Genomic DNA, 72,089 nt, shown 5'->3' with positions numbered 1-72,089 from the left:
GATCAGTCAGTGTTGTTTGTCTTTGTGTTTTCTCAATAGATGAGGTCTTGTAAAGCCCTTATTGCAAGTAGCGCAACGAAAGGGTTGGTCGCCTGTGTGCAGAAATTTGTGGGTCTGGCGACTTGCTTCGACAAAAACTTCTTCCCACAGTTCTGACATTGGTGGTTTGGGTCGTCTGGGGCCTAATCCTAAGTGGGTTTCTTCATGAGTGTTCATGCTTGATTTTGCAGGTGTTACATCTAAACCTCTTCTCTTTGAGATGTGACCTGACGTGTGCGGCGACATTACCCTACGTTGGCTTGGGTTCATCTGGAATAAATGAGGCTATGTTTGTTTGCCAGTTATACAGTGTGACATTCAGCTATTATAATATATCTTTGAAATTAAATCGCCCCATATCACCAGACCAACCTCTTTCAATTCCTCTACGATCGGGGTACATAGCTGCCACCCCAAGGTGTAATTAAATCACCCCATGAAAATAGGGAAGGCAAAGGAAATCCCAATCGATGCCTTGTGTCGGACGTTTCTAGTTTTGGAATTATTGTTGTAAATCTCCTTACTGCGTGGAAAATATCCAGCTTTACAGAAAGTTGATCACCGAAAATCTTTCTCATTTCATTTCTTACTGTACAGCATTTGTCAACTATCCAGTCTCCTCTTTAAATCATATAAAACATCCTCTATGTGTTCAGTCTTAACAGAATGCAACAGTTTGTATGTCAGTATTCCTCCCCTGCTGTTCATTTTTTTTTAAACCAATGAACTGTACTGTTTAAATTTTCTGGTGATCGGATCAGTATACCCAATTTTTTTTGGTATTTTGAAGGTGTGGTCAGCAGATAGTCAACATGGAGTGCAGCCATTTGTTCTTTGTACTGTTCTAGTTTCAGTCCAATTTCCACTGTGAACAATTTAGTGATAAAACACCGAGTTGGAAATGCTGGCAAGCATGTATCAATTGTTGGAAATGCACAGAAGTTGGACAAATTCATCATCGTTGCATCTAACCAGTCAGATAGTCAACATGGGGTGCATCCATTTGCTCTTTGTACTGTTCTAGTTTCAGTCCAATTTCAGTGGTGAACAATTTAGTGATAAAACATCGAGTTGGAAATGCTGGCAAGCATGTATCAATTGTTGGAAATGCGCAGAAGTTTGACAAATTCATCATCGTTGCATCTAACGACATCTGCAAAAAGTTTCTTTCTTATCTCATACTCCGTTTGTATGTCAGTATTTCTCCCCTGCCGTTCATTAAAAAAACCAGTGAACTGTATTGTTTGATAGATTTTCTGGTAATCGGATCAATATACCCAACTTCTTTTTTTTGTTGGTATTTTGAAGGTGTGGTCCGCAGTCAGATAGTCAACATGGTGTGCATCTATTTGCTCTTTGTACTGTTCTAGTTTCAGTCCAATTTCAGTGGTAAAACGCTGAGTTAAAAATGCTGGCAAGCATGTATCAATTGTTGGAAATGCGCAGAAGTTTGACAAATTCATCATTGTTCCATCTAACGATGTCTGCAAAAAGTTTCTTTCTTATCTCATACTCAGACCGGTAATTATTACTTATTAGGTTAATGTGTCCTCTATGTGTTCGGTCTTAACAGAATGCAACATTTTGTATGTCAGTATTCCTCCCCTGCTAAAAATTAAAAAAAAACCAATGAACTGTACTGTTTAAATTGTAGGAAATGCGCAGAAGTTGGACAAATTCATCATTGTTGCATCTAACAACATCTGCAAAAAGTTTCTTTCTTATCTCATATACTCAGTTTGTATGTCAAGCATGTATCAATTGTTGGAAATGCGCAGAAGTTTGACAAATTCATCATCATTGCATCTAAGGATGTCTGCAAAAAAGTTTCTTTCTGCCTGTCCACTAAGTCCACTTGGTCTAACATGCAATGTTGTGAGCTCTTTCTGCCTGATGCATATTAAAGGCAATAATGTACCTCATTTGTCGTCGTTTCATGGTCGCATGATTTACATTTGTGCCACTCTTTCTGTTCAGGCTCTAACCATTCACCTATAAGGCGAAAAAACAGATCACACCACTTTAACAGCACCAAGAACAGAGTCAGTGTACTGTATCATAGTTCCTTGGTTGCTCCAGTGATTCCTAGTATGGTATATATTGCAATCATCCAGGAAGTTGAAATTTGGGTGGCATTGATCAGTTGCACCTTACTACAATATCTGTGGCAGTAGAAGTTCTCTAGCCAATTTAAGATGTAAACCTGGTATTTTCTGTTGATATAATATCGCGGGGAAGTATCAATGACTAATAATGGTAATTGTGCCCCCCCCCTTTAAAAAACAGATTTACGCCCTTTGTGTGGACAAAATTACATTCAGCTTTAACTATGAAACTGTAGGGCGATTTATTGTTCCAAAACACCTCTATCACACACCACTCCATCTGTCACCTCAATAAATGGGCTCATCTCAGAATACAGTTTATACGGGCCTGCTATGCCAAACTGACACAGGTTGTAGCTTGTTAGGCATTGATGAGCACCTCAGGGTTTTCTTGTTTTTGTGTAGCATCCATTTACAGTTATATGTTTGACCTCTGTCATCTTGTTGTGAGTTGAAAGTTGCTGTTCAAAATTGTCTCCTGTTGTTCATCTCTCTGTGCAATGGCCTTTTGGTGGGACAAAAAGCAAAGGATCCTTATCATTTATAAGGAACTGAAATGGAGGTGGTCAAAAATGTCAACTGCAATTATTTTGTCAAATTTCAGCAAAGATGCTCCATGAAAACATCATTTTTGATCTTCAAGGGTACTGTATCTGGTACCGGGAACATTGCTGCCACCTTCAGCAAATTTGTTATGTTGCAGAATTCGTCTGTATCCATTTAAAAGGGTGAAAATGTTTATAAATTCATATTGGTCACATTTGTGAATTGCTTGGGCACAAGAAGATGGTCGTTCTTCTTCACTTTGATCTGCAAACTCTGTCGCCACCTGGTAATTCCTCTTCAAGAAGCTCTGGTGATGGAAGTTAGGTATATTGCTTTGCAGCTTCAGTTATATCCATGGGAAATTCCCCACACACTACCGAGGGTACAAGACCAAGGAGCCTTGTGGAAGTTTGAGAAAGCCATATGAAAACTTGGCATCTAACTCTGAAATAATGTGATCTAAGAATGGAATAGTTGTGTTACGTAGATACCACTGTTCCGGACTAAGCGCTTCAACGCCTGTGCTTTTGATTGATGCAACGTTGTGGCATTGTGATGGTGGCCTGTCGGAATATCTTTCCAAACTCTTCTTCATTTTCTCTAAGCTTGTTGTAAACACTCTTTACTTTGTTGATGCGTATATCAAGTGTTGTTTTCTGTAGTTTCTTAGTGATGCCATCCAGTGGGATAATATGTAGTAAACTGTAATGAAAATGACAATAAATTCAACAGATGTGACGCTTATTGCGGCAAGATTGTTCCCGGTTACCTTAATTGCTGATCCCTCTTCTCTTTGTCCCTCTTATAAACCAATACACTGCCTTCCACAAAATAGTACGCACTCTGCGGCACATTTTACTATGTGTCAGTTTTCTTCTATTTTCTGAAGGAGTTCTTTGTTCAAGCAGGCATCAACATGTTCTTCTGGGTTTTCAGTGGATCGCTGGAAAATTTTTCGCATCTCGGTAATTAAACATCAATATGATATTGGTTTTCTGCATGTCTACCAAGAACTTTATTCACCTTTGTCCATCGAGTAAAAGGTTTGTTGACCAAAACACCAAGCTTCTCCCGTTTCTTAGCAAATAAGGCACAATACTTACAAAAACCACCATCAAGGGTTTTGCTATAAACGAGCCACTTGTATTTTGTTAGCCAAGCGTGGTTAAACGACCGGTTGCAGTCATTTACATAAATTTTTGGAAATTTAAATTCACTCTCCGCGGTATCACATGAAAGGGCATACTTTTTGGCAGATGATAGAGCATTGATAGCATTTTTAATATCTTGGTCAGTCATGGTGGCATTAATGATGGTGACAATGTCGTTGAAAATGTCATCTTGTACCACTAGTTTTGTAAAATGAAAATTGAAATTATTATGCATTTACTCATTCTATTTATAGCGTGTGTATGATACCCCTGTTGCTGGCCTATCTGTGACGGATGACAGGGCAAAGTCTGTGTCATCGAATATGTCGCGGTTAAAAGGAGATGCCGGTGCAGCTGAAACCGGAGCATATTTCTTGGGGATGTAGCCAATGGCAATGCTTTCCTCACTATTCTGGGGTATGTCGTAGATTGTCATGGTTTGTCCCTGGTGGTTAAGTATCTGCAGTTGTCGCAAGCTGTATATTCAAAGCCTTCTTCAGGGGTCCATAAACTCCACAGTCTAATGGCTGTAATTTATGGGATGTATGTGGCACTTGTTTGGAGCCTTCAGTTGCTTGGGTCCTCTTTGATACCAGCACAATCTGGGCAATGTTGACGACCATTTCATGTGGCACATGATATTTACATACACATTTAGTGACTCTGTGAAGGTGTGCCGCTTTAACAGCATCAAAGTCATGAGGAAGTTTTCTGGCAGCTTGGCCCACTGTATCCTTATCCTTTCCCACCTGTATTCGTGGATGCGAAGGTAATATCATCAAGTAAATTCCCAATTCTTTCTGGTGCTGAAAGAATTGGAGAATAAACCATATGCCCTTCCATTCTTAACCCCGCTATACCATCGTGGTTTGTGTTAACATGCATGAGTCCCAGACCTGGAAATCAGTATTTTGCATACAAAATCTGTACTTATAAAAGATGCTTGGTTTTCAAGTTACGATGATTTTAAATTGAATTTTGCCTATTACATGTGAACAGCGATCTTAAATTGGAAGTATTTGCTTCATAACATGACCGATGAAGCTAATTCTTGGATATGTGATGCATAATTAAAAACTAATTTAAAAAAAGTTAAGCTTACCTGGCATTCAACAATGTGTTGTGTTTCCTATGGAAGTATGGGTATCATTTTTTACATGCTCAACAAGTGTGACACGTCCACGTTTACTGTACTTCAATTCTTTCTGACATACAGTACACATCGCAAATCCAGGTTTTGTAATTTTCCGAATTGAGTCTGACAATCGTTGACCAGTGGTTGGAACAACAAATTCCAAGCAAGCCCATCTCCACAGATTTGTAACATTTCATCTCTCATGTCAGCGTCTGTGTCGTGGGTAAAATAAGAGCCTTAAACAGGATCACATTCTCTCAATCCAGCATCTAATGCCATTTTAATATCAGTTTTTCTAACTGGCAAGTTCTTTTTAATAACTTCGCTGAAAACTTCCTTCAGAATTGCGTGTTCTCTATCAGTCCATGGTTTTCTTTTCTGTGTATCTGAAACAATGGGGTTCTCCGAAATCGCCACGGATACTGAAGATGGTGGTGAACTCGTTTCTAATTCTTCATCATTAGCCAGAATTTCTGTCTGGTCAACACTGCTGTCATCATCTGCTGTCATCGTCAGGTCATCGGTGTTACTCTCATCTAGATCTAGCAACACTGGAATATCCGATGGTTCCAGATCTTCCAACTTCTTCCCCCTCCAATCGGTGACAACCCCACTCTCTACCACATGGAGGATCCTCGCGACCTTTGTTAATTCTACCGATGCAGTATTGAGCTGATAATGCCTTAGATGTGTCGCTACATCGTGGCCCAGATGTTTGCAAATGAAATTGAGTTCCGAGTGGTCGAGGTCCAACAACCGAGCAAACCCGGCTAGGTATTGTCGGACTTTGTTTGACCGAATCCTTTCCGGAAACTCTAAATCCGGGCAACTTGTGGTGACAGCCCGCATAGAATCGGTACCACTCATTGCCGTTCTGGCGCAAGGCCTGTCAAAGATGTAGATGTTGTGTCTGTTGCGATGAGGCGACTGCAGTAGTTTCTGAATGGCCATCACGGTTTCTGGAGGTAGCAGAATGAACGCTTCAGTATTCTTTGTGGACTTTCCCTCCATAACTACAAGATCCAACCTCTTGGCTAACTGCCTTTCCAGCTCTGTGCTTCCATGCTTTATTTGTTCTGCGAGCCTCTGCCATGCCAATCAGGCCTCTGCAGAAACGTTGCTACTTGTAGTTCTGCTACCTCCTTCACTCTCCGTTTATTGAAAGTTATGAGGCGTACAAGGGTTAGGTGCTGCAGCCACTTATACTCTTTCTTGGTCAAGTCTTTTTTGTTAAGTTCCGCAATTTCTGTTGTTAGGTATATTTTCAGGCTAGCCATATCTTGGCTGGTAGGTATGATGTTGTCATCTTGCTTGGCGGTCTTCAAGGTTTCGTCTGAATCAGGCTGTCAGTTCTGGGGACATCTGCAAAGCTGGCTGTCCTTCATCATTTACCACTCAAATCCAAGTATGTAGGTCATGGTCGTGGGGTTTGGCAACGGCATTTTATCATAGCACAGGTAGCAAGGGGACAGTCTTCCACAAGATGAGGATGACCTATACTACTCTCAGCGATGGCATTTTATAATAGCACAGGCAACAAGATGAGGATGACCAATACTACTCTCAGCAATGGCATTTTATAATAGCACAGGCAACAAAGGGACAGTCTTCCACAAAATGAGGATGACCTATACTACTCTCAGCAATGGCATTTTATCATAGCACAGTCACCAAGATGAGGATGACCAATACTACTCTCAGTGATGGCATTTTATCATAACACAGGCACCAAGAGGACAGTCTTCCACAAGATGAGGATGACCTGTACTACTCTCAGCAATGGCATTTTATATCATAGCACAGGGAGCAAGCAAGGGGGCAACATTCCATAAAAACAGGAATGCTACTCTCCATGCACCCACGACTTGTACAACTGTAGTGTTCTCATCACGGAACCAGTATCAAAACAGCCGCCCGACACTCCATTATCAAGGGATTACCATTGATCGATATAAGGTTGTGTTCCATGTTCTAACTTGAAAGGAAAGCCGGCACAGTCTAGTCAAAACTTCAGTGTTCCAATTTGAATGCCGCAGTTTAGGTGACTGTTGCCACAACTTGCTCACGTCTCAATCCCAAAAATTTTGGGTTCCAATCTGAACTACTGCAGTTGAGGCGGCTGCCGGGAGTTTTTGTTTGTGGTTGCTCACTACTTCATTAGTCTACTATTGGTTTCTCCTACTTGGTAATCACAATCGTTTTACTCCAATTCTTTTTCATTGATGTATTTATCAAGATGTCTCCCTATTTTACATATAAATTTTTTTTAAATTAAATTTCCACCACGACTGTAACACCAAAAAAAAACCTTTAAAACTCTAACTCTCTCCTTCTCTTCCCCTCACCTTCTCTACACCATCTCTCCTTACTCCTTACCTCCTTCATTCGATCTCGATGTGGTCCTTCTCCCAATGCGTTGTCCCAATGAACTCAAGGACCTGCGTGATGGCATACTGCCCGGCCGTATATGGTTGGCCCGGCGACAGACGGTGGCCCCGGATGGTAGTACTTCCTCCTCCCCTGAGTGTGAACATCTCTCCATTACCGATTTCTCGACCATCCACCATCACCAGGCCCACCTGATGAGTGCAGGTATGCCGCACAGCCCCGCTACTTCCACTCTCTTATCTCCAACCTTGAACCTTTTTCTGTTGCCACTCTCGCCTGCCTCCTCTGCTCCCCGGATCCTATTCCCCTCTACAATGTCCATCCCTTCTTCCGAATCACTTTCCCCAAACCATTGCGCTAACCCCTCTCTCTTCCCTTCCAGCTCCCATGCTTCTCTTGTTCCCTCGTCCGTCAGTTAATATCGCTTTACAACCTTTCTTCCCTCCTTTCCCTCTCGACTTTTTCCTATTCTTTTGCTTTTCTATCTTCTTCAGCTCCCGGTCCAACCTCTCGTCCATCACTTCCTGCTCCAGTTCCTTCTCTTCTTTCTCTGGGGGACCTCCTTTTCTCTCTCCTGCTCCGATTCCTTTCTTTATGAAAGGAACCAGAAATGATTTTATTGAGTCTAATGTTCATAGGCGTATGCAATTAAAAACCTTCAAGTTAGTTTTAAACAAATTACCCACTGAACTCATGGCCAGTGCCAGGTTCCCCCACCATGTCTGGACGGCGCTTTTGCAAAATATAAACCGCCTCAGAAGCCGTCATCTGTGCCTTAAAGCTTGACCCTCCCGGTTCAATAGGGAGGTAGGTCATGTGATACCACCTGCAATCCCCCTTCGTCGTTCCCACACCATACTCTAAGTATGTTAAGGGGTGTTAGGTAGTCAAATGCAGTCTTGCCCAACCCAGTTGGCAACATATAGCCAATACCGCAGTACCATTAACAAGATGATTTAAAACCTCCCATGTAAGTTGTGCATGCAAATTAAATAAAAATAAAATGCACTCTTTTAGAGACTGAATTTGTAATAACTTCTCGACCAAAGTTAACTGTAGGTGTAGTCATCATATAAAGTAAAGCTCCAGAAATGTCGGTGAACCAGAATTAACATACTTCCAGGGGATAAATAAATCCGAAATTATTATTATATTATTATATATAAGCTGCATGATTTCCTATTACATAACGTACCTTTTCTTACCTGATTGCGAAAACAAAAACCAACCACGAAATAGTGCATACCCAGAGCAATATTGTGGTTGCGTTATAAAGTCTGTGTGACCTTTGGGACACAAAACTTTTGTTGTACATTGTAGGTAAATAAGTTCCAATTTTATGATTTGTTGGTCATGGTACTGATCACCAATATCTGCGGTGCATGTCTTCCAATCGATTTTCTCTAGGAGGTCGTAAGCTACCTCAGCATGAAAAGTTCTGAAACATTAGTGCCCCCTATATTCATCCTAACATTTTTAGGAATACACAATTTAGTAAATACTGTACTTTTAATAGTGGATGTAATTTTATATTACACATTCAAGACGACTTTCTACAAATATCCCGATATTAGATCTCTGCTAGCTGCATCTTCCCTTTGAGACAAGCATTATGGTTCTTTGATATTTCTGTTGGCGACAAACTTACTACATACCCTTCCATACTGATTTTCTCTTCAGTGTATTTGTAACCAATATTTTCTTATCACACTAGCTACTGAACACGGCCCTGCACTTCTTAGATCGCCTTGATAAGAGTTCGAAGCCCTGTCGTCAACAGAGGGCAGTAAACTCGAGGTAAAGAATATCCCATATCGCGCTAATGAGCTGGGCAGTAACCGTAGAAAAAGTTCGTTTCTGGCAAAAATTGACAAGTAACTTGCACAAATTTCTAGATACAGTTACTATAGACTATGGGACATGGGCATTTATTTTTCACTTCCGTAGTCCACTCTTGGGCAGAACATAAAAACATAACAAATCAAGAGTAAATATATGTCTGAATTAATATCCAAAAAGTTCCTACGTTTTACTTTACTCATTTAGGAGTTATTTGGGGTTAAAATGTGTTTTTCAGTGATTTTTTCCATTTTTGCCCAAAAATGTCAAATATTAAAATAGCTGTAACTTTAAAATAAATTGAGTAGAAATTTCATTTCTATTGTAGATGTTACATGTCATATGGATTTCCAACACTGGTGAATAAAATGTCATAGCACAACTCTAAAATATAAAAAAAATGGCAAAACCATATTTTTGTGCTATTTTGACCATTTTTGACCTAAAAATGTAATTTTTGCATGGGAAAAAAATAAATATATAATTTAAAAAATATGTCATTATATCAACCTAGTTATTCTGAACAAAAAAGTTAATGATGGTGAATGTCTGTGACCTATAGTTTTTGATCTATGGCCCTTTCAAATTCACATATGGACTAAAATAGCATGTTTTTGTCATTTTTCCAATATTAGGCTGAAAATGGTACTTTTTTGTAATTTTAACAAAATTTTCAGTGTTTGGAAAGTGGGAACTTCACATATATTATGGATATATTATAGTACTTTCATTTTAAGCTAGTTGTAGATCCACTGGTAGCTCGGTTTCCATGGCAGAAGCAATTATATCGTCAATTTTACTACTTTCAATGCAGCAAAATCATTTTAGTCATCATTTTACTGCATTGAAAGTAGATAAAATTGCTGCTACCACGGTAGTGGGCATACTAGTGGATCTTGAAATAGCTTAAATTAAAGTACAATTACATGTTCATATTATTAAGTGAAGTTCCCACTTTCCAAAAACTAACAAGTTGGTTAAAATGGCCATAAAGGACCATTTTTGGCGTAATATTGGAAATATTGAACAAAAACATGCTATTTTAGTCCATATATGAATTTGAAAGGGCCATAGATCAAAAACTATAGGTCACAGACATTCACCATCATTAACTTTTTTTGTTCAGAATAACTAGGTTGATATAATGACATATTTTTAAATCACTTAAAATATATATTTATTTTTTTCCCATGCAAAAATTACATTTTTAGGTCAAAAATGGCCAAAATAGCTCACAAACTACAGAGCTTTTGGGGCCCATACCTGGTACAATGATAGCCCATGACCCCTAGATATTTTCTGTGATAACCTCGACCCCAGAGGTTAAAGGTCATGGGCTACAAGGAGCAATATTTGCTTATAACAAGGGCCTATGGTGGTCACCAAGTCGGCGCGCCATTTGTGCATTAAACCAATGATTGCTTCCTCATTACTGTTCGCAAGTCACATGAGTGCTTTCATCTTTAATTTTCTATCAAGTTTGATCACAATGATTTTCCCTGGCCCTTCTCTCCAACTTTTATATCTTCAGTGACTGTTTCTTGGAGCTGTAGTATTTTCTTAGCCACATTTGTTTTGGAGTCATTTTTGAAGCAATGGTGTTTGCGATTAAGTTAAGATAACTAAGGAGGCACTCCCGCTACCCATCTGGGATCTAGCATTTTCCCAAATAGCCCAGAAGGAAATCCAATAAGGCCCCATGAGAGGAAAAAAACCCATTTCACAAAATAAATTGAACTCACCATATTTTTGTATGCAAGTTCAAGTTTGTGACCAGTACAATGGACTACTACTAAGAACACGGTTTCTCTGCCGCTTCACAATCCTGTTGTACAATACCCTTATTTTTACGAAGCAGCAGTTTCACACATTGATCTTCCAACGCAATCACCGTCTGCATCACATACTTTCGTATCTCAAAAGGCTGCCTTTTTGTTATTGTTATTTTATATTTCAGCATGCTATTTTCTCTTTATCAAGTTAATTTTATCAGAATTAGATGACAATTTAAAATTTTTAAAAATTAAAAAATCACACAAGGCAGCCTTTTGAGATACAGCAGTATGTGATGTGGACAAGACACACTATGAAGATTTATCTGATGTCTCGGATGCATTTAGTTTTGAACAGTGGAAAAATATGGCTTCTATTGCAGCATGTGATTGGTGATTTTTGAAAGTTCATGTTCCACACAAGTCTTCCATTTTGTCATTGATCCATTGGCATCTTACAAGAATTCTGAAAATGTTTAATTATCACAGTAGAGGGAATTGTGAAGGTCATTATCAGTATGCGTTTGATGTAAATTCAAATCAGATCCAACATATAAAACAATATAAAACAATGGTGCATTTTGCATGCAGTATGAATTCTCATAAATACGTTTATTAACTTTGTAGATGTGATTTAATGTTCAAAATTTATTGGAAATATATCCTGGTACACTATTTTAGTCCTTATCAGTGACCCAATATTCCCCTCAGTGTTAAACACTGGGCTATATATGCATAGGTGTCAGGTGGGTGTGCAAAAGAAATATATAGATATATCTATTCCGTCGGTCGTACATCCAGGCATGAACCGGCTGACAATAGCACCAGAGTGAAAACAACATTCGCATTCACTGAACTCTGGAGTGTATCACAAGCTATCACACTATTGTGCCAGGTTTGACTCTCTGCAAATAAAAATATGCGATAAGTTGTTTTCACTCCAATGCATGAATGGATGTGACGTGGAACCCGACCGAGAGAATACTTACTTAAGGGGGTACTACACCCCTGCCCAATTTTGTGCCTATTTTTACATTTTTCTCAAAAATTATAGCAACTGTTTGGTCATATTTGACCTGCTACCACAAAATGAGCATAAAGTTGCAAGTTTTCTGGACTTCCTGCTGAGTCTTTGTTTGCTGCTCACCTTTACAAGCCAGTAGTATTAGCTGGCAAAATGATGTAATAATCAGATTAACTACATTGTTAGCAAGTGGTGAAAACAATTGTTGAATACATCACACTGCACTACAAGCAGGTTGCACTCATCACATGTGTATGTCTGCAATCATAGTATTGAATACAATACCGGTCTTTTCAAAGATACTAATCTTACAGGTGCGAGTGATCAGCATGATATGGTTCAATGCAGAGGTACCTCGTGAATGTACTAGTGCAGTGCGGTATATTCAAAAATTGTTATGACCTATTGGTATGGTAGTTAATCCGATTATTACATCACTTCGCCAGCGAATGGCAGGTTTTAAAAGACCTTCATGAATGGCCCATTGTGCTCCCATTCATAAAGGACATACAGACATACATTGTACTCTATTGGTTTGAACAAGTGCGTATGAAACAAAGAACACCAATGCGGCAGCCAGGACATCTCGAAACTATAAACTTGCGACTTTACACTCATTTTGTGGTAGCATGTCATATATTAGATTGTATATTTTAATAATATGTTATTGTAAATAGCCCAGAAGGAAATCCAATAAGGCCCCATGAGAGAAAAAAAACCCATTTCACAAAATAAATTGAACTCAACTCACCATATTCTTTGTATGCAAGTTCAAGTTTATGACCAGTACAATGGATGGTACTAAGAGCACGGTTTCTCTGCCGCTACACAATCCTGTTGTACAATACCCTTATTTTTACGAAGCAGCAGTTTCACACATTGATCTTCCAACGCAATCACCGTCTGCATCACATACTTTCGTATCTCAAAAGGCTGCCTTTTTGTTATTGTTATTTTATATTTCAGCATGCTATTTTCTCTTTATCAAGTTAATTTTATCAGAATTAGATGACAATTTAAAAATTTTAAAAAAATTAAAAAATCACACAAGGCAGCCTTTTGAGATACAGCAGTATGTGATGTGGACAAGACACACTATGAAGATTTATCTGATGTCTCGGATGCATTTAGTTTTGAACAGTGGAAAAATATGGCTTCTATTGCAGCATGTGATTGGTGATTTTTGAAAGTTCATGTTCCACACAAGTCTTCCATTTTGTCATTGATCCATTGGCATCTTACAAGAATTCTGAAAATGTTTAATTATCACAGTAGAGGGAATTGTGAAGGTCATTATCAGTATCGTTTGATGTAAATTCAAATCAGATCCAACATATAAAACAATATAAAACAATGGTGCATTTTGCATGCAGTATGAATTCTCATAAATACGTTTATTAACTTTGTAGATGTGATTTAATGTTCAAAATTTATTGGAAATATATCCTGGTACACTATTTTAGTCCTTATCAGTGACCCAATATTCCCCTCAGTGTTAAACACTGGGCTATATGCATAGGTGTCAGGTGGGTGTGCAAAAGAAATATATAGATATATCTATTCCGTCGGTCGTACATCCGGGCATGAACCGGCTGACAATAGCACCAGAGTGAAAACAACATTCGCATTCACTGAACTCTGGAGTGTATCACAAGCTATCACACTATTGTGCCAGGTTTGACTCTCTGCAAATAAAAATATGCGATAAGTTGTTTTCACTCCAATGCATGAATGGATGTGACGTGGAACCCGACCGAGATAGTCCTTCAAGGAGGACCACGCTCCATTTAATACGATAGTCCACGCCGTCAGGCGTGGGTCCTTCTACATTCGACATAACCTTCCCGGAAAGTCGGGGGAAATGTCAAACTGACTAACCACGCCTACTGACAGCTACTGAAGATATTTAGCCAATCAGATTAGACTTGCCTTCCACCTGCCAACTACTAGCTTCCAGCTTTGGATTTACACCACTATTGCGTAAGAATGTCGATAATTATGTCCATTCATTAATTCAATTTATTTATGTCCTCTTCGATCGCGATCAATGTTCATCATCCACGTGAATGAGCATTGATCTATTTTTTACTTCTTCACAGGGTTACCAAACCCATGAGTTGGTAGCCAATTGGGCAAATATTGAAGATATTCGCGGGACTTTTGACAATTCCTGTCCCATAGAAACCAATGGTTAAGAAAATATTGGGCGTCTTTTCAACATTGGCTCCTACGACTTTGGTAGTTTACTGTCCGGCATAGAAATCAATGGTTAAAAGAGAAAACTTGGGAATGGTTAAAAGAGAAAACTTGGGCGACTTTTCGATTATTTGACCCGCGATTCGGGCTGAAATGTTCTTTTCAAGTTCTTCACTTTGTAGGCGCGCACATTATACAGGTTTTTGGTTTGGCCATCGTTTCATTTTATCATTAGGCCTCAGTTTATTATTTTTTGTTTTACAATTATATAAAAATGAATGCGCTGCTATTTTGCATACTTGAATAAACTAGGAATTCAAGAAGTTACCCGCCAACAGACGAAGGCAGCTACAAGTTTTTTTTACAGGGACATGATTTTCCGACAGGATCTTTATTTTCCAGTCAGTGCCAATTCAGTATTAATTTTCTTAAAAATGGCGGCATCGCTATAAAATTTGCCGATGTAGTCATTTGCCGAGCTATTTGTTTTATTCCTTTATGATATAATTAGAATGTAAACTTATAACCATATTATTAGTGTCTAAACTGCAAAAGAAAAGCAGTAACAAGTCGATTTTTTTCTGATTAAATTACGGTTTTTTTCTCTATGATTTTCGCATATCTTTGTGTCAAAACACAGTAAACGGTTATTTACTGTTTTTATTTTCTTCAAATGTGAGAGAAAAAACAAAAATATACCATTTAGACATCTGATTTTGAATTATGAAAAAAGCAAATAAATAGTTTTCCATTTTCTGTAGGTCAAACTGTCCGAAGTCGAGTTATCTGTTATTTTCTCATGTAATGAAATGTTTGCAGATACAATTATGTTAATTATTCATGACTAATACATTAAAATATCAAACTTGCATATCAAAGGGAAAACAATCCTTTTCCGTTTTCCTATTTTGAGTTTATAAAAATAAAAAATAAACGGTAAATGACCTATTTTCTTTTTTCCTAATTCAAAATCAGAAATCTAAATGGTATATTTCTGAATTCCCTCATGTAATGAAATGTTTGCAAACACAATTATGTTAATTATTCATGACTAATACATTTAAAATATCAAATTTGCATATCAAAACGGTAAAGGGAAAACAATCCTTTTCTGTTTTCCTATTTTGAATTTAAAATAGAAAAACGGTTCTTGCTTTTCCGTTTTCATTAAGAAATCGGAAAATTACCCATTTTCTTTTTTTCGTAATTCTAAATCAGAAATCTAAACGGTATATTTCTGGGGTTTTTTCACTTACATTTTAAGAAAATGGAAAACATTTACCAGTCTTTTACTGTTTTTCTACACAAGAATGTGTGAAAAGGAAAAAGGAAAAGCGCAATTGAAACTGAAAAAGTCGACTTATTACAGTTTTTCGTTTACAATTTATACCAACATAAACTGCAAGAAAAGGTTAATTTAATTTTACATTCTAGGCACATGAATAAAAGAATAAAACAAATTTAGTCTTTTTAGTCTTTAGTCAAAACAAACGAACGGTTAGTACCTGGATTACTAGTAAGAACTATCTATAACTTTGCCTCCGCGGTAAAATGGTCTCAAATTTTAGTGTTTGTTGCAAGAAATGAGAAAAAGAATAGCCTATAGTATAGGGGCCAGCACCACGAAATTTCCGTGTAAAAGTTCTATGACCTTTTCCCGCATATGGGTCTGTTGATGGCCCATGATTAGTGAATGTTCATAAATGTTCAAAAAAAAAACCTTGGTGGGGATGGAAAATTCAGGGGGTCACAAAAGTTTTTGGCGTTGTAGAGCGGGGGCAAACTTTGAAAGTTGTTGCTTTTTAGATATCAATTTCATGGACCAAAATATTGTGAAATACACAAATTTTGCTACTTCTGTGCAAGACATTATTTCATTCCGATCATGGACGAAAATAATGTAAAATACAAAATTTTGCTCGCTACCCGACATTGTCCAATAAAGACATTTTTGAAGCTCGAAGACATGTACAGTCTCTCTAAAAACAAAAGCGGTATAAATTTAGGGGCACCAAATTGACCAATTCAGCATCAATTCTCGCCCCTCCAAGCGATGAAAGTCAACATTTCCCGCGATTCGTGCGCATTTCAGCACAAAATCAATTAAAAGAACATCTTAAAGCCGATATTCAACTTCTAGTAACTAAAAATTAATTAGTGGTAGGCCTTATTTGTCCAAAGTGCAATGGTTAAAGAATTGCCTGCGTCTAAGATATTCTCGGTGGGTGGGTGGGGGTAGGGTCGCCAATTTTGTTTCTTGCCCCGGGCGCTACCAAACCTAGTTACGCCACTGGTTTCACATGCATTTGAAATATCAACAGTATTTGTGAGTTGTATCACCTTTATATTATTTTACTCACTCTGTTCTTTCCAGTTAGGTTTTAACAAATCAAAGTTAAGTTCAAATAAACGGTGTGTAAAATTAATGTTTATTAGTTTTTTAATATTATCACGGTTAGGCCTATCGACAAATGTGACAATATTAAATAAAAAGAGAAAACAAATGTAGAATCATACAAATCATGAAATGACTTTTTGTTAACACTGATTAGGGCCACACTGATATTCTCTGCACTGATATTGTGATGCGATCAAGCAAAATCAGTCGGAACTCGGAAATATTGATTTTGAGATATAGCCAAACAAAGGCAATATTTCCTTTTGTTTCCTATTGTTTTGGAAGCGCTTTAATTGCTCATATCTTTGGAACTGGATGTTCAATTTCAATGGGGGTGTCTGCAAAATCCAGCTTTGTAAATCCTTTTTACTATCCTATAAGAAACTGAAAATTTATTATTGCCGAGTTCCGACTGATTTTGCTTGATCGCATCACAATAGCAACATAGCTTTCATAGCCCGATTTACACTGGTAAGCGACCTCAAAAATTTGTATTGCTTTGATTGCATTACCAAAATCAATCGATTGAGATACCTAGCACTTGAGATGACTTGAGAGTCCTAGTTATATAATAGATGCGGTTGAATGATGGCCCGTATAATGGGTGGGGCTATTTTCCATATTTGGATTCATGGCGCAACTCATCGACTGGTTTGGTTTGGTCACTGTTTATTATAATGAGAGTGCACTGCTGGGGGTACTGTTCGAATGTGTAAGGACCAACGCCTGACGGCGTTGATTATACTGCTAATTATTGCGTTGGTCCTGTATGGACTAGACCGAGAGAATACTTACTTAAGGGGTACTACACCCCTGCCCAATTTTGTGCCTATTTTTACATTTTTCTCAAAAATTATAGCAACTGTTTGGTCATATTTGACCTGCTACCACAAAATGAGCATAAAGTTGCAAGTTTTCTGGACTTCCTGCTGAGTCTTTGTTTGCTGCTCACCTTTACAAGCCAGTAGTATTCGCTGGCAAAATGATGTAATAATCAGATTAACTACATTAGCAAGTGGTGAAAACAATTGTTGAATACATCACACTGCACTACAAGCAGGTTGCACTCATCACATGTGTATGTCTGCAATCATAGTATTGAATACAATACCGGTCTTTTCAAAGATAATAATCTTACAGGTGCGAGTGATCAGCATGATATGGTTCAATGCAGAGGTACCTCGTGAATGTACTAGTGCAGTGCGGTATAATTGAAGAGCTTTGTTGCAAAACCCCTTACATCCACTTTTGACTTTTTGAGAAAAACAGCTTTTTTTAATTGTGCAAGTATTACTTGTTCGATTTGATTCAATTTGGGATTGGATAAAGTGTTGATGAATAGAAACTAAAAGAATAGGTTTGGGACAATTTTCAAGGCTTCCTATTTATTTTATTATTTCTTTTATATCGCACCTTTTGTGGATGTAAGGGGTTTTGCAACAAAATTAATTTACCCCTTTTCTAGAAACCACCTTTGCAATCAAATTTGAGCCCATTTGTTTGCACTACATTATGTAACTTGACTAATGCTTTGAAAATCAAAAAGAAAAATTGAAATATCTCATTTACTTTTTTAATTATGAATTTTTAATTAAATTCGTGAAAATGGCAAAAGCTACACCTTTTGTTAATTAAAATGATTTTTTCAAACATAGTGACCCAAAAACAGTTCCTTTTGGTTTTAATAGGTAAAGAACATTCCAGGCTACCATTATACATCAAAAATTTAAAACAAAACAATTCTATATTCATTTTAAGTTCAGATTTCGGAAATTCCCAAGATTTCCCAAGCGGGAAATATGCGATAACTCGGAAGGGAAAGTAATATGAAGGTCAAACAACCACCAAAATGTGTATTTTTACCCACACTATAATATTATGCCAATAACTCAATTTGGCCAAAAGTGGATGTAAGGGGTTTTGAAACAAAGCTCTTCAATTATTCAAAAATTGTTATGACCTATTGGTATGGTAGTTAATCCGATTATTACATCACTTCGCCAGCGAATGGCAGGTTTTAAAAGACCTTCATGAAGACCAATATTTATAAGAAATTTATTTATTTATTTATATGGCCCATTGTGCTCCCATTCATAAAGGACATACAGACATACATTGTACTCTATTGGCTTGAACAAGTGCGTATGAAACAAAGAACACCAATGCGGCAGCCAGGACATCACGAAACTATAAACTTGCGACTTTACACTCATTTTGTGGTAGCATGTCATATATTAGATTGTATATTTTAATAATATGTTATTGTAAAAGCCAATATTTTCGCATACAGATTTTATTTTTGCGATATGGTGATTTCACGGTTCAGGTTGTAGATTTCTTAGTAATTAACATTAGAATATTAGCTTCATTATCATGCACATTCACAGATGTCAAACAGCAAAAAATCACCACAAAAATTTTGGCTTATACAGTATTCAGCATTATGGGAAAATCACAATGATATGATGCAATTTGGTTGTAAGCAGCATCCTGCGAATGGTAGTGAGTTTTGGCAAAAATTGCATTGATCATTTCATAGCGAGCGTGTTGAAGTATTCAAATATCACAAATGTACTTTTGTAGGTTCTGTGGTTCATGAGTTATGTTCTAAAGAGGGCTTTAAACCACACCACCTTTGTAAAACGTACAACTCATTAACAACAGTGATTTGTAGACTGAACTTCTGCAAAACATTAGTGTTATTTTTCAACAATTCATCATGTGAGTCCTATGTACAATAGCTGCCTTTTGCAGTTTAAATTATATAGGTGTCAACTCTGGAGGTGCTCCCAAGACCAACAATTTCAAACTCAATACCGTAATTTTAGTCAAGTTTTTGGGATTCGGATTCCTCTAAAAATGTAATTTGCAGCAATTGCACATGTACGACTTTCTTGCAATTCACAAGACAAATTGTTTAATTTGTATATATGAACTTAAGGTTACGGAGGGTGAAAATTCCACTCAACTTGTCTTTTGTTTTTTAATTTTTATTTATGAAGTATATGTATATATTAAACATCTCAGAGATGTAGATTGAAAAAATTGTATCAACAAAGTATTTTTTAAATTATTTTTGTGTATCAATATTTGCTCTAGATATCCCACAGCACTAATTCTTTTTTAAAGACAGTTCTTGTTTTAAGGGGACACTTCACTAAATCCTTCCGCATTTGGTGTAACTCCTGGAAGAAAGAGAAGGTGTGAGTGGCTATCACTTTCTTTGGGAGGAGGAATCCCAAATATACATCGGGGGCCCGTGGGTTAGATTTTAAAAGGTATGCCAACATTTCCTGTCATCCTCCCCTGGCCCTGCTCTCGGCCAGCCTAACTTTGCCAATGTGGAAACTTTAAATGGCCTAGATATTATGATGCAGATTTGAATGTTTCTGTAGTGTTTCCTAAGCCTTATAAAGATGCACTGTAAATGTTTGCCAAAAACTGCTCCCCCCTCCCCATTCTCTTCTACCCAGGACTCATAATTATTATGCACCTAGTTACTTTATTGTATTTTCACATGTATTTCAATGGGACATTTATTTAGTGATGTGCCCCCTTATAGTAGGTATATCACCTCAAAAATAATCGCAGCAGAAACGCGTTATTTAATGTTCCTACATTATTAAGCTTTATTAAAGCATCAAAAATCAAAAAACAGAATTGAAATCGGTCAATGCATTGTGATGTAATGTCAATTTAAAGATGCTCGTAGATGGAATGAAATCCTGCCACAAATGGCTGTAAATGACAAAATTGGCACATTTCGAGATTTTGAAGGTTTATTTGGACGCTTGCTTGGAAAAACAGCGTTAATTTAAATAGCACATGTTAAATGCCTATCTTTCCTGACTTCGTTACAGAAAACAAAATTAAAAAATCCATCATTGAATAATTATAATAAATTAATCAAATATACTATTTTAGCCATTTCGTCCAATCTGCAGACAAATTAAATCTCAAAAAATGACTAAGTTCAGCTAATTAATATGCAAAACTGATGCTAATAGAAAACCGTACATGATATAAAGGTGCGTTTTTTTTGCATTCACATATGTATACAAAGTTCTTTCAATTGATGACAAAAATACACAAAAAGTAATTAATTATGCAAATTAGGTAATTACAGCTAATTATGTATTTATGATATTATTATGCAAATTAGGCATGAGTAATTTTGGTTTTTTTTTCAATATTTAATGAACGTCTGTTCATTCATCATAAATCTTTTAAGTATGATCCTGTTATGAGGTTGAATAAATGAACTGCAGTTAATTATTTAAAAACAATACAAAAAAATTAAAAGTTTGACATTTTGACGGTGTCTGGAATATAATTTTCATTTTTACTGTAAACATGGTATGTGTCACCATTAAAGCCAAGTCCGAAAAGTAAAAATTAAAATTCAGTTGCAATGAGACTTTAAATTAACATTTTGTCATCTGGATTAACATGGGAGGATAATCTGTAAAATGAACAGCAATTTTTCTGTACCGCGTATACAAAAATAGTATGGCCTTGGACACACACAATGGCTTAGAGCTATTGTGGTTTGGAAAATTAATCCCTAAAAAAAACATTGATTAATGTTTTGCTTCAACTGGTTTTAGGGAAGTGTTTCATTTGTTGTCGACGGAATTAATTTACATGCTAAGAAAGATTAGTATTTCAGCTAAATGGTGGTAGTTCCTTTACTTCAGTAGGCCTATATTTACTGATTTATGAGCGATCTTCAAAAATCCATAAAAACAGGCAGTAGTTCTTAAACAAAACAATTTTTAATTTTGGGGGACCCGATGGTAGCCTCGGGAAGGCTTCACACACCATATATTAAAAATTCAAACAATTTGGATAAATGAAGCATATGAAGAAATTCATTTATCGACATGGATGTTTTCTAAAATTGGCCAAATTTGAAGCGCGCCCTTTTCAATTCACTGTTATGCTTGCATGCACAGTGTAGCAGAATTATTGTGCAGCCACTGTGACATACCTACTTATAGTGATTATTATTCCAGTGCATGAACTGGCAACCCTATCATTTTCATTTGATTGCTAAAATCACTGAAGCATATGCACAGTGGAGCATGAGTATTCAACCAGCACTATACTAGACAAAATCAATAAAATAAGTACTATCACCTTGGCCCTGGCAACACTAACTAGCATTGTAAACAAGTTAGCACATGGTTTGAACATGATAATAGATAGTGTGGAAGTTTTGGCAGAAATTTGTCAATTTCTGCAGTTTTGTGAAAATCAATTGATACTTCCCATGCAGTAAGGATTATCAGTAGTAATACAGGAGCACTGCACCTGGAATATTATGGGATTGTGAATTGATACTGTGAAATAGCAGAAAATGTGAGTACTTGAAACTAAATGTGTGGATATCTCAGAACTCCATTTTGGACCATTTGGCCTGATATGCTGAGATGAAATAAATTATTTTTAATGTTTCCGTAGCTGATTCATAAAATTTTGATATGCATGTGTTAGCTGATACTTCAAAGAAATAATGTAGGGAATAATTGTGTCAATATATTGGCACACTAAATTAATATTGTTGTTGCAAAACAGACGACATTTACCCCATCATTTTCATTGACATTCTGTGAACATGTAAGCTTACTGTTTTAAATCAGGAGGACCTATCGAAAGAATAAATAGGTACATTATTTCATTGGTTTGTTTGTAACACATATGCGAAATCGCAATGAAATCGGACCTCTCCCCATATTTTCCTGGCCTCTTTCCCAAAAAAAAACCTCATGCTCATGAAATTGAACACAAATTGAAACACTTACAAAGTACATTTGTGTATGAGCTATGACGTTAAAAGTATTACAATAATAATCATTAGAGTATCAACTTTAAGATGAAGTATGATTTTTAGGCCTGCCATGTTTATTTTTTGAAAAACAAAATATTTTAGGTGGCTACGTGCAGCCAATTTGCCTACACAAGAGTTCAAAATCCTGTATAACCTTAATTGATATTTAAGGTGGCTGTGTACTCTCAGACATGTAAAAGTGCCATAACTTTCTAATTATTCACGCAAGACATAGAAAAGTGTACATCAATGAATCTCAATATAAATACTGATTTGGTTTAAAAACAACAATTATGAAGAAAATCACAAAAAAGTGAATTTTTGGCAATTTTTGTTTGGTTCATCATAACATGACACATTTTTAGAACAGCGCAAAAAATCCATACATTTCAAAAAAGCTCAATTTCGCAAAAGAAACAATGTCTCGGAGTACACAGCCATGTTAAACTAGTATTAAAGAAGGTGATGATTAACCATAGCAACAAAGAATGTTCATAAATTGGCTGTGTTTATATGTTAATTTAGGAGACACAAGCAAATCAACTTTTCAGTGCCAGAAGTGGACAAGTGCAATAGCTGCCCTGTGAACATTTGGCAATTTACACAAGAGTATATTGTACTCATCTACAGCTGGTAGATATTGCAATTACCCACTTTTGGCACTGAGCAATCAAAATATTGCACCTGCAGTTATATAGATCTTTTGTTCATGTAACAAAACAGTGGCAAATGTTTTTTTTTCCTTTTTTCATTCTTCAAACATGCATCAAATAGCACAAAACCTGTTGAGCTGATCGTGTAATATAACGAGTTCATTAGTGCCTCTGCAGTAAGATTAATGTGTTACTTTTTCATATTTTGAATTTGCACCCATCCCCACAACTGGAATAGTACATGTTACCATTAATGAATGTTGTACATTTGTATATTGAAAGAATTAATAAAGTAACTGATCGGATATATTATTAGTTGGTTGTATTTCTTACTTGAGTGAAATGTTTGTCTGGAATGTTTGCTATAAATCATTACATTTATGACATTAAATGAGCACATACAATATTTGAAATTCTCATTTAATTTTGTTCAAGAAAAACCTTGGTGCCAACAGGGCCGGATTTACCTTTTTGGGGGCCCTTAGATTTAAAAAGTTTACTTCAAGGATTGATAAATGTCAATCTTAAATAATTTGCCATACTATTTGTATCATACCGCAATTTTCAAAAAATCTGAATTATTGCTATAAGAAGGGCATTCCTAGTATAATAGTATTCAGAATGTAATTTTGTGTGTCTGATATGCTCTGAGGTCCAACAAAAATACTGTGTAAAGGTGGTTTACAGAGCCTTTAAGGAGTTCTAATTTTAGATAAGATTGTGAAAATATGTTTCTTTCCATATATGTGATGCGATCAAGCAAAATCAGTCGGAACTCGGAAATATTAAGTTTTCAGTTTCTTATAGGATAGTAAAACGCTGGATTTTGCAGAAAACCCCATTGAAATTGAACATACAGTTCCAAAGATATGAGCAATTAAAGAGTGTCCAAAACGAGAGAAAATAAAAGGATATATTTCCTTTGTTTAGCTATATCTCAAAATCAATATTCCCGAGTTCCGACTGATTTTGCTTGATCGCATCACATATTATGCCTGTCAATTATTTGGTTCTGGTTTTCTTCCAAGAAGTACCAATATTGGGCACATTGTCTTGAGTATGACATCATCAGCAGACTTATCAACAGAAAGAGTTTGCAACATCCTGAAATGAAGAAAGAAGCATGTCATCAGTGATTTTGGACCGACCGTTCATAAACACTTGTAATGGGGGGTGGCTGATGCAAAAAGAAAAATTCAAATAATCTTTTCAGGGCCCCCCTTTCAGACCTAAAATTATTTTCAGCCCTCCCCCCTTTAGCCATGAAAAATGTACATCAAACCCATATAAAATAGTGTAAACTCATGTTTTATGAGAACAATTCAGGTGATCTTTTAAAGAGGGATAAAAAATTTAGGGACCCCCCCCCCTTTTTTTTGGCATCCCCCCCCCCAGCCCCCCGATACAATTATTTGTGAACATTCCCTTACTTTCTTTTGTCAGCAAGTATACTGCTTTCAATTGGGCTATTCCAGTTAAAATCCATACACCCTCTATGGAAGACACAATCTTAATCTCCACACAGGAGGTGTTGATTACACCTCTGGATTTCACCCCATTTGAAATTCATAATCCCTGTTTGGAAGATTAAGATCATGTCTTCCATAGGGGGTGTATGGATTTCAACTGGAACAGCTTATTCACCAGATCACAAAACTTGTACCTAAAGAATCCGCATTAAAAAGCTTTGAATCAGGGCCAGCCTCATTGCGAACTAAATATTGTGCATGGGGTGAGATTATGTATATTTCACCTTTTTCCTTTTCTGTTCCCTTGCCCTCTTGTCTTTTCTTTACCCCCCCTCCCCCTTCTTCTATTTCCCCTCCTTTCCTCAATCTGCCGTCTCTGCTATTGATATAAACAACATAGGGACAACGTATCAGTATTATCATTAAAGTTGTGTTTAGTAAATCATGCGCGTATTTTGGGGGGGGGCAGCGGAAGAAGAAGGGGTGGCAAAAAGAATTAGGACGGAAAAAATTTGAAAAAGAATAAAAATAGTGAAAAAATGGTACTATACATCAAAATGTGTTGCTTTTAGGCGCTAGCGCCTATAATTTTTTTTTCTTCTTTTTTTTCTCTTCACTTTTTCAAACCACCGAGAGAAAAAATTGGGTCAACCTTTTCGGGCTGTTGAGGAAGGGGCGGCAAAATTCAATTTCTTCAGCCCCCCCGGGGTAGGAATAGCCACGGTACACCACTGTAAATGATGTTCCTTTACAGAAAGTCAAGTTGAATGTTATATAATTATACTTACTTATCCTGCAAATCTTTCAAAATATCATCTTCAGGATGCTCTTTGTGATATTTCTGATAACCAGAGAGTGTTTCTATATAACCTAGCAGTCCAGAAAGAGAAATGTCACTGTGTTCTTCCACAACATGTCTGTAAAGAATTAAGTTTAGAAAACATTTTTTCTGATTATGTATTCTGAAACCCTGCCAGTGCAGTTCTTCTGGGGTGAACCTAACCTGCCTGGTTATCAAATTATTCAGTGACAAGGTTATCTCTGACAGGTGCTATTTGATGTTTTAAATGTTATTGCATCAATAAGCACCTGTCCAATTCAGAGATAACCTTGTCACTGAGTAATTTGATAACCAGGCAGGTTTGGTTCACCAGAAGAACCACGGAGACGAACTGCCCTGGGGCTTCCTATTTAAACTGTTTCTTGTGAGTATTTTGGTCCTATCGACTACATTTGATTTCATCTGAACTTATCTCTCAAAAAGATTTTTTTTTTTACAACCATCTCCCCACTTCAACCCTGGTGTATATTATAGCCCTAATTTTACTCTCACCCAACAAACGTTTAATTATGATTCTAAATCTTCTGCTATCTGATAATTACCAATCTTATAGCCTTCAGGTGACAGTCACAGAAGTGCTTACAAGGTCTTATATAAACTGTCAAAACTAAAACTCTAAAATTCTGCAGTTTTCTGGAATATTATACTTTTACCACCCAAGAACATTCTCGATATACTTTCTTAAAGGAGTATTTTGTGATCCTAGCATCCTCTTTTTTTTTTTTTTAGTAGATATCCACGAAAAAAGCTCATTCCCAAAATTTCAGTTGATTCTGATTTTCCTTTTGCAAGTTATGCATGATTATGTGTATTACACAGCTCCATAGACAATGTGTTGTAATTTCGTTCTGGTATACCAGAACGTAATTTCATGGTATTTTTTTTAAACGAATTAATCTGCAAGAAATATTTGGTACATAAACATTATGTAATCAAAGGTTTCCAGTGGTATAAAAATCTCAACTTTTTTTGAGAAAAGTGGGGGATGAGGCTGTGGATCATGAAATGCCCTAAATGCTTACAGTGACTTTCACATAACTTTTCATTTCTTTTGACAGAGATATGAAGAATTGGAGTTTTCAAAAAGACAGTATATTGGGCTATTCCAGTTAAAATGCACACTACCCCTGTGGAAGATGTTGGAAATATCTTCCACAAGGGGAGTATGTTTTTCAAATGTAATTGGTCAAGGTTAATCAATTTGAAACCCATACTCCCCTGTATTATGGCTTTACCTATATCTTGCACAGCTGGAGTATTAATTTCAAATGGAAATTACCAAACTGTCTATTCTATTCGAAACTCATACTCCCTCTGTGGAATACTTTAGCTAAATCTTCCACAGGGGTAGTGTGGATTTCAACTGGAATAACCCATTGCCTTGTCAAACAGTCATTAAATAATGTTGATTTTTCATATTTACTGTATTTTATACCATAACTTTTTACAATATACATAAGCCAGTACTTGCCTTTGACAATCTGGATAATTTATATGAAAATCGTGCCGGTACATGTTGTCATGTTTCTCTATTGGAACTTCCCAGTAGCCCTTCAGTCTGTCATAACGAAACTGCAATATGCGATTATCTTTCCATTAATATCATGGTTTTAAAAAGTTGAAAAACACATTTTACTGTACAAAAGAACATTTTGAAAACTCCTGCACCAGGCCTTCATTTTTGAAAATTGCAGGAGCTCTGTTAATTACTCTCCTGAGTTTACTTGGGTGCTCAACAAGGATCTCAATCATTTAATATCTGTATTAAATCTTGCACAACAAAATACTTACTTTCGTATACAAGTCATCGAGTTTTGTAGCAATCTTGTCATCCTCGTGTAGAATTTTCTGGTCATTACGCAAGCGAGCATAGACCACCAGACAACCGAATGGTTTCAGGACACGATCAACTTCCTTACAGAATGCGGGGAAATCGAACCAATGAGCCGCATCAGAACAGGTGACAAGGTCTACAGAATTGTCTGCTACGGGGATATGTTCGGCATCTGCAACACTATGAATACAGAATAATACGGGTAAAATGATGTTAATCGTAGTGAACATTTATAATTAAAATATAAAGTTTAATAAGGAAAATCACCCAAGTCAGTATGGAGATATGGTGGACGTGGACTGGAGAGGCAAAGAAGATGGTTCTCAAAGCTTCAATATTTGCCATGCCCCAGACCCAAGCAGATATTTTGCTATAACCCTTGTCCTACTAAGAGGAGTTGGTACCCCTTTTTCATCCGGTAACCATGGTAACCTATGTTTGTATTCACATCCAAATGACTTTGGCTAATCGTAGATGCATCCTTTGCGCTCATTTTAGTAATAAAAATGTTTAATCCGTCACCTTATCCGGGTCAGGCTGACCGTCAACATCAGCGTTATGGGGTTGGTGATGCCCACCAACATTGTTTTCTTATTGCTAGGCACTCCAGTGAATGGAAAACCAAACTTTGCTGTCTTTTTGCCAGGCACTCCAGCGAATGGAGAACAAACATTGCTGTCTTTTGCTAGGCACTCCAGTGAATGGAAAATCAACATTGCTGTCTTCTTGCTAGGCACTCCAGTGTATGGAAAATCAACATTGCTGTCTTCTTGGAATCATCATTGCTGTCTTCTTGCTATGCACTCCAGTGTATGGAAAATCAACATTGCTGTCTTCTTGCTAGGCACCCCCGTGAATGGAAAATCAACATTGCTTTCTTAGTAACCTAACGTGTTTGTATTCACCTCCAAATGACTAATGCTAATTGTAGATGCATCCTTAGCGCTCATTTTACTGATAAAAATGTTTAATCCGTCACCTTAACCTGACCGTCAACATCAGCGTTATGGGGATTGGTGATGGCCACCAACATTGTTTTCTTCTTGCTAGGCACTCCAGTGAAAGAAAACTCAACATTGTTTTCTTTTTGCCAGGCACTCCAGTGAATAGAAAATCAACATTACTGTCTTTTTGCCAGGCACTCCAGTGAATGGAAGATCAACATTACTGTCTTCTTGCCAGGCACTCCAGTGAATGGAAAATCAACATTGTTTTTTTTGCCAGGCACTCCAATGAATGAAAAATCTACATTGCTGTCTTCTTGCCAGGCACTCCAGTGAATGGAAGATCTACATTGCTGTCTTCTTGCTAGGCACTCCAGTGAATGGAAAATCAACATTGTTTTCTTCTTGCTAGGCACTCCAATGAATGGAAAATCAACATTGTTTTCTTTTTGCCAGGCACTCCAGTGAATGAAAAATCTACATTGCTGTCTTCTTGCCAGGCACTCCAGTGAATGGAAAATCAACATTGCTGTCTTCTTGCTAGGCACTCCAGTGAATGGAAAATCAACATTGTTTTCTTCTTGCTAGGCACTCCAATGAATGGAAAATCAACATTGCTGTCTTCTTGCCAGGCACTCCAGTGAATGGAAAATCAACATTACTGTCTTCTTGCCAGGCACTCCAGTGAATGGAAAATCAACATTGTTTTCTTTTTGCCAGGCACTCCAATGAATGAAAAATCTACATTGCTGTCTTCTTGCCAGGCACTCCAGTGAATGGAAAATCAACATTGCTGTCTTCTTGCTAGGCACTCCAGTGAATGGAAAATCAACATTGTTTTCTTCTTGCTAGGCACTCTAGTGAATGGAAAATCAACATTGCTGTCTTCTTGCCAGGCACTCCAGTGAATGGAAATCAACATAGCTGTCTTTTTTCCCTGGTATTCCAATGAATGGAAAATCAACATTGCTGTCTTCTTGCCAGGCACTCTAGTGAATGGAAAATCAACATTGCTGTCTTCTTGCTAGGCACTCCAGTGAAATGGAAAATCAACATTGCTGTCTTCTTGCCAGGCACTCCAGTGAATGGAAAATCAACATAGCTGTCTTCTTGCTAGGCACTCCAGTGAATGGAAAATCAACATTGCTGTCTTTTTTCCCTGGTACTCCAATGAATGGAAAATCAACATTGCTGTCTTCTTGCCAGGCACTCCAGTGAAATGGAAAATCAACATTGCTGTCTTCTTGCCAGGCACTCCAGTGAATGGAAAATCAACATTGTAGTCTTTTTTCCCCTGGTACTCCAATGGATGGAAAATCAACATTGCTGTCTTCTTGCTAGGCACCCCAGTGAAATGGAAAATCAACATTGCTGTCTTTTGCCAGGCACTCCAGTGAATGGAAAATCAACATTGCTGTCTTCTTGCCAGGCACTCCAGTGAATGGAAAATCAACATTGCTGTCTTCTTGCTAGGCACCCCCAGTGAAGGGAAAATCAACATTGCTGTCTTCTTGCTAGGCACTCCAATGAATGGGAAATCGACATTGTTTTTCTTTCTTGCCAGGTCTTTTTGCCAGGCACTCCAGTGAATGGAAAATCAACATCGCTGTCTTCTTGCCAGGCACTCCAGTGAATGGAAAATCAACATCGCTGTCTTCTTGCCAGGCACTCCAGTGAATGGAAAATCAACATTGCTGTCTTCTTGCTAGGCACCCCAATGAATGGAAAATCGACATAGCGGTCTTCTTGCAAGGCACTTCAGTAAATGGAAAATCTACATTGCTGTCTTTTTGCCAGGCACCCCAGTGAATGGAAAATCAACATTTTTTGCACCCCTGAAGGGAAATCAACATTGCTGTCTTCTTGCTAGGCACTCCAATGAATGGGAAATCGACATTGTTTTCTTCTTGCTAGGCACCCCAGTGAATGGAAAATCAAAATTGTAGTCTTTTTGCTAGGCACTCCAGTGAATGGAAAATCAACATTGCTGTCTTCTTGCCAGGTACTCCAGTGAATGGAAAATCAACATTGCTGTCTTCTTGCCAGGCACTCCAGTGAATGGAAAATCAACATCGCTGTCTTCTTGCCAGGCACTCCAGTGAATGGAAAATCAACATTGCTGTCTCCTTGCCAGGCACTCCAGTGAATGAAAAATCAACATTGCTGTCTTCTTGCCAGGCACTCCAGTGAATGGAAAATCAACATTACTGTCTTCTTGCCAGGCACTCCAGTGAATGGAAAATCAACATTGTTTTCTTTTTGCCAGGCACTCCAATGAATGAAAAATCTACATTGCTGTCTTCTTGCCAGGCACTCCAGTGAATGGAAAATCAACATTGCTGTCTTCTTGCTAGGCACTCCAGTGAATGGAAAATCAACATTGTTTTCTTCTTGCTAGGCACTCCAATGAATGGAAAATCAACATTGCTGTCTTCTTGCCAGGCACTCCAGTGAATGGAAAATCAACATTACTGTCTTCTTGCCAGGCACTCCAGTGAATGGAAAATCAACATTGCTGTCTTCTTGCCAGGCACTCCAGTGAATGGAAAATCAACATTGCTGTGTTCTTGCCAGGCACTCCAGTGAATGGAAAATCAACATTGTTTTCTTTTTGCCAGGCACTCCAATGAATGGAAAATCTACATTGCTGTCTTCTTGCCAGGCACTCCAGTGAATGGAAAATCAACATTGCTGTCTTCTTGCCAGGCACTCCAGTGAATGGAAAATCAACATCGCTGTCTTCTTGCCAGGCACTCCAGTGAATGGAAAATCAACATTGCTGTCTTCTTGCCAGGCACTCCAGTGAATGGAAAATCAACATTACTGTCTTCTTGCCAGGCACTCCAGTGAATGGAAAATCAACATTGTTTTCTTTTTGCCAGGCACTCCAATGAATGAAAAATCTACATTGCTGTCTTCTTGCCAGGCACTCCAGTGAATGGAAAATCAACATTGCTGTCTTCTTACTAGGCACTTCAGTGAATGGAAAATCAACATTGCTGTCTTCTTGCCAGGCACTCCAGTGAATGGAAAATCAACATTGCTGTCTTCTTGCTAGGCACTCCAGTGAATGGAAAATCAACATTGTTTTCTTCTTGCTAGGCACTCCAATGAATGGAAAATCAACATTGCTGTCTTCTTGCCAGGCACTCCAGTGAATGGAAAATCAACATTACTGTCTTCTTGCCAGGCACTCCAGTGAATGGAAAATCAACATTGTTTTCTTTTTTGCCAGGCACTCCAATGAATGAAAAATCTACATTGCTGTCTTCTTGCCAGGCACTCCAGTGAATGGAAAATCAACATTGCTGTCTTCTTGCTAGGCACTCCAGTGAATGGAAAATCAACATTGTTTTCTTCTTGCTAGGCACTCTAGTGAATGGAAAATCAACATTGCTGTCTTCTTGCCAGGCACTCCAGTGAATGGAAATCAACATAGCTGTCTTTTTTCCCTGGTATTCCAATGAATGGAAAATCAACATTGCTGTCTTCTTGCCAGGCACTCTAGTGAATGGAAAATCAACATTGCTGTCTTCTTGCTAGGCACTCCAGTGAAATGGAAAATCAACATTGCTGTCTTCTTGCCAGGCACTCCAGTGAATGGAAAATCAACATAGCTGTCTTCTTGCTAGGCACTCCAGTGAATGGAAAATCAACATTGCTGTCTTTTTTCCCTGGTACTCCAATGAATGGAAAATCAACATTGCTGTCTTCTTGCCAGGCACTCCAGTGAAATGGAAAATCAACATTGCTGTCTTCTTGCCAGGCACTCCAGTGAATGGAAAATCAACATTGTAGTCTTTTTTCCCTGGTACTCCAATGGATGGAAAATCAACATTGCTGTCTTCTTGCTAGGCACCCCAGTGAAATGGAAAATCAACATTGCTGTCTTTTTGCCAGGCACTCCAGTGAATGGAAAATCAACATTGCTGTCTTCTTGCCAGGCACTCCAGTGAATGGAAAATCAACATTGCTGTCTTCTTGCTAGGCACCCCCAGTGAATGGAAAATCAACATTGCTGTCTTCTTGCTAGGCACTCCAATGAATGGGAAATCGACATTGTTTTCTTCTTGCTAGGCACCCCAGTGAATGGAAAATCAACATAGCTGTCTTTTTGCCAGGCACTCCAGTGAATGGAAAATCAACATCGCTGTCTTCTTGCCAGGCACTCCAGTGAATGGAAAATCAACATCGCTGTCTTCTTGCCAGGCACTCCAGTGAATGGAAAATCAACATTGCTGTCTTCTTGCTAGGCACCCCAATGAATGGAAAATCGACATAGCGGTCTTCTTGCAAGGCACTTCAGTAAATGGAAAATCTACATTGCTGTCTTTTTGCCAGGCACCCCAGTGAATGGAAAATCAACATTGTAGTATTTTTGCTAGGCACCCCATTGAAGGGAAATTAACATTGCTGTCTTCTTGCTAGGCACTCCAATGAATGGGAAATCGACATTGTTTTCTTCTTGCTAGGCACCCCAGTGAATGGAAAATCAACATTGCTGTCTTCTTGCTAGGCACTCCAGTGAATGGAAAATCAACATTGCTGTCTTCTTGCCAGGCACTCCAGTGAATGGAAAATCAACATTGCTGTCTTTTTGCCAGGCACTCCAGTGAATGGAAAATCAACATCGCTGTCTTCTTGCCAGGCACTCCAGTGAATGGAAAATCAACATTGCTGTCTCCTTGCCAGGCACTCCAGTGAATGAAAAATCAACATTGCTGTCTTCTTGCCAGGCACTCCAGTGAATGGAAAATCAACATTACTGTCTTCTTGCCAGGCACTCCAGTGAATGGAAAATCAACATTGTTTTCTTTTTTGCCAGGCACTCCAATGAATGAAAAATCTACATTGCTGTCTTCTTGCCAGGCACTCCAGTGAATGGAAAATCAACATTGCTGTCTTCTTGCTAGGCACTCCAGTGAATGGAAAATCAACATTGTTTTCTTCTTGCTAGGCACTCCAATGAATGGAAAATCAACATTGCTGTCTTCTTGCCAGGCACTCCAGTGAATGGAAAATCAACATTACTGTCTTCTTGCCAGGCACTCCAGTGAATGGAAAATCAACATTGCTGTCTTCTTGCCAGGCACTCCAGTGAATGGAAAATCAACATTGCTGTGTTCTTGCCAGGCACTCCAGTGAATGGAAAATCAACATTGCTGTCTTTTTGCCAGGCACTCCAATGAATGGAAAATCTACATTGCTGTCTTCTTGCCAGGCACTCCAGTGAATGGAAAATCAACATTGCTGTCTTCTTGCCAGGCACTCCAGTGAATGGAAAATCAACATCGCTGTCTTCTTGCCAGGCACTCCAGTGAATGGAAAATCAACATTGCTGTCTCCTTGCCAGGCACTCCAGTGAATGAAAAATCAACATTGCTGTCTTCTTGCCAGGCACTCCAGTGAATGGAAAATCAACATTACTGTCTTCTTGCCAGGCACTCCAGTGAATGGAAAATCAACATTGCTTTCTTCTTGCCAGGCACTCCAATGAATGAAAAATCTACATTGCTGTCTTCTTGCCAGGCACTCCAGTGAATGGAAAATCAACATTGCTGTCTTCTTGCTAGGCACTCCAGTGAATGGAAAATCAACATTGTTTTCTTCTTGCTAGGCACTCCAATGAATGGAAAATCAACATTGCTGTCTTCTTGCCAGGCACTCCAGTGAATGGTAAATCAACATTACTGTCTTCTTGCCAGGCACTCCAGTGAATGGAAAATCAACACTGCTGTCTTTTTGCCAGGCACTCCAATGAAAGGAAAGTCGACATAGCTGTCTTCTTGCTAGGCACTCCAGTGAATGGAAAATCGACATAGCTGTCTTCTTGCTAGGCACTCCAGTGAATGGAAAATCAACATAGCTGTCTTCGTGCCAGGGACTACAGTGAATGGAAAATCAACATTGCTGTCTTCTTGCTAGGCACCCCCAATGAATGGAAAATCGACATTGTTTTCTTCTTGCTAGGCACTCCAGTGAATGGAAAATCAACCTTGCTGTCTTCTTGCTAGGCATTCCAATGAATGGAAAATCGACATAGCTGTCTTCTTGCAAGGCACTTCAGTAAATGGAAAATCTACATTGCTGTCTTTTTGCCAGGCACCCCGGTGAATGGAAAATTAACATTGTAGTCTTTTTGCTAGGCACCCCATTGAAGGGAAAATCAACATTGCTGTCTTCTTGCTAGGCACTCCAATGAATGGAAAATCAACATTGTTTTCTTCTTGCTAGGCACTCCAGTGAAGGGAAGATCAACATAGCTGTCTTTTTGCTAGGCACTCCAGTGAAGGGAAAATCAACATTGCTGTCTTTTGTCAGGCACCCCAGTGAATGGGAAATCGACATTGTTTTCTTCTTGCTAGGCACCCCAGTGAATGGAAAATCAACATTGTAGTCTTTTTGCTAGGCACTCCAGTGAATGGAAAATCAACATTGCTGTCTTCTTGCCAGGTACTCCAGTGAATGGAAAATCAACATTGCTGTCTTTTTGCCAGGCACTCCAGTGAATGGAAAATCAACATTGCTGTCTTCTTGCTAGGCACTCCAGTGAATGGAAAATCAACATTGCTGTCTTCTTGCTAGGCACTCCAATGAATGGAAAATCAACATTGCTGTCTTCTTGCCAGGCACTCCAGTGAATGGAAAATCAACATTGCTGTCTTCTTGCTAGGCATTCCAATGAATGGAAAATCAACATTGCTGTCTTCTTGGTAGGCACTCCAGTGAATGGAAAATCAACATTGCCGTCTTCTTGGTAGGCACTCCAGTGAATGGAAAATCAACATTGCTGTCTTCTTGCCAGGCATTCCAATGAATGGAAAATCAACATTGCTGTCTTCTTGGTAGGCACTCCAATGAATGCAAAATCAACATTGCCGTCATCTTGGTAGGCACTCCAGTGAATGGAAAATCAACATTGCTGTCTTCTTACTAGGCACTTCAGTGAATGGAAAATCAACATTGCTGTCTTCTTGCCAGGCACTCCAGTGAATGGAAAATCAACATTGCTGTCTTCTTGCCAGGCACTCCAGTGAATGGAAAATCAACATTGCTGTCTTTTTGCTAGGCACCCCATTGAAGGGAAAATCAACATTGCTGTCTTCTTGCTAGGCACTCCAATGAATGGAAAATCAACATTGTTTTCTTCTTGCTAGGCACTCCAGTGAAGGGAAGATCAACATAGCTGTCTTTTTGCTAGGCACTCCAGTGAAGGGAAAATCAACATTGCTGTCTTTTTGCCAGGCACCCCAGTGAATGGGAAATCGACATTGTTTTCTTCTTGCTAGGCACCCCAGTGAATGGAAAATCAACATTGTAGTCTTTTTGCTAGGCACTCCAGTGAATGGAAAATCAACATTGCTTTCTTCTTGCCAGGTACTCCAGTGAATGGAAAATCAACATTGCTGTCTTTTTGCCAGGCACTCCAGTGAATGGAAAATCAACATTGCTGTCTTCTTGCTAGGCACTCCAGTGAATGGAAAATCAACATTGCTGTCTTCTTGCTAGGCACTCCAATGAATGGAAAATCAACATTGCTGTCTTCTTGCCAGGCACTCCAGTGAATGGAAAATCAACATTGCTGTCTTCTTGCTAGGCACTCCAGTGAATGGAAAATCAACATTGTTTTCTTCTTGCTAGGCACTCCAATGAATGGAAAATCAACATTGCTGTCTTCTTGCCAGGCACTCCAGTGAATGGAAAATCAACATTACTGTCTTCTTGCCAGGCACTCCAGTGAATGGAAAATCAACATTGCTGTCTTCTTGCCAGGCACTCCAGTGAATGGAAAATCAACATTGCTGTCTTCTTGCTAGGCACTCCAGTGAATGGAAAATCAACATTGTTTTCTTCTTGCTAGGCACTCCAATGAATGGAAAATCAACATTGCTGTCTTCTTGCCAGGCACTCCAGTGAATGGAAAATCAACATTGCTGTCTTCTTGCTAGGCACTCCAGTGAATGGAAAATCAACATTGTTTTCTTCTTGCTAGGCACTCCAATGAATGGAAAATCAACATTGCTGTCTTCTTGCCAGGCACTCCAGTGAATGGAAAATCAACATTACTGTCTTCTTGCCAGGCACTCCAGTGAATGGAAAATCAACATTGCTGTCTTCTTGCCAGGCACTCCAGTGAATGGAAAATCAACATTGCTGTCTTCTTGCCAGGCACTCCAGTGAATGGAAAATCAACATTGTTTTTTTTTGCCAGGCACTCCAATGAATGGAAAATCAACATTGCTGTCTTCTTGCCAGGCACTCCAGTGAATGGAAAATCAACATTGCTGTCTTCTTGCCAGGCACTCCAGTGAATGGAAAATCAACATCGCTGTCTTCTTGCCAGGCACTCCAGTGAATGGAAAATCAACATTGCTGTCTCCTTGCCAGGCACTCCAGTGAATGAAAAATCAACATTGCTGTCTTCTTGCCAGGCACTCCAGTGAATGGAAAATCAACATTACTGTCTTCTTGCCAGGCACTCCAGTGAATGGAAAATCAACATTGTTTTCTTCTTGCCAGGCACTCCAATGAATGAAAAATCTACATTGCTGTCTTCTTGCCAGGCACTCCAGTGAATGGAAAATCAACATTGCTGTCTTCTTGCTAGGCACTCCAGTGAATGGAAAATCAACATTGTTTTCTTCTTGCTAGGCACTCCAATGAATGGAAAATCAACATTGCTGTCTTCTTGCCAGTCACTCCAGTGAATGGTAAATCAACATTACTGTCTTCTTGCCAGGCACTCCAGTGAATGGAAAATCAACACTGCTGTCTTTTTGCCAGGCACTCCAATGAAAGGAAAGTCGACATAGCTGTCTTCTTGCTAGGCACTCCAGTGAATGGAAAATCGACATAGCTGTCTTCTTGCTAGGCACTCCAGTGAATGGAAAATCAACATAGCTGTCTTCGTGCCAGGGACTCCAGTGAATGGAAAATCAACATTGCTGTCTTCTTGCTAGGCACCCCAATGAATGGAAAATCGACATTGTTTTCTTCTTGCTAGGCACTCCAGTGAATGGAAAATCAACCTTGCTGTCTTCTTGCTAGGCATTCCAATGAATGGAAAATCGACATAGCTGTCTTCTTGCAAGGCACTTCAGTAAATGGAAAATCTACATTGCTGTCTTTTTTGCCAGGCACCCCGGTGAATGGAAAATTAACATTGTAGTCTTTTGCTAGGCACCCCATTGAAGGAAAATCAACATTGCTGTCTTCTTGCTAGGTCCAATGAATGGAAAATCAACATTGTTTTCTTCTTGCTAGGCACTCCAGTGAAGGGAAGATCAACATAGCTGTCTTTTTGCTAGGCACTCCAGTGAAGGGAAAATCAACATTGCTGTCTTTTTGCCAGGCACCCCAGTGAATGGGAAATCGACATTGTTTTCTTCTTGCTAGGCACCCCAGTGAATGGAAAATCAACATTGTAGTCTTTTTGCTAGGCACTCCAGTGAATGGAAAATCAACATTGCTGTCTTCTTGCCAGGTACTCCAGTGAATGGTCTTCTTGCCAGGCACTCCAGTGAATGGAAAATCAACATTGCTGTCTTCTTGCTAGGCACTCCAGTGAATGGAAAATCAACATTGCTGTCTTCTTGCTAGGCACTCCAATGAATGGAAAATCAACATTGCTGTCTTCTTGCCAGGCACCCCAGTGAATGGGAAATCGACATTGTTTTCTTCTTGCTAGGCACCCCAGTGAATGGAAAATCAACATTGTAGTCTTTTTGCTAGGCACTCCAGTGAATGGAAAATCAACATTGCTTTCTTCTTGCCAGGCACTCCAGTGAATGGAAAATCAACATTGCTGTCTTCTTGCTAGGCACTCCAGTGAATGGAAAATCAACATTGCTGTCTTCTTGCTAGGCACTCCAATGAATGGAAAATCAACATTGCTGTCTTCTTGCCAGGCACTCCAGTGAATGGAAAATCAACATTGTTTTCTTCTTGCTAGGCACTCCAATGAATGGAAAATCAACATTGCTGTCTTCTTGCCAGGCACTCCAGTGAATGGAAAATCAACATTACTGTCTTCTTGCCAGGCACTCCAGTGAATGGAAAATCAACATTGCTGTCTTCTTGCCAGGCACTCCAGTGAATGGAAAATCAACATTGCTGTCTTCTTGCTAGGCACTCCAGTGAATGGAAAATCAACATTGTTTTCTTCTTGCTAGGCACTCCAATGAATGGAAAATCAACATTGCTGTCTTCTTGCCAGGCACTCCAGTGAATGGAAAATCAACATTGCTGTCTTCTTGCCAGGCACTCCAGTGAATGGAAAATCAACATTGTTTTTTCTTCTTGCTAGGCACTCCAATGAATGGAAAATCAACATTGCTGTCTTCTTGCCAGGCACTCCAGTGAATGGAAAATCAACATTACTGTCTTCTTGCCAGGCACTCCAGTGAATTGAAAATCAACATTGCTGTCTTCTTGCCAGGCACTCCAGTGAATGGAAAATCAACATTGCTGTCTTCTTGCCAGGCACTCCAGTGAATGGAAAATCAACATTGTTTTCTTTTTGCCAGGCACTCCAATGAATGGAAAATCTACATTGCTGTCTTCTTGCCAGGCACTCCAGTGAATGGAAAATCAACATTGCTGTCTTCTTGCCAGGCACTCCAGTGAATGGAAAATCAACATCGCTGTCTTCTTGCCAGGCACTCCAGTGAATGGAAAATCAACATTGCTGTCTCCTTGCCAGGCACTCCAGTGAATGAAAAATCAACATTGCTGTCTTCTTGCCAGGCACTCCAGTGAATGGAAAATCAACATTACTGTCTTCTTGCCAGGCACTCCAGTGAATGGAAAATCAACATTGTTTTCTTTTGGCCAGGCACTCCAATGAATGAAAAATCTACATTGCTGTCTTCTTGCCAGGCACTCCAGTGAATGGAAAATCAACATTGCTGTCTTCTTGCTAGGCACTCCAGTGAATGGAAAATCAACATTGTTTTCTTCTTGCTAGGCACTCCAATGAATGGAAAATCAACATTGCTGTCTTCTTGCCAGGCACTCCAGTGAATGGTAAATCAACATTACTGTCTTCTTGCCAGGCACTCCAGTGAATGGAAAATCAACACTGCTGTCTTTTTTGCCAGGCACTCCAATGAAAGGAAAGTCGACATAGCTGTCTTCTTGCTAGGCACTCCAGTGAATGGAAAATCGACATAGCTGTCTTCTTGCTAGGCACTCCAGTGAATGGAAAATCAACATAGCTGTCTTCGTGCCAGGGACTACAGTGAATGGAAAATCAACATTGCTGTCTTCTTGCTAGGCACCCCAATGAATGGAAAATCGACATTGTTTTCTTCTTGCTAGGCACTCCAGTGAATGGAAAATCAACCTTGCTGTCTTCTTGCTAGGCATTCCAATGAATGGAAAATCGACATAGCTGTCTTCTTGCAAGGCACTTCAGTAAATGGAAAATCTACATTGCTGTCTTTTTGCCAGGCACCCCGGTGAATGGAAAATCAACATTGCTGTCTTTTTGCTAGGCACCCCATTGAAGGGAAAATCAACATTGCTGTCTTCTTGCTAGGCACTCCAATGAATGGAAAATCAACATTGTTTTCTTCTTGCTAGGCACTCCAGTGAAGGGAAGATCAACATAGCTGTCTTTTTGCTAGGCACTCCAGTGAAGGGAAAATCAACATTGCTGTCTTTTTGCCAGGCACCCCAGTGAATGGGAAATCGACATTGTTTTCTTCTTGCTAGGCACCCCAGTGAATGGAAAATCAACATTGCTGTCAGTGAATGGAAAATCAACATTGCTGTCTTCTTGCCAGGCACTCCAGTGAATGGAAAATCAACATTGCTGTCTTTTTGCCAGGCACTCCAGTGAATGGAAAATCAACATTGCTGTCTTCTTGCTAGGCACTCCAGTGAATGGAAAATCAACATTGCTGTCTTCTTGCTAGGCACTCCAATGAATGGAAAATCAACATTGCTGTCTTCTTGCCAGGCACTCCAGTGAATGGAAAATCAACATTGCCGTCATCTTGGTAGGCACTCCAGTGAATGGAAAATCAACATTGCTGTCTTCTTACTAGGCACTTCAGTGAATGGAAAATCAACATTGCTGTCTTCTTGCCAGGCACTCCAGTGAATGGAAAATCAACATTGCTGTCTTCTTGCCAGGCACTCCAGTGAATGGAAAATCAACATTGCTGTCTTTTTGCTAGGCACCCCATTGAAGGGAAAATCAACATTGCTGTCTTCTTGCTAGGCACTCCAATGAATGGAAAATCGACATAGCTGTCTTCTTGCAAGGCACTTCAGTAAATGGAAAATCTACATTGCTGTCTTTTTGCCAGGCACCCCGGTGAATGGAAAATTAACATTGTAGTCTTTTTGCTAGGCACCCCATTGAAGGGAAAATCAACATTGCTGTCTTCTTGCTAGGCACTCCAATGAATGGAAAATCAACATTGTTTTCTTCTTGCTAGGCACTCCAGTGAAGGGAAGATCAACATAGCTGTCTTCTTGCTAGGCACTCCAGTGAAGGGAAAATCAACATTGCTGTCTTTTTGCCAGGCACCCCAGTGAATGGGAAATCGACATTGTTGTCTTCTTGCTAGGCACCCCAGTGAATGGAAAATCAACATTGTAGTCTTTTTTGCTAGGCACTCCAGTGAATGGAAAATCAACATTGCTGTCTTCTTGCCAGGTACTCCAGTGAATGGAAAATCAACATTGCTGTCTTTTTGCCAGGCACTCCAGTGAATGGAAAATCAACATTGCTGTCTTCTTGCTAGGCACTCCAGTGAATGGAAAATCAACATTGCTGTCTTCTTGCTAGGCACTCCAATGAATGGAAAATCAACATTGCTGTCTTCTTGCTAGGCACCCCAGTGAATGGGAAATCGACATTGTTTTCTTCTTGCTAGGCACCCCAGTGAATGGAAAATCAACATTGTAGTCTTTTTGCTAGGCACTCCAGTGAATGGAAAATCAACATTGCTTTCTTCTTGCCAGGTACTCCAGTGAATGGAAAATCAACATTGCTGTCTTTTTGCCAGGCACTCCAGTGAATGGAAAATCAACATTGCTGTCTTCTTGCTAGGCACTCCAGTGAATGGAAAATCAACATTGCTGTCTTCTTGCTAGGCACTCCAATGAATGGAAAATCAACATTGCTGTCTTCTTGCCAGGCACTCCAGTGAATGGAAAATCAACATTGTTTTCTTCTTGCTAGGCACTCCAATGAATGGAAAATCAACATTGCTGTCTTCTTGCCAGGCACTCCAGTGAATGGAAAATCAACATTACTGTCTTCTTGCCAGGCACTCCAGTGAATGGAAAATCAACATTGCTGTCTTCTTGCCAGGCACTCCAGTGAATGGAAAATCAACATTGCTGTCTTCTTGCTAGGCACTCCAGTGAATGGAAAATCAACATTGTTTTCTTCTTGCTAGGCACTCCAATGAATGGAAAATCAACATTGCTGTCTTCTTGCCAGGCACTCCAGTGAATGGAAAATCAACATTGCTGTCTTCTTGCTAGGCACTCCAGTGAATGGAAAATCAACATTGTTTTCTTCTTGCTAGGCACTCCAATGAATGGAAAATCAACATTGCTGTCTTCTTGCCAGGCACTCCAGTGAATGGAAAATCAACATTACTGTCTTCTTGCCAGGCACTCCAGTGAATGGAAAATCAACATTGCTGTCTTCTTGCCAGGCACTCCAGTGAATGGAAAATCAACATTGCTGTCTTCTTGCCAGGCACTCCAGTGAATGGAAAATCAACATTGTTTTCTTTTTGCCAGGCACTCCAATGAATGGAAAATCTACATTGCTGTCTTCTTGCCAGGCACTCCAGTGAATGGAAAATCAACATTGCTGTCTTCTTGCCAGGCACTCCAGTGAATGGAAAATCAACATCGCTGTCTTCTTGCCAGGCACTCCAGTGAATGGAAAATCAACATTGCTGTCTCCTTGCCAGGCACTCCAGTGAATGAAAAATCAACATTGCTGTCTTCTTGCCAGGCACTCCAGTGAATGGAAAATCAACATTACTGTCTTCTTGCCAGGCACTCCAGTGAATGGAAAATCAACATTGTTTTCTTTTGCCAGGCACTCCAATGAATGAAAAATCTACATTGCTGTCTTCTTGCCAGGCACTCCAGTGAATGGAAAATCAACATTGCTGTCTTCTTGCTAGGCACTCCAGTGAATGGAAAATCAACATTGTTTTCTTCTTGCTAGGCACTCCAATGAATGGAAAATCAACATTGCTGTCTTCTTGCCAGGCACTCCAGTGAATGGTAAATCAACATTACTGTCTTCTTGCCAGGCACTCCAGTGAATGGAAAATCAACACTGCTGTCTTTTTGCCAGGCACTCCAATGAAAGGAAAGTCGACATAGCTGTCTTCTTGCTAGGCACTCCAGTGAATGGAAAATCGACATAGCTGTCTTCTTGCTAGGCACTCCAGTGAATGGAAAATCAACATAGCTGTCTTCGTGCCAGGGACTACAGTGAATGGAAAATCAACATTGCTGTCTTCTTGCTAGGCACCCCAATGAATGGAAAATCGACATTGCTGTCTTCTTGCTAGGCACTCCAGTGAATGGAAAATCAACCTTGCTGTCTTCTTGCTAGGCATTCCAATGAATGGAAAATCGACATAGCTGTCTTCTTGCAAGGCACTTCAGTAAATGGAAAATCTACATTGCTGTCTTTTTGCCAGGCACCCCGGTGAATGGAAAATTAACATTGTAGTCTTTTGCTAGGCACCCCATTGAAGGAAAATCAACATTGCTGTCTTCTTGCTAGGCACTCCAATGAATGGAAAATCAACATTGTTTTCTTTTGCTAGGCACTCCAGTGAAGGGAAGATCAACATAGCTGTCTTTTGCTAGGCACTCCAGTGAAGGGAAAATCAACATTGCTGTCTTCTTGCCAGGCACCCCAGTGAATGGGAAATCGACATTGTTTTCTTCTTGCTAGGCACCCCAGTGAATGGAAAATCAACATTGTAGTCTTCTTGCTAGGCACTCCAGTGAATGGAAAATCAACATTGCTGTCTTCTTGCCAGGTACTCCAGTGAATGGAAAATCAACATTGCTGTCTTTTTGCCAGGCACTCCAGTGAATGGAAAATCAACATTGCTGTCTTCTTGCTAGGCACTCCAGTGAATGGAAAATCAACATTGCTGTCTTCTTGCTAGGCACTCCAATGAATGGAAAATCAACATTGCTGTCTTCTTGCCAGGCACTCCAGTGAATGGAAAATCAACATTGCTGTCTTCTTGCTAGGCATTCCAATGAATGGAAAATCAACATTGCTGTCTTCTTGGTAGGCACTCCAGTGAATGGAAAATCAACATTGCCGTCTTCTTGGTAGGCACTCCAGTGAATGGAAAATCAACATTGCTGTCTTCTTGCCAGGCATTCCAATGAATGGAAAATCAACATTGCTGTCTTCTTGGTAGGCACTCCAATGAATGCAAAATCAACATTGCCGTCATCTTGGTAGGCACTCCAGTGAATGGAAAATCAACATTGCTGTCTTCTTACTAGGCACTTCAGTGAATGGAAAATCAACATTGCTGTCTTCTTGCCAGGCACTCCAGTGAATGGAAAATCAACATTGCTGTCTTCTTGCCAGGCACTCCAGTGAATGGAAAATCAACATTGCTGTCTTTTTGCTAGGCACCCCATTGAAGGGAAAATCAACATTGCTGTCTTCTTGCTAGGCACTCCAATGAATGGAAAATCAACATTGTTTTCTTCTTGCTAGGCACTCCAGTGAAGGGAAGATCAACATAGCTGTCTTTTGCTAGGCACTCCAGTGAAGGAAAATCAACATTGCTGTCTTTTGCCAGGCACCCCAGTGAATGGGAAATCGACATTGTTTTCTTCTTGCTAGGCACCCCAGTGAATGGAAAATCAACATTGTAGTCTTTTTGCTAGGCACTCCAGTGAATGGAAAATCAACATTGCTTTCTTCTTGCCAGGTACTCCAGTGAATGGAAAATCAACATTGCTGTCTTTTTGCCAGGCACTCCAGTGAATGGAAAATCAACATTGCTGTCTTCTTGCTAGGCACTCCAGTGAATGGAAAATCAACATTGCTGTCTTCTTGCTAGGCACTCCAATGAATGGAAAATCAACATTGCTGTCTTCTTGCCAGGCACTCCAGTGAATGGAAAATCAACATTGCTGTCTTCTTGCTAGGCATTCCAATGAATGGAAAATCAACATTGCTGTCTTCTTGGTAGGCACTCCAGTGAATGGAAAATCAACATTGCCGTCTTCTTGGTAGGCACTCCAGTGAATGGAAAATCAACATTGCTGTCTTCTTGCCAGGCATTCCAATGAATGGAAAATCAACATTGCTGTCTTCTTGGTAGGCACTCCAATGAATGCAAAATCAACATTGCCGTCATCTTGGTAGGCACTCCAGTGAATGGAAAATCAACATTGCTGTCTTCTTACTAGGCACTTCAGTGAATGGAAAATCAACATTGCTGTCTTCTTGCCAGGCACTCCAGTGAATGGAAAATCAACATTGCTGTCTTCTTGCCAGGCACTCCAGTGAATGGAAAATCAACATTGCTGTCTTCTTGCCAGGCACTCCAGTGAATGAAAAATCAACATTGCTGTCTTCTTGCCAGGCACTCCAGTGAATGGAAAATCAACATTGTTTTCTTTTTGCCAGGCACTCAAATGAATGGAAAATCTACATTGCTGTCTTCTTGCCAGGCACTCCAGTGAATGGAAAATCAACATTGCAGGCACTCCAATGAATGAAAAATCTACATTGCTGTCTTCTTGCCAGGCACTCCAGTGAATGGAAAATCAACATTGCTGTCTTCTTGCTAGGCACTCCAGTGAATGGAAAATCAACATTGTTTTCTTCTTGCTAGGCACTCTAGTGAATGGAAAATCAACATTGCTGTCTTCTTGCCAGGCACTCCAGTGAATGGAAAATCAACATAGCTGTCTTTTTTCCCTGGTATTCCAATGAATGGAAAATCAACATTGCTGTCTTCTTGCCAGGCACTCCAGTGAATGGAAAATCAACATTGCTGTCTTCTTGCTAGGCACTCCAATGAATGGAAAATCAACATTGCTGTCTTCTTGCCAGGCACTCCAGTGAATGGAAAATCAACATTGCTGTCTTCTTGCTAGGCATTCCAATGAATGGAAAATCAACATTGCTGTCTTCTTGGTAGGCACTCCAGTGAATGGAAAATCAACATTGCCGTCTTCTTGGTAGGCACTCCAGTGAATGGAAAATCAACATTGCTGTCTTCTTGCCAGGCATTCCAATGAATGGAAAATCAACATTGCTGTCTTCTTGGTAGGCACTCCAATGAATGCAAAATCAACATTGCCGTCATCTTGGTAGGCACTCCAGTGAATGGAAAATCAACATTGCTGTCTTCTTACTAGGCACTTCAGTGAATGGAAAATCAACATTGCTGTCTTCTTGCCAGGCACTCCAGTGAATGGAAAATCAACATTGCTGTCTTCTTGCCAGGCACTCCAGTGAATGGAAAATCAACATTGCTGTCTTCTTGCCAGGCACTCCAGTGAATGAAAAATCAACATTGCTGTCTTCTTGCCAGGCACTCCAGTGAATGGAAAATCAACATTGTTTTCTTTTTTGCCAGGCACTCAAATGAATGGAAAATCTACATTGCTGTCTTCTTGCCAGGCACTCCAGTGAATGGAAAATCAACATTGCTGGCACTCCAATGAATGAAAAATCTACATTGCTGTCTTCTTGCCAGGCACTCCAGTGAATGGAAAATCAACATTGCTGTCTTCTTGCTAGGCACTCCAGTGAATGGAAAATCAACATTGTTTTCTTCTTGCTAGGCACTCTAGTGAATGGAAAATCAACATTGCTGTCTTCTTGCCAGGCACTCCAGTGAATGGAAAATCAACATAGCTGTCTTTTTTCCCTCCAATGAATGGAAAATCAACATTGCTGTCTTCTTGCCAGGCACTCCAGTGAATGGAAAATCAACATAGCTGTCTTCTTGCTAGGCACTCCAGTGAATGGAAAATCAACATTGCTGTCTTTTTTCCCTGGTACTCCAATGAATGGAAAATCAACATTGCTGTCTTCTTGCCAGGCACTCCAGTGAAATGGAAAATCAACATTGCTGTCTTCTTGCCAGGCACTCCAGTGAATGGAAAATCAACATTGTAGTCTTTTTTCCCTGGTACTCCAATGAATGGAAAATCAACATTGCTGTCTTCTTGCTAGGCACCCCAGTGAAATGGAAAATCAACATTGCTGTCTTTTTGCCAGGCACTCCAGTGAATGGAAAATCAACATGGCTGTCTTCTTGCCAGGCACTCCAGTGAATGGAAAATCAACATTGCTGTCTTCTTGCTAGGCACCCCAGTGAATGGAAAATCAACATTGCTGTCTTCTTGCTAGGCACACCAATGAATGGGAAATCGACATTGTTCTATTCTAGCTAGGCACCCCAGTGAATGGAAAATCAACATAGCTGTCTTTTTGCCAGGCACTCCAGTGAATGGAAAATCAACATCGCTGTCTTCTTGCCAGGCACTCCAGTGAATGGAAAATCAACATCGCTGTCTTCTTGCCAGGCACTCCAGTGAATGGAAAATCAACATTGCTGTCTTCTTGCTAGGCACTCCAATGAATGGAAAATCGACATAGCTGTCTTCTTGCAAGGCACTTCAGTAAATGGAAAATCTACATTGCTGTCTTTTTGCCAGGCACCCCAATGAATGGAAAATCAACATTGTAGTCTTTTTGCTAGGCACCCCATTGAAGGGAAAATCAACATTGCTGTCTTCTTGCTAGGCACTCCAATGAATGGAAAATCGACATAGCTGTCTTCTTGCTAGGCACTCCAGTGAATGGAAAATCGACATAGCTGTCTTCTTGCTAGGCACTCCAGTGAATGGAAAATCAAAATTGTTGTCTTTTTGCCAGGCACCCCAGTGAATGGAAAATCAACACTGCTGTCTTTTTGCCAGGCACTCCAATGAAAGGAAAGTCGACATAGCTGTCTTCTTGCTAGGCACTCCAGTGAATGGAAAATCGACATAGCTGTCTTCTTGCTAGGCACTCCAGTGAATGGAAAATCAACATAGCTGTCTTCTTGCCAGGGACTACAGTGAATGGAAACTCAACATTGCTGTCTTCTTGCTAGGCACCCCAATGAATGGAAAATCGTCATTGTTTTCTTCTTGCTAGGCACCCCAGTGAATGGAAAATCGACATTGCTGTCTTCTTGCTAGGCACTCCAGTGAATGGAAAATCAACCTTGCTGTCTTCTTGCTAGGCATTCCAATGAATGGAAAATCGACATAGCTGTCTTCTTGCAAGGCACTTCAGTAAATGGAAAATCTACATTGCTGTCTTTTTGCCAGGCACCCCGGTGATTGGAAAATTAACATTGTAGTCTTTTTGCTAGGCACCCCATTGAAGGGAAAATCAACATTGCTGTCTTCTTGCTAGGCACTCCAATGAATGGAAAATCAACATTGTTTTCTTCTTGCTAGGCACCCCAGTGAATGGGAAATCGACATTGTTTTCTTCTTGCTAGGCACCCCAGTGAATGGAAAATCAACATTGTAGTCTTTTTGCTAGGCACTCCAGTGAATGGAAAATTAACATTGCTGTCTTCTTGCCAGGTACTCCAGTGAATGGAAAATCAACATTGCTGTCTTCTTGCCAGGCACTCCAGTGAATGTAAAATCAACATTGCTGTCTTTTTGCCAGGCACCCCAGTGAATGGAAAATCAACATTGCTGTTTTCTTGTTAGGTCCATTCAATTGTAGTAGCTAGTCGTGATAATCAACACAAATTGTCTTTTAAAGCGCTCCAGTGCAATTTTATGAAGGCACATAGAGAGTGAAAATATTATTGTGGTGGGTGCAAGTCCAAACTGGGTTCATTGAGGGGGGCGAGCGGCGAGTCGCAAACCTTGACGCCCTTCGAATAGCGAACGTAGCGAGAGTGTATGGTTCACAGTAGTTTACCTTCCTATGGGTAATAATATAGGTATACGTGGTCTGTAATACAGACTAGTCATACAGAAGAGGCCTAGGGTAGGCGATTTTTTTAATGCCATTTGAAAGTTTTGAATCCTTGTTTTGCATCTTATAATTCTTGCTCAACTCATTACCGTAGTGGCTAAAATTAATTGATGATACTGTTATGCTGTTTTGTTTCGTCATAAATGTTTAAAACCATTATCCATACCAATATTTGATATTCGGTGCTGTATTTGTCTTCGTGGCTTCACTGACTTGTGCCTCACTTATATCACAGCCCAGAACAGATTCAAAATATTCACCGAGAACAGGAGTACTCTGACCAGATCCACAAGCTACATCAACAGCCGATAAGAATTGAGTCTTCTTCTGAAAACATGAAAACAATATATGGATGAGACCTTGAAAATTCCCGCAAACTGAATAACCGGAAGGATCATAGGCCTAGGGGTCTAAATAGTGGCGTAGTCCGGACTTTTTTCAGACGACACCTTTCAAGGGGGGCAAAATTTGACAAAAATGTGCTAAAAAGTACAAAACAGGCAGGTAAATCTTAAATATCTGGGCATCCATCCCAGGGTGGCAAGAGGGGAGCACTAATTCTAACAGGTCGTCAGCCCCCCCCCTTTTTTTTACCCCTGACTGCCACTGATCACTAGTGATCAGTTATAATGTTGTCAGATGAACATAACGTTTCTACATGCATGCGTGCATATCATACGAAGTGCAATAAGTAGATTTTAATAAAAAATAATAATATAGGCCTAATATCTACCTTTTCTTTCAGAAATTCCAGGATCTTGGTAATAACCATAGGACATGGTTTTGGTCTGTATTTGTTGTACAAAGCAGCGTGGTTGAGTCCGGTAAATGATGACGCCATTATGTCCCTAGGCAGTAGGCCTATATGATATACCCAGCAAACACAAAAACGTTTTAAAAACGTTTTAAATAAGTTATATTTTGGCTTTTGGTTCAGGTAAAAACGTGTTAATAACGTTAAAATGTCGGGTTATATAAAGGTCATGATAACGTTTTAAAACGTTTTATATGAAAACACACTACAACAATATTTTAAATGTTTTCAAAAATGTTATTGTAAACTATTTTTGCAAACATTTTTTGTCAAATAGTTTGTGAACTTAAATAACATTATGTTAAAATGCTTGAACCCAGCAAACACAGAAATGTTCTTAAAGTGTTTTTTTCAAAATCTTTTAATAACATTTAAATGTCGGGTTATAAAAGGTCATGAAAACGTTTTTAAAACGTTATTGAAAATATTTTGGGCAAACATTTTTCGCAAAATATTTTTCAACCCCAAAATAACATTCTGTTTAGAATGTTTTGTATCAAGTTTTCAAGAATGTTTTCGGAATGTTATTAAAACGTTTTTATACCCTTTATATAACCCGACATTTAAACGTTTTCTGTAAAACATTTTGTTTGCTGAGCAGTAGATTATCAAAAAATGTTTTTTAAGGTTATGAAAACGTTTTATACTCTTACTATACCCTTTAAATAACCCGACATTTAAACGTTTTCTGACAATCTTTTATAACCTTTTGCGAATGATGTCGAAAACGTTTTGTGTTTGCTGGGTAGGCCTACTACTTGCCAATCTAGTGAAGAAGTAGTAGATAACAAAACAATATATTTTAATTACCCAATGCATAGTGTACATAAATACCCTCTGAATGACTAAGACTGGAGTGCTTTAAATTACATTCGAATTTAAGAGTTAGTATTTCGATCAGAAATATCAGATAATATTATGTTATAACTTTGGCAAAGAATAACAAAATAAAAATTTGACCGAAATCATACATTAGGCCTATTATAGGCCTAGCTTTAACAACAATAGCCTATGCAAAAAAATAGGAAGTTGTTTAATTGGGTGATTCCATAAATGTGAAGGCCCACTTGTGACATGCACTTTTTAGACCTGAATTCTAAAAGTAGCAGTTGTTGCGCTCATAGTACAATTTAGTGGTTCAGTTTAGTAAATTCCCTTAATTTGGTGACATTTTGAAACATTTTTGCATTTTCTTGCATTTTGTGAACATTATAAGAATCACATGGTAAATGGGACACCAAAATGCAAATACCAATACATCTCTAGAAATTAACCAAATGTTCCTATTCAAATTTCTTGTTATTTTATGTTACTATGCAGTTTTTGGACCTGGGAAAACCAACAAATCACATACCAGATGCTTAGGTTTCGCGTGTAAACAACGTAAACCGGGACACCAAACTTATTTGCTCCATTTCTTAAAATGTGTAATGAATTTGACCAATTTCTTTTTGGTAGCGGATTTAAATACTGCACCAGTATTAATTAAAACTGAATTTTATATTATTTTTTGAAGTTGATAAACATTAAAAAAACTTAGCATAAAAGTTCACATGGTAAATTTGTGGTGGGACACAAAGGGGACTTTTTTACTTCTATAATGATTTAATGCTTTGAAAATCAACATGTTACCTAACATTTGAGGCAAGTACAAGTATATATTTTAATTGCATGGTTTCACGCGTAAAAAGTGGGACAACAAAATTTACACGTGAAACCTTTTTGTCGAAAAGCCTGTATTTTGGCAATGTGTTAATATGAATCCAAATAGTGATTTTATTTTTAAGTTAGTACATTTTGGTAACAAGAAAAACCAGAAAGGAACATATAAATATAAAAAATGAAAGAGGTATAGGTTATCATAATCACATGTCTTTTTATGTCATAAAAAGGCACAAAATTACCTATATTTCACATTTTTGTTAAATTTTCATTATCTTTTATGATTTTCAACCAAATTCAAAGTATTTCATTTTATGCATATTGATAGTAGCAACATAAAAATCATAAATCTTTGGGATATTTTCATGTAAATATGCTTAAAATGTGAAATGAGGTTCCACCATCCTGCATTTTGCTATTGGCCTTCACATTTATGGAAATCACCCAATTGTCCTCATCCGACCGACCCTAATCTGGACAATCTGGAAAAAGGTTTTTTGTTGTGGGTTTTTTTATTTATTTCTTCTTCTTTTTTGTTGTTGGTTTTACTCACGGTGTAAAATAATACCGATATCCTAATTTTGGGAATTCCAGAAAAGGTTTTTTTTCTTTCAAATTTTTGACATCCTTAAAAGTTTTTAATCATTTTCTTCACACTTAAAAAAAACCCATGAATGAAGTGGTAGGCCTATACAGTAGAGCAATAATTCACACCTATTTTGGCTATTTTTTAGGCAAACATGTTGGGGCTATGACCAATGGCGTACCTTGACCGCTCCTACGGGGGGAGGTGGATTTTGCCGCCCCTTAATCAAACAGCCCGAACGAAAAAGTTAACCCAATATTTTTTATCCCGCATAATGACCTTAATAAAAAAACAATTTTTTAAGGGGTGGGGTATGAACGTTTGGACAGTATTTATTTTGGGACATTAGAGCACATCAGACATATCGAATTGCATTCTGAATACGAAGAATGTCCTTCTGATATCAAATAATTTTGATTTTTTAAAATTCGCAATGTAATACACATTTTATGGCAAATGGCTAAAAATTGATATTTTTGATATTTAACAGTACTCGAAGTAAACTTTATAAATCTGATGATTTATACTTAAAGTGTATGTAGGTGGGATGAAAATCCGACGATCAATTGAAAATGTTGACCTTTCGTATTAAAGATATGGATTTTTTCCCAAAACACCAAAAAATGTTTTGGGAAGGTCAAATTTTCAATTGATCGTCGGCTTCCAGCTACCTACACTTTAAGGATATGACATTAGATTTATAAAATTTACTTCGAGGACTGTTATATCAAAAATGTGAAAAATACCGAATTTTTATAATTTGTCATAAAATTTGTATTATATCGTGAATTTCAAAAATTCGATATTTCTGATGTGCTCTCATGTCCCACAAAAAATACTGTCGAAACGCTCAAAACGCTCATTCCAGATCCCTTAATCCGACCGACCGACCGACTCTACCCTTTGGAAGGGATCTTTGGACAGTCAAACAAATTTTTTTTTCTGGCCTCGGCTACAAACAACAATTGAAATGGACACGATACTAAAACACACGTACGAAAACTACGACATAAACACGATAGGAAATCCCGTAGGAAATTTAGACCTATATCCTTACCCCCAGATCCTTACCTTAATTCCCAAAATATTGTAGACCCTACATGTAAAACCAGCACAAATTCGCTAACTTCGTTAGTTTTTTCTACGTCAGTAAACCTCTGTTGACTTGAGATGCAACCAACCTGTCGGTGTATGGCATGACTGAGTAACCAATCCAGCAGATGGTTTATTCACTCAGAACGGTGGTCACCAGTTCTTTTGTTATGCATAGTCACGCTAAAAATCGATCGATACATGTTAAAATCAGCACAATTCAGAGATACACCTTTTTGCTATGAAATTAATTTTCTCGGTCAAATATAAAGCAATATTTTTTCCTTCAGAAATGTCAGTTAAAAACATAGTGCTTGGATATACATTTTTTTAAATCATGGTGTTTAAATTCAAGGCATGAAATTGTGTCAGAATCCATGGGAACATTCGCGAGTTGATTTTGACCCATTTTGACCAACAGTCGGAATTGAAAAATGGTGCAATCAAACCCGAAATTCTGACAAAACTATGACATATAGCTTTATATGACGTGCTTTAGAGAGTTGGCAAATATCTTTCGTTCGCGAATTATGTTACTTTGAAAAGCAAAAACGTTGACCCAAAAAAAAGCTCGCGGGGCAACTTGGAAGCCTGTGAAAATCGAAAATCTTACACTAGAAGCCTAAATTTCACACCTAAGTTTAACATCAGGGTTTGAAAAAAAAATGCAGTACCAAGCATTATAGTTTTCTTCTGACATTTACTGAAAAAATGAAAATTATTGCTTTTCATTTGGCCGAGAAAATTAATTTTACATTGAAAAGGTGTAGCTCAAAATTTTGCTCATTTCAACACCAAATTCGATCGTTTGTATTGCTTCATTAATGACTAAGTGAGCCTTGTACAACAATAGATATCGGTTGACCATCGTTCTGAGTGTATTATAGCAGTGGTCAGCACCACTGTGGGTCAGCACATCACTATCTATGGTCAGCAGTATTATCATTTCACCTTGGCAGCGCAAGATTGAACACAATAAATATCACTGACCTGTACGATTGATCTCTGATGCGGAAAAATACGGCCAATTCAGGGAAAAAAATCATGTTTCGTGTAGGGCCCTTCATTATTTTTTATCCCTTTACGTATGCGGATTTCCCGGGTAGATTTGCTTATCTAATAAAATAAAATACTAGGCCTATGTGTAAAAATAATATGTTGATTGACGAAGACGATTTATTTGTAATTTGAATTGATTTCATGATAGGCCTAACTATTTGATTAAATAAATCAGCCATGCAGCCAAATCAAGCAGACAGCCAGATAAGACGGTCGGGTCAAGACCGTCATAAGTGCAAAGTTGATATCGCATTGTATTCATTGATGGTCGTTACACCAATTTTAGTACAGTTGTATAAAACTTGTAACAATCAAATATCCTTCAAAATTGTCTTATTTCTTTTTAGTCCAGCCTCAACAGTTTTTCACAGATTTCTTTCTTAGCTCTATCCTTCCCAAGGTCTGTTTTGCCATGTTTCGTTTTTCGGCTGGACTAAACATGTTTTCGGCATGTTTACGCCGCGCCAGGGGAATAGGATTTGAGGGGGGAGAGAGGACTGGGATCCGATTTTTTTGGGTCTTGTGAGAATCTAATTTTCTTGAACCATGCTTCTCGATTTATTTTTATTCTCATATCTGTAAGTCCTCCTAGGCCTAAGTACCGGCCGGGTTGGCCTATATCGAATCGCTAGCGGCCCTACACCCTGTTGATGTTGGTCATGGTTTAGAATATAATAAACCAGAGAAAATTGCTGATCCCAACGTAAACTGCTACAACTACAAGTTCTCATCGCTAAATAGATTTTTTTTTGGGGGGGGGGCAGGGGGTCACTCCCATTGTGGCTTGTACACCATCCGCGATAATAAAAACGCGTAAAAAAGGTCGGTCGTTTTTCGTGAGTAGGCACGATTCGCGCGTATCGTGTTTAGGGTGTCAAAAACATGAAAAATTGGAAAAAAGGGTAGCAAAATTTCAATTGCTAAATACGCGGAAATGACATTTAGGGTATGAAATTTGATGCAAGGAATAAACTCCCTGTTTAGGGTGTCGTTTTAGCCAAGGGTTAAATCCTTGTTTAGGGTGCTTTTCCAAAAGTTGATTATCGCGGATGGTGTACAGGCCACAATGGGAGTGACCCCCGGGGGGCAATGGGCAAGTTGAATTCACTGATTGGGCAAAATAATTTACTTGGTGGGCAAATATGCCACACCCAGTTAACCTGTTATTTACATCCCTGTGCTGAGGAGACTAGTCCTACTGCTGAAATACATACGCCATCACAACACTTTTCCGTTGGATTGAAAATTATATTTAATTACATAAATCACAATTAGGCCTACATTGCATCATTATGACAATGATATAACAATATATATCATTTTGCGCACATACACAAACACACATAAATAAGAAATGGACTAAATTTAATAAACATCAAAAATCTATTTCAAAGGGAAAAACTTTTCAAAGGGAAGTAAAAGTGGTTTTGTCGAATTAGGGCAGCTGCGCGGGACCGGAGCTGCCGGTACCATCATAGACCATTCCTATAATTGACACTTTCCTGCCTGGTTTATGGGGTGAAAAGCAATATTACATAACGAAGCGAGGACAAGAATGGTATCACGTAATTATAAAATAATAAATGCGAGGTCAAGAAGGCTCCTCCATCGAATCTTTTTTTTTTCAATTATACAACACATAACAAGGTATTAAAAAAACCAATACAGTCGCCTCCATTAGAACAAAAATTTCACATTATGTACAACTAAAATAATATAATTTATATATATTTGATGTCGATAAATGACATAAATAATTAAGCAACTCGTCCGAGTGACCGCCTCTTCCACATCATCCCTAACAAGCCAACTTTTCTATATTTCTGTGCACTCTTACCAAGTGCCCCTGCAATCTTAAACATTTACTGTGCTTAAGGGGTCTGCTATTAACGTTTTACTCGTTTGCACAGTATTTTTTGTGGGAGCTGGGAGTACACCAGACCTATCGAATTACATCCTGAATACGAGAAATTTTCTTCTGATATTAATAATTTTGATTTTTTCCGCGATATTCGCGATATAATACAAATTTTGTGACAAATTATAAAAATGTGGTATTTTAAAATTTTTTGATATTTAACAGTCCTCGAAGTAAACTTTATAAATCTAATGATATGTACATAAAGTGTATGTAGCTAGGATGAAAAGCCGTCGATCAATTGAAAATTTTACCTTTCATATTGAAGATATACATTTGAAGACCTAAATTTTGTTGCTGTTTGGGGGAAAAATCCATACCTTCAATACGAAAGGTCAAAATTGTCAATTGATCATCGGCCTTTCATCCCAGCTACATACACTATGAGTAGGCCCCTACATATCATTAGATTTAAAGTTTACTTCGAGCCTTTTTTTTTCAAGGACTGTTAAATATCAAAATTATCAATTTTTAATCATTTGCCATAAAATTTGTATTATATCGCAAATTTCAAAAAATCAAAATAATTTGATATCAGAAGGACATGCTTCGTATTCAGAATGCAATTCGATATGTCTGATGTGCTCTAATGTCCCACAATAAATACTGTCCAAAGGTTCACCCACCTTTATTACACTATATACGAAAGTATTCTTAAATTGAATTTTATGAAGTAATTGTACAAACGTCCATACCCCAGCCCTTAACACAAAACCTCTCCAAAGTTTCCATCTTTATACAAGTAACCCTTGTAACAATGTTCTTAAAACGTTTATTCAAAACGTTTTCTGTCGGGTTATATAAAGATCGGGTAATATAAAGATCATGAATACGTTTTTAAAACGTTATTGTAAAATAACCAGTGAGTGATTATTTCAAATGGCATCGTAAATATATTTTGTCAATAGTGTTTTACAAATGTTATTTCGTTTTTATACCCTTTATAACCCTTTATAACCCGACATTAAACCTTTTCGGTAAAACGTTGTGTGTTTGCTGGGGAATTAGTACGGCAGCAGTACGGCAGATTAATCAAATTTGGAGTCATAATCGAGCACAAGGTGATACAAGCAATAGAATTGGCATCACTCCTTGTATTATATGGAAAATTATGCTCATCAACGTTAGCCCTTTGCCCTTTCTGCAATCCCATAATTCCGCGGTCAAAGTGTATACATTGTCAAAATGTCAAAGCTGCTCAAATTTTGTTACAACTAGTTCCAAAATATTCCTTTGGTCTTATGGATTCAGGAAATATATAGTTTGACATATCTACGATTTATCGTTCCGGAGTTATGAGCAGAAAGGTCGGAGGTCAGCATTTGGGCTTCACATAGGTCAAAACGGAAAATTTCCTCCGATTTTGATGAAAATAGTCTCAAATTTTTCGTTTTGTATAGTAATTAAGAAAAATAGTTTGTACTATCTAGGACACTTTAGAATTTAAGAAAAGAATAGTTTGTACTATCTAGGACACTTGAGTAATTAAGAAAAAGAATAGTATGTACTATCTAGGATACTTGGTTACCTAGGAAACACAGCAAAATAGGTCACAACCAATAGGACTGATAAAGTAGGCCTAATGACCGTTTCAGTTACCTAGATAACAAAACATCTCAGGTATTGCAAACTATTTCGTATTGACGAACATTTTGTGAACATTTTCATTAAAATCAGAGAAAATATTTTGTTTTGACCCATGTAGAGTCCAAATGTTAACATTCAACCATTTTGCTCATATAACTAGATAAGCAGTAGATCTATACTTTCTGATCCTTATGATCATAAAATATATATTTGGAGTATTTTGGAATTGGTTAGAGAGGAGTATAGAAATGGTGCCAAAATTTTAGCAATTTAATTTTGACCCCTGTATAAACTTTGACCTTGGATATATGAGATTACACGAATGGCTAACGTTGGCTGACATGTTTTTCCAAATAGTTGACCTACGAAGAGAGAACATCATGCCAATTATATGTTGCTTGTATCACCTTGGGTTACATTGATTCACTAATCTGCAGTACTAAAGTCAAGTCGTAATAAATTAAATTTTGTTCTGATTTCACATAATGCCGAATAAGAATGAACGTTTAAAAGAGTCAGAGGGCAGCATCAATAAATTTAATAGTCAGACGGTAAAGTACACACGACACGTGACGTACGAGGCTGAGGAAACTACAATGCTGACAGTAAGACGGTTAGCAGTTTCAAATTGAAAAACAACATATATACTACTAGTGGGGTACTTTGTCGGACCTCAACGGTTTTAGAATAATTTTGCTTTGACACCACATAACACATTTAGAATTGTTTGTGAAGATTTCATGATTATGTGTTAATCCAATGGCTATAAGTCAAAAATGGCGATATCGCATCCGCCCTGACTGTTAATAGTGGCGGTCAGGTGGTGACGGTACTACCGCGACCGTCTGATACCTGTTAGCTCCTGTTCTGTATTCTCACTTTATGCGATTTCATGCGTAATATGACTAACAGACGAATATTCATTCGGCATTCTCGGCAAAATTCGGCAAATCATAATAATTCACCATTATACCGTATAATCTCGCCTAATGGCGCACACGGACTCCCTTATGATTTTGAATTTTAGGTATCCCATGTGCGCCAATAGGCGAATCTTTACGGTATGTGGCTGTCCATGATCTAAAACTCATGAAGTTCGTTTAAACTATTTTCATTTTCCTATACAATGTCTCACATTAATATAGCCACTAAGAACTGGTTGTAAACTTGCTGTCAAGTTGTAAATGTTGACGCGATGCCTCCTGTCGTAATGGTAGTTATGTCGGCATCTGTCTCCAACTAGACTGAAATCTTGTGAACAATTTTCTTCCATTGTGCCGATGACACCTTCGTTTATCTGTTAAGGAACAAATTAGATACATTCTGATTAATGTTATTAGATAATGTCTATGTAGTGAATATTCTCAGTCATCCAGTCGTATAGAATCACAAGGTTTTGAATTAAATTAAATACTGGAATTTACATTTTTTGCAACTTGCTACGTTGCGTCTGAAACCATCAGACTTCATCAGGCAAAGTGTCACATGACCAGCCAAGCGGGTCAGTTGCCTGATGAAGTCTGATGGTTTCAGACGCAACGTAGCAAGAAAATTCAAAAATTCCAGTATTTGATTTAATTCAAAACCTTATAATGTCTATGTATTAACGTTTAAAACAGAGCGCAAAAAAGCGTCAAATCTTTTTGTTACCTATTATCTGTTCAAGAGTATTTGTAGGTTTTTCAGTCTCTTCAAAGATTGCAATTTCCAAACGTACGTATCGAATGCCCGTACAATCTATTCAAAATCCCGTCACAGGACTGCAGGAGAGTGATTTTGAATAGATTACACGGGCGTTCGATACGTAAAAAATACGTTTGGAAAGCGCAATCTCTCCATTTTGCGCGTAGGACATAAAATATAAATTATGTATACACTAGCTTCTTTATGTAATTATGTAAAATCATGTGATTTTCATTACAGGTAATATAAAAGTTATTACAAAGAAGAAAATGATCATTCAGAAGAGCTAAGCAAAATTTAAATCCCCAAATTTTACAAAAAATAGTGTAGAAAATGAGTACATTAAGATCACCCTCTCATCACTCATGACGTATTATTTGCGTAGGCCCACCTCTTGTTTTGCACCTATGAAACTCTAAATAATAATTATATTTGGCATCATTACGGAAATATAGGAATTCTATTTCTAAACGCAAATGAGAAACAAGAATGTTGCATCTCTACAATTGAAAGGAATGACATTTTTCATGACCAAGTTTCTCCTAGAATAATTGATGTAATGCACGAACCACGTGGATAATTTTGCCGTAAATAACGTATGTTGTCATGTGCCAAGAGAAGATACGGGCTGTTACCACAAAGACAAACTATCAGTGGCGTATATGTCTTATTGACATTGGGGGGATGAAGTTGGAAAAAAATCTTGAAGTATAGTCAATCCAGCACCCTTTGGCGACAAAATTAGTTTATGCTATAAATGCGCGCGAAGCGCGTGAAAATTTTTGCTATTTTGAAGCTAAACTGATGAAATATGGTGTACAAGTAGATTAAATGCGCGCGAAGCGCGCGAAAATTTGCACTTTTGGGGCTAAAATGTGCAAATATGAGGTTAATTTGGTCAGAAACCCATTATCAGGCGTCAACATTGGGGGGGGATGATTGTATGGACCATCCCCCCCCTGACAAAATATTGGGGGGGGATAAATCCCCCCCATCCCCCCGGGATCTACGCCTATGCAAACTATTATTCTTTCTTATATATATTTTTAATCAATGTTTAGATATTTATTTCAATTGAAAAGGTAAGTGTTAATGTTAGGCCGATTCAGCGGTTTTCTCATTTGGAAAATGTCGTCAAAATTAAGTTTTCTGCACCATTGTTAGATAACGTAGCCTGCACATAATGGTTATGCCGAAAGCCGTGTATTAAAAGACAAAAATATGTCATTTTAAATGAAAGTGTGGGGCCTAAAGCTTCGTCAGCACCATTTTCCTCGTTTTTTACAAAATTTTTCATTTCAAAAATACAATTTGAATGACTTATCCTTCACTTGCAATATTTATACACAATTTTTTTAAATATTATTTTACACTTTCACTGGGATCTCTGAATGGACCTTTAAAAAGCCCGATACCAAATACATTACGCTAGAGAGATTGCGATTTGCAAACGTAGTATCGAACGTACGTGGAATCTATTCAAAATTCCGTCAAAGCAGAGTGATTTTGAATAGATTTCGTACGTTCGATACGCACGCCGGGTACGTACGTTTAGAAATTGCAATCTCTCTGACCACTTGTAGTTCGGCGCTTTGTTTCTTGTTAGTAATGTAATGTAATAATGTAATGTTAGTAATAATTATGTGTTTGTTAATTTTTTCGCAAAGAAGGCCCCCTTTTGACTAAATATAGATAATTGGACTATATGAAGTGAACACATCCTGTAAAGCGTTGAGGTGAACAAACGTGAACGTGTGATGTTAATTTGGTGCCATTCCAGATTGCCGATTGATTTATAATTGGTAACAGCGGATCACGTGACATCGGGTTAAATTACTGTCACACCGCGTTCATGTCCGTGCACCTAAAAGTGCTGTATAATGACGTCTTTCCTGATTGATGATCCTCTTGAATGGATAAGATTATGAAAAAATCAGCTCATACGGTTCATTAATTATGTTATTTATACATTTGGCTGTCATTTGCATATGATAGCCAAATGTTTAAACAATGGATTGTTACCGGCATGAAACCCGATAAATGAACGATCCGAACGGGGTCAACGGCATGTGATGAAACCGGGCCATACTCCTTTAAATAAGCAAATATTCTTTCAAACTAGCATAATGCCATATAAAGGTCCTGGTAAAAAAATCGAAGAAATAAAATTTGAAAAATATTTAAAAGCATAACGTACTGTCGTCTTATCTACTTGAATGATTATACCTTCAATGCACGTTTTGGGTTTTTTATCAGTTCATCTCAAGACGACCTTAGAAACGAATAATTTGCTATATACATATACATACATACATACATACAATAGGCTTTTATATAGCGCCATTTCAAATGATCACAGCGCTCAATACAACATAGCAAGAAAAAATATAGCAAAAACATGACAGAATATAAGCAAATGCAATAAAAGCAATTATATTTCTGAAAACAGGAATGTTTTCAGCCCTTTTTTTGAACACTGGCAAAGAGTTGGAGGAGCGGACTGAAACAGGTAGCTGGTTCCACAACTTAGGAGCTGTGAAAGCAAAAGCCTTATCAGCGGCTGACTTAAATGAACGGTAGTGGAGTTTGGGCACATGCAGGCGAGTGGCATCGGTGGCAGATCGAAGTCCTCGTCTTCCAGGGATATATAATGACAAGGAGGATGCCAAATAATCCGGCCCCAAGCCAGCAAGGCACTTGTAAACATACAACATGGCTTTGTAGTAGACTCTCTCCCTCACGGGCAGCCAGTGCAATTCGCGGAGCAATGGGGTAGCATGGTCTTTCTTGGCTGCAAGAAAAATTATTTTGGCTGCCCAATTCTCTAGTCTTTGAAGACGAGCAATTTCAGTGACATTCGAACCCAAAAGTAAGATGTTACCATAATCCAATCTGGATAGAACGAGTGAGCGAATAACATTGTTACAAGTATCAAAGTCTAGAAAATGACGAATGCGAGAGATGTTACGGAGATGGTAGGTTATGCTGCGTGAGAGAGAAGTAACTTGGGTGGACATGGACATTTGGCTATCGAAAACGACACCAAGGTTGCGCACGGTCTCAGTAGGCTCAATCACAATATTACCAATGTGAAGTTTGACAGCAGGCATGCGGCGTTTGTTGAAAGATGATAAAGCAACAAAAAATTCAGTTTTGTCATTGTTCAGCTTTAACCTATTACATGTCATCCAACTTTGGATATCACTAATGCACTTGGTAAGTTTGGAGAGAGCTGAGTCAATAGACAAGGTACTGGATGGATCAAAACTGATGTAAAGTTGAACATCATCCGCATAAAGATGGTAAGATAAGCCATGTTTCTGAATAATTCTTCCGATCGGAATGGTATAAACAGTGAAAGATAGAGGACCCACTATGGAGCCCTGTGGCAAACCGTAGTCCAAGGTACAATTGGCAGATTGGGCACCATTGATGGAAATGCTGGTAGTACGGCCACTGAAATATGATTTGAGCCACATAAGAGCGCTGCCTTTTATGCCAAGTTCGGATTCCATCCTGTCAAAGAGGATGCTATGTGTAACAGTATCAAACGCAGCGCTTAAATCAAGCAGCACAAGAAAGACTCCTTCACGATGATAAATTGAGGTCATGATGTCATTTTTAACCTTCAGAAGTGCCGTTTCGGTGCTGTGTGCAGTGCGGTAGGCAGACTGTAAAGGTTCACCTAGATTACACTCACGCATGTGGTTGCTGATGGTATTTACAGCGTGCTTCTCGATGACTTTGGATAAGAATTTAATGTTCGACACAGGACGGTAATTTTTGAGGTTGTCAGGATCCAGGGAGGGTTTTTTGATGATTGGACTGATGATGGCATGTTTCAGTGCAGCTGGAAAAACACCTGTTGACAGAGACATGTTAGCAATTTTGGTTATAATTGGTACAAATGTGGTAAGATTACTCTTTATAAACCATGTGGGAATACAATCAAGCAAGCAGTTTTTTGCTGAAAACCCTTGGATAAGTTTGGACATATCATTCTCACTTAACAATGGAAACTCAGATAGTTCATACACAACATTACTTAGGTTAAAATAAGCCTTCTTTGCACTTTCAATCATGGTATTAACAAGCTTATGTTGGTCAAGATAGAGTTGATGGTGCACCTCTAATCGACCAGTTCTTCGCCATTTCTTTTCCAATTTGCGTCGAACTCTTCTAGCTTCATGAATTTCTTTACTATACCATGGCTGACGAACCCTACGGCTACAAGTTCTTTCCGTAGCAGGGGCATGCTTGTCCAGGGTTAGGATTACTGCTTTCTCAAACATTTCAACAACAGCGTTAGCATCATCAGGGGTGTTATTCAAAGAGATGAGCGCTGAGTGGAAGTCACTTTCAAAAGACACTGAATCTATGTCTTTCACTTTACGGGAGGAAATAATTTCCTTTTGATCGCTAGGTTTCTCAACATTGAGCTTGCAGTGGATGACGTTATGATCTGATAACCTTGTTCCAACAGTACATTGAAGAACCAGATTTTCATCGGTACGGGACATGACATGATCTAATGTGTTACCACTTATATGTGTAGGCCCCACAACATGTTGGTGAAAACCAATTCCTTCTAAAGATGATAAATAGTGGGCAACATCAGCTCTCTCTGGCTTATTTACATGAACATTAAAGTCACCTAAGAAAATGATCTTTCCGCTCAACGTGTTCACAAACATTAAGAAATCGTCAAACTCGGAGAGGAACCTGGATGTTGTGAATTTGTTTTCAGACGATGGGGGAGGCCTGTAAACAATGACATACTTGATCTTTCTTTCTTTGTCAATTATGATAACATGTTCAAATGTCGTAGCAAGGAAATCAGAAGGGTAAATCTGCAGCTTTAGTGTTGATCTATAAAGAACACCAATTCCACCATGTTTGTCAGTTTTACGGGGCATATTGATGAAATTGAACCCTGGTAGTGTCAGTTCACCAATTACTACTTGATCTGAATCAACAGACAACCAAGTTTCAGTAAGAAACATAATGTCTACTTTGTGATCCATTACCAAGTCCGAACATGTTGTTGTTTTGTTCCTTATACTACGTGCGTTCCACTGACATACATTTAGGTAAGTATTGTTCTTGAAAGCAGTACTGGATTGGGCTGAGAATGTATGTTTATCATAGTGAGCTCTTTTCTGTTTCATTTTGAGACCAGATTTAACACCACGGCGTGTGGGTCTAACTTCATCTCTCTCTATACCCTAATGACAAACATCTTGAGGAAGTTTGTCATTACAAGTCTTATTATTTTGATGTTGAAGTAGCTCAATTCTGGTATATACACCCATTGTGGTGGTGTGAGATTTGATTGAGTTAAATCTCAACAATATTGAATCTAATGAAGCCAGATCAATATGTATCAACACAAGTCCAATGAGGATGATATTGATTGCATAGTTCACTGTCCTGTGCAATGTAATGGTAGTAGCCATGAGCATCCAGTTTGATACAGAGCATGAAATATAAAAGCTGGTAAAATACTTGCAAACTGCAGCAAAACAGTCAAAATAAGTTGACCAAGTTGACTGCCAGGCTTATATCTATCATCAGTTGAACATTAGTTGGAAAATTCAACCTGGAAGTAGTATAAATTCATACTAGTTGTAGAGAGCTGCCTTAGACAAGCGCATCATCATGAGTGTTTCTAGAATCACTATTTGTATATAGGCATGTTTGTACCAATAGTCCTACATGCATACAGTAGGCCTATTGTTAGTTTATTTTTGTAATGAGATTCAGTATGGTAAAATAACACAAAATCATGGTAGTTTTTCATTTCATTTTTACACATAAACATCTGCTATATTGTGTAAGTAAATTCTTGCTGGACAACATTAAGCAAATTTGAACACAGTGTCGTCTTTCCTGATCCCCGTGAACCCCGAATGGATAATAGCACCACTGTAAGCTACTGTACATGCTGTATGGTTTATGGAACAAACGTGAACATGTGATGCTATACTCCCGACTTTCGAGTACAGAATGTCCACATTCCGGTGGTATAAATCACCGTGATGTACTACATGGTCAGACAGGACTTTTTTTAGAATAATATCTTCATACTAACCGGAATATCTAGCACAATATTGATAGTATTGTAATTCCTCGACGGTTGGCAATTTGGTATGGCAGCATGATGTTCTGGGCTGGTTCCACCGCTACTACTCCTCCGAGATACAAAGGTTGCCAAGATACTTGATGAGATCTCTCTGTCGGACATCAGATCGGGTAGTCGTATTCTATGGGCCATGCAATGGAGACGTATAAAAAACCAGGTAGACAGAAGCGCAGCTAAGAAATTGATCCGTGTGGTGAGGTGTATTAGATTCATTGTGATCGTGCGTGCAGTCTGTAACGATAAGGTTTAGAAGAGTTTGAGTTAATGGTTGACACAGACGTAAGCAGAGTCCAGGGGAGGAGGATGCCTTTTCAGAAAAATAATACAGTTCCATCATTTTGAAGTTGAACTACTTTCGCAGGAATTTTGTAAGCATCAATATCAAGATACGATTTAAACCAAAAGTATATCACGAATCTCGTATAATTAAAACACTATGTAATCAGATGAAGGAAAGGAGATATCGATAAAACCTATATTGGTCTTTCATTTTACTATAAAAATTGAAAATTAAGAAAACGGTGCAAGCGACAGTTTGCACAATTGCAAGTTAACGGGCCAAACCGGGAGTGGTGGGGCGCTCAACACAAATGACCATACGGGTATGTTCCCCCGGAAACACCCCCTTTTGGATTTCGCAGCTCGCGAAAGACTCCCTATATTTGACCAAAATAGAGCTCCGAAAGACCCTTGATTTTGAAGTTCAGCTCCAAAATTGCTGCTCAATCCTCATAGGCCTATTTTGAATAAAACTGTCGTAATTTGTTAGGAATGGCTTAAAATTGAAGGAAAAGCCAATAAAATTATCATTTGGTGTGTTTTCATGTTACGAATTGGCAAAAAGGAAGAAACGACATAGTTGATAAAAATATGAGACTTCGTTCGATTGCATAATACAAGTATCCGTGTTCGATCTTATCTTTACATGGATTAGTACAGCAATACTCTTCACAAAAACACAAAAAATGAAAAACAAAAACAAATCTTAATTTTTGATGATTGTTTAGAGTTTTGATCTAGCAAATCAGAAATAGACCTACATGATTCGAGACACGTTTCACGTTCAATTACTAACTACTGTCATGATCGGTTATGAAAAAATAGCGATACAAATCAAGAATGAGATATAAGCTAAAATTTATCAGTTTGTATAATTTTTTTTTGAAATATTGAAGTGGTTTAATTATATATCGGTGTAGATTAATTATTCCGGAAATAGAATCAGTCACAATCACAGCATAACAAAATCTGTAATAATATGTTTGTATACATCTTGGTAGCACAGATGATGACAATATAGGCTTACTATAAAATTGTGACTGTCCGAACAACTGGAAAGAGTGAAACTGTCAAGGATAAGGCTTAACATCCCCGCCAAAGGACGGAACAATCCTGTGGCTTGCCCAACGTTAAATATACATGGAATTCTGATTTTGATGTTACTGATGAAATACAGAATAAAATGATTTATGACCATTTCCGTTACAAGTGTGGTCGTTTCCGCATTCAACTCTCGGGATTCATTGAAACTATGTTAAAAACAGCTTCATGAAACTATGTTAAAAACAGCTTCAAACAACGATGTTAATAACATTGATTGATCGCATACATTTACGACTAAAAATAATCCTGTTGTTAACCCCGGTAGTTAACTATAATGTTAATCATCTGTCAAAAACATGTAATTATACATCATTACCAATGATTACCATTACCAAGAAACAGAACAAATTCGGTTTGAAGTATTACAGTTATCAAAAGACTCCTTTTTCTCCCGTTTAATTGAATCATTGTTGATGTTCTCGGTAAAAAAACCAGCAGGGCTAAAACATGAAGTAGGCCTACACTTGCACGTCATAAAATGACTTTTTATAGTACACCGACCTCCGGATTAATACTGTTACGTTTTCGGAACTGATCCATCTTAACATTCTTAAGGTGGTATATGAGGATGTTTCTGGAAATTAGGAAATACTCTAAGCATGTCTTTAAGGGTACACGATGTATTGTTGGTCGAGGCAGCAAAAAAAAATAGATTTTCATTATTTAAATTAATATATTATTGAAAAATAACACTTCGATGTTTTGCACAAGTTCATTCCACAAATTATATACTTTGAAAACTTGCTTGATTTATTGTTGTTAATAAGTTAAGTATACGTTTTGCAAAAGTATGTGATATTTGAATTCTTCTAACACACTCGCTATGAAATGATCAATTTTGCCAAAGCTCAGCTTACAGCTCACTACCATTCGCAAGATGCTGTGAACTACCAAATCGCAACAGTTTAAAATAGTTAATTGCTAACCTTAACAGATTAATTGAGTAATAGGGCAAAGTACGCTGATCAATATGCCTTTTGTTTGACGCAAATCGGACATACTGTTTTCTTAATACATCAATTTATAATTATTGTTGTATCTCATTGTTTTTATCAATAATCATTGTAGTTAAGGTTAGCAACTATTTTAAACTGTTGCGATTTGGTATTTCACAGCATCTTGTGAATGGCAGTGAGCTTTGGCAAAAATTGCATTGATCATTTCATAGCGAGTGTGTAGAAGAATTAAAATATCAAAGATATACTTTTGTAGGTCATGTGGTTCTTGAGTTATGTTGTAAAGAGGGCTGAAACAACAACACTTTTGTAAAAAGTACATAACTCATTAACAACAATAAATCAAGCAAGTTTTCAAAGTATATGATTTGTATTTATAGAATGAACTTCAACTTTTGAAAAACATCAAAGTGTTATTTTTCAATATTATATTTATTTAGATGATGAAAATCGATTTTTTTTTTTTTTCTTGGTTGCTTCGACCAACAATACATATAGTCTATACCCCTAATGTTAATGAGCTAAAGTGACTAAAAAAAGCTCATTAATATATAATTTTTGCCAATATTTGCTAAAAATCTATGCATAAATGTTCATGGTACTTTTATTTGCATACTTTTTGCATATTGCCATATTGAAGCTCATCTAAACTAATGAAATGTGGTGCAAAAGTGGAATAAATTCGCGCGAAGTGCGCAAAAATTGCGCTAAAATGGCCGATATGAGGTTAATTTGGTCAGAAACCCACATACAGGCTATAGGCGTCAACATGGGGGGGGGGTCCATACAATCATCCAACCATACAATTTCTTTCTCTTATCATGCTCAAAACGTGTTTGTTTATTGCAAAACAATTGTTACAATTTGAAACGTGTAATACATTTAATTGTGCAAAAGTAAAACGTTATAACAAATTGATTATATAGGACCAATAGCGGGACTAAATTGAAGACCAGTTTGTCAAGAAAGCTTATTATAATCGCTTTGATATGGCATCTATAAAATTCCATGGAATGGAATCATTCGAACATCAATAATCACCAACTTCTTTATTGAGTATCGCTATCTTCAGTAGATAGCTAATATTCTCCAGTACTAATACGGTATACCGTAGTATACATACATTTAAAGTCGCTGGTATAACCAGTATTTCAAAAAAGGGTGTAGCTTTGAATTGATGTGTTATTAAAACTTTCTGAAGGAAGTTAAAAATGGGTCATTTTATCACAAGGTTGGGATGGAGACACGTCCCCGTGACACCCCCCCCCCCCCCCGGATTGACGTCCATGCAATGTACTGCGATGAAAAAGGGTTTAGTAAAATATTTAATAAAACTTTACGAGAGAAAGAAACCAAGATTTAAAAAGTATGCATCAGGAAAATAGAAACAAACCCGGGGCACTTGTATTACAAGTTGTACGGTATATCACCCGCGTTTTAAGAAGAACTAAAGCAAGTCCTAATGTGGTTCTTTTCCTACCCTAAGCAAGTATTTTACTGTTAGGCGACGAAAAAAAAGAAACCCTGTTCTACGGGCGGAGGGTCGGTCGGTCGGCCTTTTTTTTTATTTATTTTTTTTGGAAATGATCAAAAAATCACCAAAAATTTGAGAAAATCAAAACAAACAAAAAAATTGTTCCTGAAATTTCCGAAATTTGGGTCGGCATTCATTTGTACAGGAAAAAAAAATTCCCAATTTGTTCAAAATCTGGGTCGGTCGGGCCCGTAGAACAGGGTTTTCTTTTTTCGTCGCCTTATGAGTCGCGATGAACCGCCAGTATAGCTATCAATCAAGATGCCTGAAGAAAAACCAGTGAACAAGCACACATTTTAAGAAGTTTATGAGTACAATTTTACCCAGAATTTAACCTTAAACTTATTTCTGTCGGCATCATGGCGCCAAATTTACCCTTGTTGAGTAACATCTGTGCGATTAAGGTAGGCCTATACATTTTTTCCCATTTTGTTGTTTTGATAGGCCTACCCTAAATGAGATACTCGCGTATCGCGCCCAGCCGCGAAAAAAGACCCTTTTTTACTTGCCAGGACAAAAAAATAAAGAAAGTAAGAAAGGCAAAGAGAAAAAAAAAAAGAATGAGGGAAATAAAAAAGAACACATAATTTACATAAGTATATGAGTATATGAAATAAGAAGCAGGAACAGAAAGATAAAAGAGGAACATAAAGAGAAAGGAAGACAGACAGAAAAGATCAGAAAGGGGAAAAATAGAGAGAACAAGAGCGAACGAAAGAAAGGACAACATTAATTGCATAAGCAGACGAAACATCAAATATTTGACTTACCTATGTATCAAATAAGATCAATCGTCTGATATCCTTTCTCATATACGTCTTTAGCTGAGCAGCCTAAATAACAGACCTGCTGTAGATTCGTGTATATTATACTGCACGTTTAATTGTTGAATGATAATTAAAATCAAATTCGTGAGTTTTACTATTCCGCCTGCCTGTCATTTGTGATTTCTATTTTGAATTTTGGCTTTTGCGCAGAACCCGTGCGTTTAAATGATCTATTCAAAACTGCAACTGAAAGATTCTCGAAAAAAAAATCACAATTATGTCATATAATAAAATGATAAAACAGCCAATTTTAAATCGCGCCCACACGGTCATTTATTAAAGCTTTGAAAATATTTTTATATCGTTTTATGATAAACTCGAGAATAAATAGTGTTATTTTTTAAAGTATTAATCTCGGGAGACGTAGAAGAAAATGTATGGAAAATAAACGCTTGGCTTATCATATCACAGCGCGTTCGTCTACGGGGTCAGTGGTAAATAAATGTCTTTAAATACTTCTATTTACAACAACGGAACGAAAATTGAATTACATGTCCAGGGTGCTGTTAGTTTTTTTGGCCATCTCTCATAATGAAGGGAGCCCAGGGAATGGAGTAATCTAAAAAACAGGAAATCGATTAATAAACACAAAATATATTTTCCAAATACTTCCCATGGAAGCTACCATACATTTTGTTCCAAAATACATATAGATATACTATTTTTGGAATTACTGAACTTTTATATTGACACCACCCTTCCTCTTATTTGTTTGTTTTCACAATTATAAACTTATTCCTGCTGGAAAGTTTGATATTATGTAAAAAGCAAAAAAAAAAGGTTGTTAACGACCAGTAAGGTATACAATATTTCATACATAAGGTTTTAAGTTTTCTATCCTTTGCTATGGATTATATGAGTGCACATCACTAAACAGGAATCTTCTGTACCCTCGTGGCAAAGATCAGTGTTTCGGAAAATGGAAAAGTATAGGAAAGCCTGAAAAACATTTAGATTAGGCCCAGAGATAGGTCTATAGTTACTTCTGATTGTCACCATTTTTATATAGGTGTGATGTTTGCAAGTTTCCAATGAGAAGGAAATACAGAAGTGTACATTGAAAAATGACATAGGCAAGAGAGTCACAAATAATAATTGGTGCAGCAAGTTTCAAAAGTTTCACATTGAAATGATCAAGATAAGACCAGAAGATGTCTTCAAAAACTACACATTTCGTCAAATACAAAAGAAGGATTAATAAATTCAAAATCACAATTATCAGATACGTCATCATTATTACAATATAGTAACATTGGTACACGAATCATCATCACTATTATTTTATTTACAATGTCAAATTTATGAGCCAAAGTAATTCCAATTGATGTAACGAATGAGATGAATTCATCTGCAATGTCTTTACTACATGTTGCAAATTCATCATCAGTTTGATCATAGTGTATGCTTACTAACACATGGTACGCCAAATACAATAACTTGACAAAAATACATAATAGTGTATGCTTACCAATACACGGTGCACCAACTACAAGACTTGACAAAAATACATAATAGTGTATGCTTACCAACACACGGTGCACCAAATACAAGACTTGACAAAAATACGAAGTAGTGTATGCTTACCAACACACGGTGCGCCAAATACAAGACTTGACAAAAATACATAATAGCGTATGCTTACCAGCACACGGTGCACCAAATACAAGACTTGACAAAAATACATAATAGTGTATGCTTACCAACACACGGTGCATCAAATACAAGACTTGACGAACAATACATAATAGCGTATGCTTACCAACACACGGTGCACCAAATACAAGACTTGACGAACAATACATAAGATTTCACACCACCAAATAGTATATATGGTTGTGCGCCCTTGAATTTCACTTCTCAGAAAAACCCATTGATTCTGAATTTAAGCATTAAAATGAGCAGAAATTTGCATAATTTTAGCCAAATTTGGATTGGTCATGATTAGTAATATTAATTCCTGCAAGTGTACCACAGATGGGAGAGATCGAATAACTTTTAATGATTTTAAGCAGCCTTTTCTTTACAGAAACACCGGCATGGTTTTGCCTGAAAAATAGGAAATTCCCAGACATCGTAGACTTTGAGGGCCAGTCGTAAAAAATAATGACGGTCAACCTATATTTTTTCCCAGCCAGAGGGATCAGGCAAGGGCTGATTTCAACCATCATAGCTGTCGCTTAAAACTGAGTCGCTCCTGTGAAGAAAAAATGACGTTTTCTTAAGACAAATTTAGCACATATCTCTATGGGACTCTGATTTGGTGGTGTGAGATCTTCAGATTTCACACCACCAAATAGTATATATGGTTGTGCGCCCTTGAATTTCACTTCTCAGAAAAACCCATTGATTCTGAATTTAAGCATTAAAATGAGCAGAAATTTGCATAATTTTAGCCAAATTTGGATTGGTCATGATTAGTAATATTAATTCCTGCAAGTGTACCACAGATGGGAGAGATCGAATAACTTTTAATGATTTTAAGCAGCCTTTTCTTTACAGAAACACCGGCATGGTTTTGCCTGAAAAATAGGAAATTCCCAGACATCGTAGACTTTGAGGGCCAGTCGTAAAAAATAATGACGGTCAACCTATATTTTTTCCCAGCCAGAGGGATCAGGCAAGGGCTGATTTCAACCATCATAGC

The 72,089-nt window shown here is 38.1% G+C and overlaps 1 protein-coding gene and 1 long non-coding RNA gene across 2 annotated transcripts; both read right to left on the bottom strand.

Moving 5' to 3' along the window:
* Positions 1–23,047: 23,047 nt before the first annotated feature.
* LOC140153516 (putative methyltransferase DDB_G0268948) lies at positions 23,048–49,129 on the bottom strand. Its single transcript, XM_072176288.1, has 6 exons — positions 48,936–49,129; positions 48,369–48,529; positions 27,178–27,400; positions 26,858–26,958; positions 25,334–25,462; positions 23,048–24,180 (listed from the first exon to the last, which is right to left on the bottom strand). Exons 1-6 carry the CDS (start codon positions 49,041–49,043, stop codon positions 24,075–24,077), a joined length of 828 nt encoding a protein of 275 aa, XP_072032389.1. The 5' UTR covers positions 49,044–49,129; the 3' UTR covers positions 23,048–24,074.
* A 7,997-nt stretch (positions 49,130–57,126) lies between these two features.
* On the bottom strand, positions 57,127–69,490 carry LOC140151938 (uncharacterized). Its single transcript, XR_011859003.1, has 3 exons — positions 69,389–69,490; positions 64,695–64,976; positions 57,127–58,217 (listed from the first exon to the last, which is right to left on the bottom strand). It is a non-coding gene; the product is annotated as an uncharacterized lncRNA (long non-coding RNA).
* Positions 69,491–72,089: the final 2,599 nt, after the last annotated feature.

The sequence above is a fragment of the Amphiura filiformis genome, chromosome 5, assembly GCF_039555335.1.
Source record: "Amphiura filiformis chromosome 5, Afil_fr2py, whole genome shotgun sequence".
NCBI classification, from domain to species: Eukaryota; Metazoa; Echinodermata; class Ophiuroidea; order Amphilepidida; family Amphiuridae; genus Amphiura; species Amphiura filiformis.
This window is presented reverse-complemented; position numbering and strand designations above follow the sequence as displayed.

Excerpts from the sequence above, each read along its gene's own strand:
- LOC140153516 (XM_072176288.1), bottom strand. The coding sequence starts at position 49,043 with ATGGCGTCATCATTTACCGGACTCAACCACGCTGCTTTGTACAACAAA. Across the intron at positions 48,530-48,935 it reads TGGAATTTCTGAAAGAAAAG|AAGAAGACTCAATTCTTATC; the intron begins GTAGATATTAGG and ends TCATGTTTTCAG. Across the intron at positions 24,181-25,333 it reads TTGAAAGATTTGCAGGATAA|GATGTTGCAAACTCTTTCTG; the intron begins GTAAGTATAATT and ends TCTTCATTTCAG.